This window comes from Prosopis cineraria, unplaced genomic scaffold (assembly GCF_029017545.1).
Source record: "Prosopis cineraria cultivar Desert tree isolate PC_DT_omini unplaced genomic scaffold, ASM2901754v1 PC1, whole genome shotgun sequence".
Taxonomy (NCBI): domain Eukaryota; kingdom Viridiplantae; phylum Streptophyta; class Magnoliopsida; order Fabales; family Fabaceae; genus Prosopis; species Prosopis cineraria.
In genome coordinates this window covers 10,613,434-10,685,522 of record NW_026555332.1, presented here as the reverse complement: position 1 = coordinate 10,685,522, position 72,089 = coordinate 10,613,434, and the positions used below count along the sequence as shown (strand labels likewise).

The 72,089-nt window shown below is 32.2% G+C and overlaps 3 protein-coding genes across 5 annotated transcripts; 2 read left to right on the top strand and 1 right to left on the bottom strand.

Moving 5' to 3' along the window:
* The first annotated feature begins 827 nt into the window (after positions 1-827).
* On the top strand, positions 828-7,503 carry LOC129315319 (somatic embryogenesis receptor kinase 1). Its single transcript, XM_054958941.1, is given in 12 exon segments — positions 828-1,393; positions 2,168-2,300; positions 2,435-2,506; positions 2,839-2,945; positions 2,948-2,981; positions 3,773-3,844; positions 3,937-4,008; positions 4,094-4,206; positions 4,446-4,577; positions 4,681-5,022; positions 5,818-6,212; positions 6,912-7,503. Coding segments are annotated over 12 exon segments (1,872 nt in total). The 5' UTR covers positions 828-1,308; the 3' UTR covers positions 7,227-7,503.
* A 19,104-nt stretch (positions 7,504-26,607) lies between these two features.
* Positions 26,608-31,297, bottom strand: LOC129290958 (uncharacterized). Of its 2 annotated transcripts, XM_054928023.1 has the most exons (7): positions 31,171-31,297; positions 30,878-30,954; positions 30,278-30,410; positions 30,003-30,106; positions 28,203-28,374; positions 27,950-28,090; positions 26,608-27,862 (listed from the first exon to the last, which is right to left on the bottom strand). In XM_054928023.1, the coding sequence occupies exons 2-7, from the start codon at positions 30,925-30,927 to the stop codon at positions 26,888-26,890; spliced, it is 1,575 nt and encodes a 524-aa protein (XP_054783998.1). In that variant the 5' UTR covers positions 30,928-30,954; positions 31,171-31,297; the 3' UTR covers positions 26,608-26,887. The 2 variants fall into 2 exon arrangements, with proteins under 2 accessions (XP_054783998.1, XP_054784006.1); XM_054928031.1 differs by lacking the exon at positions 31,171-31,297 and having other exon boundaries at positions 30,878-31,076.
* Positions 31,298-41,976: 10,679 nt separating this feature from the next.
* LOC129321280 (uncharacterized) lies at positions 41,977-48,600 on the top strand. 2 transcript variants are annotated; one of them, XM_054967001.1, is made up of 11 exons: positions 41,977-42,175; positions 44,605-44,798; positions 44,989-45,030; positions 45,387-45,506; positions 45,627-45,769; positions 45,859-46,006; positions 46,107-46,190; positions 46,629-46,744; positions 47,032-47,090; positions 47,499-47,589; positions 48,006-48,600. In XM_054967001.1, the coding sequence occupies exons 2-11, from the start codon at positions 44,648-44,650 to the stop codon at positions 48,228-48,230; spliced, it is 1,179 nt and encodes a 392-aa protein (XP_054822976.1). In that variant the 5' UTR covers positions 41,977-42,175; positions 44,605-44,647; the 3' UTR covers positions 48,231-48,600. The 2 variants fall into 2 exon arrangements, with proteins under 2 accessions (XP_054822976.1, XP_054822983.1); XM_054967008.1 differs by lacking the exon at positions 41,977-42,175 and adding an exon at positions 42,215-42,582.
* Positions 48,601-72,089: the final 23,489 nt, after the last annotated feature.

Sequence of the window (72,089 nt, the reverse complement as noted above, 5' to 3'; positions counted from 1 at the left end):
CAAGAAAGGAAATATGGTGAGATAGTGTGGGACAGTGGGACCACGACAATTCTAATCTCAGAACTTTATGCAATTACATTACATAGACCTATTTGTTTTGTTTCTTAATCAATATTCCTAATCTGTGACACCACATTTCCCTGTCCTCTAGAGTTTGATTTAGATAAAAAGAGAAAGTGAGAGAGAAACAAAATAGAACAAGTTGATCACTTTTAAGTTTTAAATTATAAATTTGGATTTTGTAAGAAAGTGTATTAAAAAAAAAAAACACTTGCATGACAGTACTAAATGGAGTAAAAATGGCGTTGATATGTGTTTATTTCCTCTGAGAAGGGAATTGCATATTTACAATATTATATCACAACAATTCACAAATTCAAAAGCTCCTATCTTTATATAGAGAGAAAAACATAACTATATTCTTTATAATTTTACTAGATTTTATTTTTAAATTTTTTAATATTTTTAATTTTATAGGGATTGAAATTATTAAATAAATTAAAAATAAAAATAATTAAAAAAAACATTATTTAATTTTTTTTAAAACTATAGATGTTCAAAATAATAAAAAAATTATAGAAATTAAAAATAAAACTTAATAAAACAATGAGAATCGGATCGTGGTTTTCCTGTGTATATTTAAACAAATTAGGCCCATCGGACGTGGCAGCCGAAAATGGGGATCTGGGGCCCACCGGACTCCCACGCTCGCTTTGACTCTAAACGGGGTTTTGCCCCCTGACCTGTGTGGGTCACGTCACTTTCCACGATATAGCGGGAGGGCGTTTTGACTGCGTTCGGGCAGCGGGCGGCACTGTTCGGGCAGCTTCCCTCTCTCTCCTCTAGTCACTCCTCTCTCGGTGCACGCCTCACTCAAAAACACACATAACAAATTAACAATCTTACACTGAATGACAGTTGCGAGAGATATGCTCGGCGGAGAGAGGAAGGTGGAAAAGGGGCAGCAGGGAATGTTATGAATTTATTCTGATTTTTAACTTTTTAGAGGATATTTTGGGTTCGGATTTGCTTGGTTGTTTAGTTGGTGTATTTGGATGAGATCGGCTTTTGAGAGTTCGGATTTGCTTGGTTGTTTAGTAGGTGTATCTGGATGAGATCGGCTTTTGAGTGCGATGCTTTTGGGGTGATCCTGGGCGGCAATGGTGGAGATTTCGGGGACTTCCATGTGAGATTTCGGGAGTTATGGTATTGAGTTGTTTGGTTTGTTGGAGTGTGGGGGAGAGTGGTTTTGTGATGGTGTATTGTGGGGTGAGATATCATTTGGATCTGCGATTTTTGGCTACTTAGATGGAGACAAAGGTCTGTAGTTCAGCTATTTTCTTGTTGGTCTTGATAGTTCATTCAGTGTGGCTGATTTCTGCTAACATGGAAGGTTTGTATGGATTTCTTTCAGCTGTAGAGCTCATTCATTCATTACCTGTTTTTCTTTTCTTTCAATAAAAAGTAATATCTTCGAACTTAATTTGAGATTTTGCTGGCTGCGCCGTTCATTGTATTGACTTGGGGTGATTGGGTTTCTTTTCGTTTCGAAAGGTTATATTATGTGCAGCTCAGGGGTGATCACATTTTTCGACCGCCTTAGTTCGTCTTAGTTGTTTCACTGTGACCTTTATATCTCCTTTCCTTTGGTTTGAGACAGAAGAAGAAAAAATGGTAGAAGTGATCCGGAGTATCGTCTGATGTTAGAATTCCTGGCAGATATTTCACCCGTCTCATGTAGCAAGTTTTTCATGTTGTATTATGGGATTCTCTTGGAGCACGTTTGAAGGGGATATCTTACTCCTGGATACCTTATCGGATGCTAATGTAAACCAGCAATCATGACACGTGGAATGAACAGTGTTAATCGTGGCATTGCGTCTATCAGACACTCCTGATTCAATTTCTATCTATCCAGCTATTGAATCCTTAATCTAAAGTTACTTGATGCAATCGATTGTTTTTAATTCTTCACACGTATATCTAGTATGTTACCTAAGATTAGATCTCTGTTTACTGATCCGTGTACTACAAGTACTGTGAAACTTGTTTTTGTGCTTGAAATGTATTGTTTAAATCAGTGTGGTGCAGTTTATTTCTGAGTTTGCAATGCCTAACCGGTGTAACTTATAGACGAAGCTGATTTTGTTATTGTATTTTGAAACAGGCGATGCTCTGCATAGCCTGAGGACAAATTTGCAGGATCCTAATAACGTTTTGTCAAGTTGGGATCCTACACTTGTCAATCCATGCACCTGGTTTCATGTAACTTGCAACAATGATAATAGTGTAATAAGAGTGTAAGCTTTCTGTGCTTGGTTCTATCACTTGTATGGTTATTCTGTATCTGAAGTCTGGTGCAAAGCATTATTGCTAAAGATGCCTCTTCTTAGATCCCTTATGTTTTCTCTTTTTTTGCCCCTCCCGTTGACAGTGATCTAGGAAATGCGGCTTTGTCTGGTCAACTTGTTCCACAGCTAGGCCTGCTCAAGAATTTACAGTATTTGTATGTTATGTCTGCCCTTGATCCCTTGATGTTTTCATCTTCTTTTCTTTTCTTATCTCTTGTTTAATGAATTTACAGGCTTGGTAGTGAAGTCATCCATGTTACATTGTTTCTTTTTGGGTGTTAAAAATTCTTCTTCCTTCCTTTTTTTCCTTCTAATTGTTTTCAACACTTGAATATCCTTCTATCATAGAACAATGTGAACATAAAAATTGTTGCGGTTATGGAACACAGAAAACCCCACTTTTAGATTGTTCTCATTTGAGTATCCATCTTAATAATGCGGTAACCTAATATTTCCTTAGTGTTTTAATTTATATTTTTCCTACCAGGGAACTTTACAGCAATAATATTACTGGCCCAATTCCAAGTGACCTGGGTAATCTTACTAACTTGGTGAGCTTGGATCTGTACTTGAACAGCTTCACTGGCCCTATCCCAGGTCATTGGGCAAGTTGTCGAAATTGCGTTTCCTGTAAGTATACTCATTATTGACATTTGTTTAAAACATATGCTGTCGTGGCCATTCAGAAGCAAGTATTTCTTGTGTCAAACTCAAATTTCATTTTGTTTGTACAAGGCACAGTTCTATTTTTGTTTATATTATTGGTTTGTGTGACAATCACATCATACAATCCATGTAGTTGACTCCACCTAATAAGACAAGGCTTCTTGTTGTATCAGTTTGTGTGAGAGGATAAATATGTAAGGTGGCATCTTGTTGATCGCAAGTTGTGTAATATTGAAGATGGGTTCCTTGACTGCAACTAGTTTAATAAAGGGAAGTCAATTGTGTAGACTATTAAATCCAACAGAACAATAGTCCTGCATTAAAGCTAATTATTTGCATTATGTTGAATTCTAGAGGAAACTGAAGTCTTTAAAATCAAATGTACTCTAGCATTTATACATGGAAGTTTGAACCAATCAGAAGAAGCACTATTTTTATATCCAACTGTCCTGAGAGAAATGCGGCTGTCAGTCAAAACAACAGTAGTTCTAAATGGCTATTGAGAATTTGAGACTTTGCATTAAGTTGTGCGCTCTTAGAAGATAAAGTATGACAGTTATTCGAATATATGCAGTTGTCTTGATGTCATCTCTTTACTCAAGGGTTTGCTATGCTAATATGGTATAAATTATAATTTCTCTGTTGAGCAAAAAGACTGTTTTGTTGCATTGGATTTCAATGTGTTTTTTTCCCCTTCTATTTTGTGTTAATATAGATCTTAATATTGTTTTCTTGATATATTTGTCCAAGGATAGCCGGCTTAACAATAACAGCCTGGCAGGTCCAATTCCCATGTCATTGACTAATATTTCGACGCTCCAAGTCCTGTGAGTGTCATTTTGCCTTAACATAAGCTGTTTTCCCTCAGTTTTGAGAAATGCTAATGTTTTTTTCTCACTTTATATATATAAATATGCAGAGATTTATCAAATAACCATCTCTCTGGCGTGGTTCCTGATAATGGCTCCTTCTCATTATTCACTCCAATCAGGTGCTCAATTGACCTTTGACCTCTAATTTAGTTTGCTCACTTTAATTTGTAAAATTTGCTTAATCAACTGCCTTTCTGATTGCAGTTTTGCTAACAATTTGGATTTATGCGGCCCAGTCACCGGGCATCCTTGTCCAGGATCTCCGCCATTTTCTCCTCCTCCCCCTTTTGTCCAACCACCCCCTATTTCTGCCCCAGGTAAATATCCTATTGTTGTTGATTCAAATTTTAGAGTTTAGATGATGATGTTATTTATACATTCTAACGTCTCATGTTTTGATTGCTTCTAGTTATGAAGAATTATATTTTTCCAGGATTTTTAGGATGAATTTCTTTCAATGCCTTAGTAGTGGAATTTTTATATATATGCATGTTGAGTGGACATTAATAGATGAAAGAAGCACTTATGTCCTGATTTCTGTTTATGGAAATTTCAGGAGATGGTGGTGCCACTGGGGCAATTGCTGGGGGAGTTGCTGCTGGTGCTGCCTTGTTATTTGCTGCACCTGCAATTGCGTTTGCATGGTGGCGACGAAGGAAACCACAAGAGTTTTTCTTTGATGTGCCTGGTAAGTAAAATTGGCTAAGATGGGTTTATCTTGTTAATTATACTTTTTGGTCAAAAGCAAATATTTATTGGATGATTTTGACTTTTTTGCATCCGTTTTGCAGCTGAAGAGGATCCTGAAGTCCATCTGGGACAGCTCAAGAGGTTTTCACTACGAGAACTGCAAGTTGCTACAGATAGTTTCAGCAATAAGAATATTCTTGGAAGGGGTGGGTTTGGTAAGGTATACAAGGGACGCTTGGCAGATGGTTCATTGGTTGCTGTGAAAAGACTGAAAGAGGAGCGCACACCTGGTGGGGAGCTTCAGTTTCAGACTGAAGTAGAAATGATCAGCATGGCTGTGCATCGAAATCTTCTCCGTTTACGTGGGTTCTGTATGACACCTACTGAGAGGCTACTTGTTTATCCCTTTATGGCAAATGGAAGCGTTGCATCTTGCTTGAGAGGTAAATCTTTTTCATGTTTTATCTCCTCAGTCTAGGTTAAGCCAATGGGCATGTAAGCTATAGAAGTATTTTTGACTTGCTGCCATGGAATGACTTTTCACTGGAGGTTTTAACAAAATTTGATCAAATGGTGTAGTTAATTATTCATTTGTCTTTTGTTTCTTCCGGATTGATCACTTTCCTATTGTTGGCCAATTCTCTCATCTTTCCATATGTACCTCTGCCTTCTGTTTCTGCACCCCTTATCTTTTTATTTATTGTGTTTAGATAATGTTAACTGTATATTTGAGGGATAGCCTTTTCTTATTCAACATTTAGTTCGTATTAAAGACTTTCAATTCCCAACAATATCTTGTCTTTTTTCTTTTTCTTTCTTTCTTTGTTTTTTGTTTTGTTTTGTTTTTTCTTGTAAAAGAAGATTCTCAAAATTCGGTAGATTATTGTGAAAACTTCCAGGCTTGAACACTCCTAATAGAAACCTTCAATTTTGCCATATTTACTAAGGAAATTCTGACTACCTTTGATTATTGTTACTTATTTCTTTTTCAACCAATTGTAACCTTTTAGCAAAGAAATCTCATGCTGACATTTTTGTGAAAGAAAGTTAAAATATGTGAAACAGATAATTTATACAAATTGTATTAGCTATAACTGCAGCTTAAACAGCATTTGTTAGAAAATTTAAAAGTAGTATGGACCTGTTATATCGTTCATTTATTTAAAAAAAAAAAAGTCTGATTTATATGGTTTGTATATCCAATATTGCCTTTTGACTTTTTATTTATATTATTTTAGAGCGTCCAGCAAATCAACAGCCTCTAGATTGGCCAACAAGGAAGCGAATTGCTTTGGGATCTGCCAGGGGTCTTTCATATTTGCATGATCATTGTGACCCAAAGATTATACATCGTGATGTTAAAGCTGCAAACATATTATTGGATGAAGAGTTTGAGGCTGTTGTTGGTGACTTTGGATTGGCAAAGCTAATGGATTACAAGGATACCCATGTCACAACTGCTGTACGCGGCACGATTGGGCACATAGCTCCTGAGTACCTGTCAACTGGGAAGTCTTCCGAGAAAACCGATGTTTTTGGGTATGGTATCATGCTTCTGGAGCTCATAACTGGACAAAGAGCTTTTGACCTTGCTCGGCTTGCAAATGATGATGATGTCATGTTACTTGATTGGGTATGTTCACTGTGAATTATCTCCTGTTTTAATTAAATATATTTTTCCCCTGCTGTAAATTTATGCACTGCTTGGCAGGTAGAGAAGTCTTTTCTAGAAAAGAAATGGGAAATGCACCCATCCCATTTTCTTTCGAGATACATTTTCATTTGCCTTTCTAGAAAACACTTTTCCGTGTACTAAACATGCACATAATTCTATAATTCGTTTATTCTGTTTTTGTACTTTCTATAATTTTGGCTTGGGCATGCTTTTAATGCTTATGAATGGTAAAAGGAACGAGCGAAATTTTTTTCCTTTATTATGATATTGATGTTTTCAACACTGTAATGTAATGTTTGGTAGATAGGAAAGTGTTTTCTAAAAAGGAAATGACAAATGTATCTATGTACATTTCTAGAAAATAGATACATTCTCCGTTTCTTTTCTGGAAAATACTTGTGTGTACCAAACATGCACTAAGTTTGTAACCCCTAGAATATTACATTAGATTTCATATATTGTTTTGGCCAATCAAATGGCATGTTGAGGATAGAGCATGTGTTTGTATGTTCATTCACCTCATAGTACACGTCATCAGCAGCTGTTACTGATAGAGTTTCTAGTTGGGAAGAAGGATACAATAAGAGTGATTTAGAAAATGGACATTTTCTCTCATGACACATCCAAACTGATGCTGCTGAACATGTATGTTCTCAGGTAAAAGGGCTTCTGAAAGAGAAGAAGCTAGAAATGCTGGTTGATCCTGATCTACAGAACAAGTACGTAGAAGCCGAGGTAGAACAGCTTATCCAGGTCGCGTTGCTTTGCACGCAAGGCTCCCCGATGGACAGGCCTAAGATGTCGGAAGTGGTGAGAATGCTCGAAGGCGATGGCTTGGCAGAGAGATGGGACGAGTGGCAAAAGGTTGAAGTTCTCCGGCAGGAAGTGGAGCTGGCACCTCATCCCAATTCTGATTGGATTGTTGACTCAACTGAGAATTTACATGCAGTTGAGTTATCAGGTCCAAGGTGACTCTGGCACAGTGAAAAGTAACAGAAGAAGAATTATAATGACTTTCTTTTTTAGCTATTAAGTTCTCTTTTATTATTATTTTTTTGTTCCTCCTCTTTGCTCTCTCTTGACATACCATAATCTGATTAAATCTTATCTCCTGTAAGTTAAATGCTTTCATATTCATTTACATTTGTTCATAGGGACTGCTTTGTCAAGTTGCTATTTGTATTATGTTGTGCAGTTTGACAAAGTGGTGTTTACTTGGTGAAACATTGGTAGCTTAATCTTTACACCATCTCTCTGACTTGTTCTTTTTGCAAATATATGTTATTTGGGTTTTACAAATAGTTCGAATCAATTTGTACAATTAGCTTTATTGTTGTCCAAATAAACATTTTTATCTGAAAAATGCTTTTTTAGATAGGAGATTGAGTTTTTTTTAAAAAAAATATTTTCGCCCACCTAAATTGAGTTTTATTAAACAGGAATTGTTGAAATCTATAAGATCTTATGTTTTGATGTATTAATTACATTATTCTAATTCTAATTATATTTATTAATTTGGGGGTAGTAATTAAGAAACATTATATAAATATATAATTTTTCGTTTAAAAATGTGAAGCATTTTTTTATGAATTAAATGTTAAAAAGTGATAGAAATTTTTAATATTTTGAGGTGTAATTATTATTTTTTTTAAAAATATCCTTATTAATAGTGATTATATTTATTATAAATTGTTTAATATGAATAAATATGAAAAGATAATGTTAGTTTAGAAATAGGTAACTATTTTATTGGGGTGAAATTTGATTAAAAATATTTTATATTTTTTTACAGTAGGAGTACAAGATAAAAGTTCAAACATTAAATTGGGATTATTTGCTGAAAAAACTTTGAATTTGCAACGCATTCAAAAAGGATAATTGTTTTTCTTAATTTAATAAAGCAATTATTTATTTTTTTATATTCAAGACAACTATTTAAAAGCAATTTTAAAAAGTTAATTATTTATTCATTTTAAAAAAAAATTTAATCTTTCTATTCTTAATTATAAGATTTTTGTTTTGGCTAATTGTTCCTATTTATAAAAAAAATTACAAATTTTGATGAGTAATTTTTTTTATGCACAAAGAAAGCTAGTAAAATAATTATTTTTTCCCCCAAATATGCACTTGATATATATGCATTATTAAACGATTTGCTCACGTTATAATTAGGGCTAACAAAATAGAGCATTAAACAAATGCCGAATTGAAAACATAAAAATGTTTTAAAATATAAGTTAGTTAAATTAATACGTTATACGTAAGAATTAAATAATTTAGTTCTATAAATTTTTTTTTTGGTAATGGAACATACTAACATATTAAGAATAATTTAGTTCTATAATTAAGAATACATGGAAACACAACATAATATATATTAATATATGTTATTATTATTTATTTTTCTAGAATATATACATTGAGATTTGAGGCTACTTTGCGACTTTTCATATAAGCCGACCTAGTAGCGGCGCCGCACTAACCGTTGCCGTGGCTATGTGGTATTTTTCAAGTTTCAACGTCATAGATGATATGATTTGATTTCAGAATCACTGTAATAATACTCACTTCTTCAAGTGATTAAATATTAAAAAATATAAAATATTTTTAATTTTTTAAAATATAATTATTATTTTTTTAAAAATATTTTTACTGATAATAACTTTATATTTATTATAAAATATTTAATAAAAATAAACATAAAAAAATAATATTAATTTAAAAAATAAATAATTTTATTAAAGATAAATTTTAATTAAATATGTCTTGTATTTTTTTATAAAAAAGAGTATAGTAATGCTATTAAATTATTATTATTGACTCGCCAGACAAAAAGAAACAACAAAATGAATGCAAATATTTTTTTAGCTAATAGAGACGCTCATAGAGCCTACATTATCATTAATGACCATTATCATTACTTAAGTATTGTGAGTTTTTTGGAAATGGAATGAGATGAAGTGTAATGAATATAAAATATTAAATTATTATTTGAATTTTATAAAATAAAAATGGAATAATTTGAAATGGTCTTTTAAGCCATTCTTGGCTTTTACAAATATATTTTTTTTAACCTTCAATTCAATTCAAGGAGTAAAATAACCAGATATAAATAATATTATTATAAAATTATTTTCATTATTCTCACCCCCCACTCTTTCACACCTTCATACCTTAAAACTAAAAATTATAATTATATTTAATTTAAATTTATTAATTTTATAATAATTTTTAAATAGTAATTAAACATTTTTCCTAGCAAATGTTTTCAAACAATGAAATATTTAATTCGGTTTCATTCTATTTCACTCCATCTCATTTTATTTTATGAACAATAGTTCATTTTTGTTTCATCACGTATATATGCTTTTTCATACGGATGGCTTTGTTAACTAGAAGCATATTGATAAAAATAAAATTTGAAAAGGAAAAAAATGAGTTTAAAGGCATAATTGAAAATATTTGGACTAATATATCCTTATAACTAATGTTTTCTCTTTTTCTTTAATTTAATAATATTATCCATTTATGAGGGATAGTTTGAAAGAAATGTAATTAATACTTTTTAAAATTTATAATTTTATTTATAACAAAAAACAGTTTTTCTTATATTTGAAATGAAACGGAGTGCTATTTTGCCATCTACCTCTTGTTCATCCATGGCGCTAACAATCCGAAATCAAGCATACAATAGATATGCTGGAAAAAAAAAATATTTTATTAGTGATAATATCTTTCTTCCTCTTTTATTAATAAAAAGTATTTTTAAAAGTTTATAAAAAATTAAAATTTTAAACTGTATTTAATGCACTTCATTGGAAAGTGCAATTTTATTGAAAAAAAATATTATAAATTGGGACCAAAGGAAGTATTTGGAAATGATGGAGCATGTAATTTGACAAGTTCATGATTAACCACTACAAATAAAATTTCTCATCCTTGACCGGGGTTTGTAAAGTTATTTCCAACAAAAATTTTCATTAATAAACTTATCACAAATATATTCAATTGGATTGTTATATTTAAATTTAATCAAAAATTTTCAGATTTTAAAATTTAACTAATCGCATTTTTTCATGCATTCCACGTAATGTTATAAATAAAATACACTAATTTTCGGAGCCACCTAGTGAGCTTCTTCACATGTTGTATAGGATACTGTTCTCATCCAATCCCTCGCTCTATTTCTCATTTGATAATAGCGGTTGGGCTTTTCTGCGTATTCTATAAAACCATACACTATTTTTTTAATATCAAATACTAAATTGTTTATAATTTAAAAATATGTTGATATTACAACCAATGGTGGATTTTACTAATGTTTTAAAAACTAAACTGGATAATAAATTAAAACATTAGGAGATCATGGATATCATGATTTAATCGATTAAACTGGTAGTTAAATCCATGATCTAATAATTAAATAAAAAAATATTTACATGCATACATACATAAAAATGAGTTAAAACAGTTTAACCGCTCCGGATCTTCGGTCTTTGATTTGGGTCTCCGCCCATGTTAAAGTAAGCCAACTAAAGTTAACTGTTAGAATAAGTTAAATAGTTGAACCAAATCATTTTTTTCTCCAGATGACGATTCGATCAATTTGTCATCTCAGTCAGTCCAGGTTTGAAAATAGTGAATTTTACAATATATGTTGATATTAATAATGTGTATTTTAGTGGTGAAAGAAAATGTATTTATTGGCGAAAAAATGTATGTTGAAGTCACATTTGAACGATGTGAGCTTTCCATGTGCGGAAATCTGGATTATGTAGGAGAAGTGATGCGAGGTTACTGATAGCGCCAGAAAAATAGGGAGCTTGGCCAATGCGGAAAACCCTATTTCCATTCCATGGGTCTGGATGCTAGGAGCCATACGGATCAAAAATAGATGAGAAATCATCTACGTTAAAAAATAGAGAAAATTTACTCAATGACTTTAAAAAATACAAATTTCATAAATTATGAAAGAAGTTTTTGAATATTTTAAAATATGGCCCATTCAAAAATAAATTAGATGTGTTTTTACTCCTTTGTCTTCAAATCTATTCGGTTATTTTTATTAAAATAGAATATAACTGATGTTATTTTTATTTGATTTTCTTTAATTTTATTTCTCCATCTAGATGGTTATTTTCACCATGTTCATCAGGGATCGCAGAACGTTTCTTATCGTACAGTGCTTGCCTTTCTCTGTTTATCTTCTCTGTTTTTCCCAGACATTGTCATTACATTGAACAGGAAATTGCATTATCGAGTAAAAATTGTCTTGTATTCATTTTTCTGGAGGTTGAAGAGAATCATCCATAAATGAATTTCTATCATCTTCATATATTTAGGTAATATATCTATTGAATCAATAAATCATCTATTCCTAATCTATTTTTTGTTATCATTGATCATGCAATTTGCTTGAATTTCGAACACAAAATATATTATTTTCTCACCGTTCATGATTTTTTATTTTATATTTTGAGTATTTGATTTTCTATGATTAGCTAAGGCATTTGTAATTTTTTTCGAACCTAGTTTGATCTGATTTGGGTGAAGGAGTATGGCGTTTTTGTGTTCGTAATTAACGTTAGTATTAATATACTATAGTATCTCATTGATAAGTAATATCAGTGATAACTTACCAACACTATGTCATCTTATAGATATGGAGATGCTTAATCTCATAATTTCTTATGATGGAAAATGGGATTTGAACAACCGTTATGTGGATGGTTCATACTTGGAGGTGCTTGTGGAAGATACAACTTCCTGATGTCATGGAAATGGTGTATAAGAAATTGCGGTTGAATGCAAGTCATGAGGTTAAATTGATGGTCTTTTTTGATATTGGAACTTCAACATATAGTATTTTAAATGTCAAGAATGACAATGATTTGATATGGTATTTTAATTCGTTAAGAAATTCTAATCTCTTTAACTTCCCATTGATTGTTTCTATTTCCAACGAACCTTTGTCCATTTAATAAGTGTTTGAACCTTGCCATGAAGGAGATAGTTCCTTCACTTCATATTCATCTACATTTACCAACAACGATAATTGTAGTGGACCCGATGAACTTTTGCAAATGGACGATACTAATGAGGGAGATGCATTCTTTAGCAAATTGGAAGTCCAAAAAGTTCTACAATTGTTAGCTATGAAGAGGAATTTTGAATACAAAACTCTGAAATCAAATGGTGAAAGGCTTGTTGTTACTTGTAGTGTTGATGGTTGTAAGTGGTATGTACGGGCCATAACAATTTCTTCTACTTAAGTTTGGGCCATTAGACATGTTATGCCCCAAAACAAAGGGTGACTGGCATAGTATGTGAATTATATCATGCATCTCTTAAACCCTGAATTAAGTGAAATTTCACTTTTCAAAAACATAATTAGATTTGTATTGAAATTATGATATCTTTAATAATGATTGTTTCAATAAAAGTTTTAATATTTTTATAAAAATTTTGGCAGAACCTCCTTTATAAATAAGATCTTCTAAAATCTCTATAATATAAATTATTATAGTATGTATTCAACAGATTGGAACTATGTTTCCCAAACACAAACAGTCAATATAATAGAACAAAAATCAGGATCCTAGCTATAATTAACATGGAGCACCTAAAGCATAATTTTTTAAAATAAAACATATAATTGAATATTTACATTAAAAAAGAAGGGATTTACAAAGATAAATGTTTATCCAGCATAGTTGTAAGCCCTTAAAGGTCGGTAAGAGGTCCAGTGTCAATTATTAAATTTGACACCAAAATAATTTTTAGTGAATAGCATCCCCAAAAAATAGAATTTAACAGAGTAAAATAATAAGCTTACTATTATATGAAATAATTGAAAGGACATTAATCCAAAATAATAACTCACAAGATCTAAAAATATCAATTATAATAATAAAACATGAATAAGTTAAAATTTCTTGAATCTAATATGCTCAAGGAGAATAATTTACTCATAATTGAGTAAAAGTAGCAACTTACTAAATGCAAATATTGAAAATTCAAATATACTAGCTGAAAACAATCAATATAATATAATCATGAATTTGAAGGTTAAGAAATTTTGTATAACTTCAAAGTACTAAACCACTGAATTGATAATAACAAGACAGTTCAACTCTTTATTCTTGTAAAGCAAATTAAATAAATAAATAAGAATATCCTTTATTAAATAAAACCAATAAAGTGTGTATTCACAAATCAATTAAAAGCTAATATCTTTAAGGACTTTTGCAGAATAAGTAACAAACGTGAACACACAGTTCACGAGGGTAAAATAACCAAACATGGCTTATGCCATGAAAATAAACATGGACACATAGTCCACGAAAGTAAAATAACCAAACGCCGTCAAAATCCCGAAACAAATGTGGACACACAGCCCACGAGGGTAAGGCTAACCAAACGCGGCTCGAAGCCACAAACAAACGTGAGTGCAAGGCTTGCGAATAACAAACGTGAGAATAGAGCTCACCAACATCAAGCTAGCTAGTCATTAACTAAGGTACACCAAGGGCTAACGGAACTGCCGTTAGCGACAGTGTTTTGCTTAAAGTCCTCAAAAATCACTTTTCAAACATGCGAGAATAATCATTTTTGAAATACAATTTGTGTTCTCAATATCAAACTTGCATGAATCATATCAAATCTTAAAGCTTGCCAGAATAATATTTTATAGCTAATGTACAAGATTGTTTTAGTTGAGTAACCAAAAATTTTTAGAGTAAAATAAACAAAGATGCCTCCATCAATCTTGAAAATATACTTTGTAAAGAAAATACATACATATACTATAATTTAATTAACTTTCACCATCATTCTAAAATTTTTAGAACCAAAATGATTTGATTAATAAAGTATATAATAATAATCATAGTTATTAAAGTGATTTATATGAAAATGTAATATTTTTTAAAAGCAGGCTACTTTTATTGAAAAAAATAATGGGATGCTATTCACTTACCTGCTAAATTCCAAAATCCAATAATTTTCTCCATTAATTTTTATCAAGGTGCTCCTCTTCCACACATCCTATAAGAATATGTATAAATGAACCTCAATTTACTTCATATAATTATATGAACTTTATTTCACTACCAACACAATCCCAACCAATTGGAAGTACTTGAAATTTCAAAAATCAAAATTCATATCTTAATGATTTTTCAAACATCATCACTTTCCCCAACCAGCTTCATATCACTCTAATCATAACTACTATTTAAATGAAATATGAATTTCTTATACCTTATGTGCAAAATTTTGAAAACACCCACGATTAAATTTATCATGCTTCTTTCATCCATTTCTCAAATATCTTAAATGTATTATCAAGATTAAATAATAAAACACCACTATAATTATAAATTTATAATTAAATTCTTTTACAATCTATAAGTTAATTCGTAGATCTATAATTTCTATGCTCGCATACTTCTCACAAAGACCAATTAAATTTCAAAAATACAAAATCAAGTCAACTCTCTTACTAAGCATTTTATCAAACACTATATGGGCATAAACTATCAAGCTAATATTTGCATTTTCCTCCTTAATTTCAGCATCCCTGAAATCTTACAATATCACTAATTCAATCATTTTCAATTACAAGTTCAGTTCCATGTTATCAGCTCCTTCCTTATGTAACCACAAATTTCCATTTAAAATCAAACTTCTTCTTCCTATACATCCATGTATTTTTTCAAATAGTAACAACAAGACATATGTTAAAAAAATTCTATAATTTCAACCATTAGAATACCCACACACAAAATTTGCAAATGAAAGGTACAAAACTTTAGGCATGAATCAACAACAATAAAGAAGAGTTAGAGAAGAAAGCTAATCGAAAATGAGGAAGAAGAATTCACGTACCAACACAGCATCCACAATGATGCACGAACAGAGGAGTTATAAGATTGAAATTTTTTTCCAACCATCCTCAACCTCTAGCAACAGCAACAGCAGAGTAAAAGCTTAGTATTTCACATTAAACATGATCTGGAGTAGGGGAGAACAGAGGGATCTTGGCAAATACATAACAGTGATGAACAAATTCCAGCACCTATGAATAGTAGACAGATGAAGCTGTGATAGTCACTCTTGCAGGCCCCAACAACGGCTAAAATGGAAGAGAAGATAGCTGAGGTATAGAAAAGGAAGAAGAAAAAAAACTCACGACTTAAGAAATCAATAGTGGACAGAGTTGTGGCGGATACTATGAACAGAGAGGAAGAAGCGAAGGTGTAGAGGAGGAATGATGGATTGATCATATCTGAGCTTTTCTCCCCCCCTCTCTCTCGCTTTCTGGAGAAATGAACGAAGAGGAGAAAGATTTTCTTTTTAATAATCAGATGAGGAGGAGGGCACGTAATTTTAGAAAGAAAGAAAAAAATGAAACTCTCGGTCTCAACTAGATTTGAACTTGGAACCCATTAGAAGAGTACTTACATGGCTACCACTAGATCAGCTTGTCATATTTGTTTAAAAATTAATATATCTACAATTAAAATGTCAACTTATTTTTTTTATAATTCTTGGGTTTTTACAAGACGGTATGTAAAGGACCATACTTGCGCTGTTGACATCGTGCGTAGTGACCATAGACAAGCAATAAGCCTTATCATTAGTGAATGTGTGAAGCAAAAAGTCATTAATGGAGAATGTAATGACCCAAAATCAATAATTAAGCACATGTGTAAGGAATTTAGAGTTGGTGTTAGTTATTACAAGTCATGGAGAGCAAAAGAACTTGTTCTGGAAGCAATTTAAGGTTGTCCGGAGGACTTGTATGCCCAATTACCTTCCTTGTGCTATGCTTTCAGTCACACAAATCCTAGTACGTATTTATCATTGATATACATTCATTTATTAATGATATATTCAGACATTAACTAAATTAGATATATTGTGTTATTTAGACAGTAATTATGTTTTGTATCCTACTTTGTTGTCTGATTATTAATAATATGACACAGGTACTATTACTGCTATTGAAGATGGTGGTAATGGTCATTTTAAGTATTTCTTTGTATCATTTGTTGCTTCTATTGAGGGATGAAGCCATTGTCAACCAATTATATCCATTGATGGAACTTTTTTAAGAAACAAATATGCGGGGACTCTTCTAATTGCATGTACTATGGATGGAAACAATTCAATCTTTCTATTAGCATTTGCAGTTGTTGACTCAAAGACTGATGCTTCTTGAGAATGGTTTTTGTATAAATTGAAGAGTGCATTATGTTATCGTCAAGACCTTGTCTTTATTTCAGACAGGAAAAGTAGTATCCTAAAGGCTGTGTCTAATGTATTTTCTGATGCTAACCATTGTATTTGTATACAACATTTGTTGGGTAATATAAGAACAAAGTTCAAATGCCCTTTAATTGCCGATATCTTCAATAATTGTGCTAAGGTATATAATTTTTTTGATTTTGAACACGAGAAGAAGTAATTAGATTTAGTGGCACCTGGCATTCGTGATTACCTTCTAGATGTGGGTTATGAAAAGTAGACATCATGAACGGCCCAAAATATTCCTATCATGTGTATGTGGGGCATTAGAGTATGAACACCTTGCACATTTCATTTCTTAATTAAACAACAATAAAAGAAAGGTAGGGGAGATAGGAGAAAAGCCAAATCCATGGCGAAAAAAGAGTCCTAAACTGTGCATATGTCACGCCATCCACTATTTTTAAAAATTTTGAAATATATATCCTTCATACTACAAGAATGATTATACAATCCAACTATGTAGATAAGAGATTTATGTCTCTCAACACATCTATTTATCCTTCCTGTGACCTCATATATCAGAATTATCCAAGAGAAGTAATACTCCTAATTTGTAAGTATATCTTGATCTGAATAATTTGTAAGAAATTTTGCTTTTTATGCAATATGTAATTTAAAACACCTAATATAGGAAACAAAAAAAAATCATCAATATAGAAGTGACCATAAAGGATTTATATTTTATCACCTCCAAAATAAAAGTCTGTTTCCTTTGATCATTTCATCTAGATATATATCAACGATAAACATAAGCATATTAGTGATTAAGAATGCAATTTATATTGATCATCTGCTTTTAAATCTATTAAAGAAAATAAAAGACTAAAATTAATTGAAATACAAAAGGCTAAAGGCGCATCAACTTCTTTAGTCCTTCATTTTTTTTTGGCATTTGATTGAGTTAGTAACTCATAACTAGGATCGTCATATTGATCATCCTCTTTTTGGTCCTTCTTTTGAGCTTTACCCTCATCTGTTGATCCATAATTTATGGTGAAAGGAGATTACAGTGCAACAGGTGTCTTTATTGACCTCTTAGGCCTTTCAACTTTCGTCCTATTGGCAATTTTCTTGATTCTTACCCTTTTTTATTGGTCTTTTAGAGGTTCAACTATTTGGTCATCCTAGAAAAATAAAGAACAAAGAGTCAATAGCAAATGTATGTTATAAAAGTATGTTGAAACTATTTGTAAGATATGTTGTTTATATTTAGCACCATGAATCATAACAATCAACATATGGCTAAGTATATCATTGATATAGAACATTATAGTACTGATATACATTATTCTGATATACTTATTCTATAAAAATCTTCAATGATATGGAACATATGTAACTTGTACCTACAATTTTTCCTCCATTTTCTCATTGGTATTTGTTAATTCATTGGGATGGCAACCTTCTTGTTCGTTAACCCTGTCAACATTTGAAGGCATCGTTGACACGGGTACCTGATCAAGTGAAATGCAATATGAAAATATTAAAACAAGTAACAGTTTAATATAGGTTAAATTATAACATCAAATTATAGGAAACAAAGTAAATCTTGTCTTACTTGGTTGTTTTCCTCTTTTTCACGAATATTATCCTCACTTATGATAACCTTAGGATTGATAGAGTGGAAGATATCAACACTATTAACATTCTTATCTTTGTCTCCACTTTTTTCTTGTTGTTTGACAAGCATGTCAAACATTTTTTTTCTATCACTGATTGCATCTCCATTTGACTTTTTACGATCTCAATTTGTCTTTCTTCAATCTGTAGTTGTCATTTCTCAATTATCTTAAGCTTTTCATATATTCTCTCACTTTCTGATTTAGGAAGTGAGCCTCGCATGCTTGTTTCTAGGTCATCATTGTCAGTATCTTCAATACTTAGGGGTGACACAATATTTCTTTCTATTGCAACTTGAGTCATGCTTTTCTCTCCTACAAAAATTTGCATATAATCCTATTCCCATTCTTGATTTGTAATGACCAGCTCTTGTATTTTCAATTGTAATATCCAAAATAAAATGATATATGATGATTTACAGCTGTCAATTAATGTCAAATGCAAGTAACAGCTAGCAATTTGCCAATATATATCATATCTATAAAAAACCATATATCACTGATAAACAAGTACATACCATTGATATATAATACCATGAGCTGCATTTTTCATTTTCTAGTGATGTATATCAATTGCACCCATCAACTAAGTAAACAATAAAACTAGATTTTTCATGTACTATAGTGAATTCATTTATAAGGTAAATATAAAATTATGAGAATACTTACATTCTTTCCATTGATCATGTTCTTTTTAAGTTGTGACCACTCATAATAATTATTCGTTATCCAATTTAATATCCTTGGGAGTGTATCTCCTACTTTTTCAGCATATTTATGTTTTTTCAATACCGATATCATTTCATACTCCAGGCAACAATGGCATATGGGTATCCTCCAATCCAGTAATTCACACCAAATTTATTAATTGCATCCTTGAATGATTCCACAGTCATATTGTAGCACATCCTTCCCCATGGATATTTTTCAAACAAGTTATCATCTTCAAGCAACTTGTAAAACTTGTGATCAATAGCATTATGATCTTGCTTTGACAAGAGCACATTCTCTAAACAATTAAGTTTTGCCAACTTGACAAAATCAGCATCATTGTTTAGGATGTTGCCTCTAAAGATAGAGAAGACATCCTTTCTTTTAGGCAACATGTTCTTAACTTGAAAGAAATTGTCTATGATGGCTGGGATTAGTTTTTCACTGAAGTCCATAGCAAGTAAAGGATTACAATTTAGTCCAATAATAGTTGTAAACTCCTTTAATCCAAAAGTTAGTTCTTTTCCTCCAATTAAGAAGTATAACTTGGCATCCCTTTCCCAGGGCATTGGCTTCGAACTAACCAATGCATTAACCATCCTAGAAAAGCATGCATTTTTATGTCTAGTAGGTATCCTAGACATCCTTCTTTGAATGTTTCAAGTTGCTCCTCGTTTAGCTTTTTCTTTATTATTTCAACAACTTCAATCTTGCTGCTATGCAATATTCTTTGGTAAGGATTCCAAAGCTCTCTATTGACTATATATTCTTTTGTGCTTCTTTGGTCTTGACTATTCTTCTCTATTGCCTCTTTGTTTTTCCTACGAACTACCTTTGAAGTTGTTGCCTCTGATTTTTCAGAAAAGTGTAAATATATTTAAGTACTATCATTGATGAAGCAAATATAAAAACAAAAAAATACATTTTACAATGGTTTAGGTCAATCCTCCTTTGTATAGTAAAGCCATATACAAGAAGACCCAGCCCACCCTATTCACCCGCTCTTAGATTTTCTAAAAGTATTATAGATAGTTTGAGGAAGACCAATGAGATTTTGAATCAAGAGGTCTCAAAATTGCATAAACAAGTAATTTCTTGATGTTATAACTCTAGCAACCATTCAGTTTATTCTGTAAGGGTCAAGAACATATGTCTGCCTTAGAAGTTTATCCGTGGATATTCCTTTACCTAAATACATATTCAAAGTTTAAGGCAAAAGAACGAGATACAAGATAAAGAGATACAAAAGCTTCAAAAAAATGTTGAGGAAGCCACATCATTGGCTGGGGAGAAATCTTCCAAGCATTAAGTTGCAAATGATTTTATTAAGTCCATAAAAGATCAAGTATCGTTATTCTATATTCCAAACCTGAAATTCACTATTTCATTGGCTTAATAAAAACTCATTGCTTCTTGGAAGACGAAAATAGAAATATGATGCATCTTGAAGAAATGAATGCAAAAATTTTTCTTGACTAATCAACGCACATGCTGATATGCAACCTTGCTGTGAAATATTACATGTACTAAGTCTTCATATGTGTAACAATTTGATATACAAGGTATTGTACATGTTTCAACTAAAAGCTTTGATACAAGGTAGGGTGTTTTCAGCTCTGAATAACAGACAAATCAAGAGGTCTAAGCATCTGATATACAGCCCTACATCAAGGATTCTGTAAAAATACCTGGTGAAGTAGGACGATTTTTCCTCTTTGGTGCCATTGACAGAATATCTGCAAAATCCTTGCTTGAACTCTGGCTTGAGTAACACAGTGTCACCAGACTTCCTCACCCTGAAGCTGTAGCAGCAGTTATGATTTTTGACACCAAATTTATAGCAGTAAGTCTGCCTCGCTTTACCTTGCCTCGTGTTTGTGTGTTTTTATAGATGAATGCAGAGCTTCAGTCTGCCTCACCTTGTATTTGTGTGGTGTCCTTGCTAAATCTCTGACTTCTTTTGTCCACCGATGGCAGCTATTTCGTTACCTGCTATCAATTTCTCCGCCCACAGTTCAAACACATAGTATCGCCTCCAAGTCTTCGTGTGGTGCAAGCGAAATGCCGTCTCCAAATCTCCAAGTTTTCGATTTGAGAAAGGCAATTAGGGTATTATAGTCTTTAAGGGTTATTTAGTCTTTTGGTTCTGAGGGAAATTAGCAAACGGTCATTCTCTTAATTTAGAAAATGGTAGGTTATTAGTTTATTTAGCTACATAATATTGGCTAAATATGCTAAAGCCCCTAAAAAATATTCCTTCCATTCAAAAATATAAAATATGTTTAATTGAATCTCACTTCTTAATAAAATAATTACCTACTTTCTAATTAACTCTATCTTTTCATATTTACCCCTATTAAACATCTTACAATAAATATAAAGTCATTATCAATAGGAGTACTTTTAAAAAAAAGAAAATGATTATACCTCAAAAGATTAAAAATGCCTTATATTTTTAAACGGAGGGAGTATAAGATATTTTTTTTGGGATAAGATGTTAAAAAAAACTTAAAGTCTTTCAAAAATACCTTTAATTAAAGAGTGTAATTAATAAGATTTTTCTATTTCTAACACTGTTAAATAAGGATTTGCATTATGTGCTCATCATATTGATGAGAACAGCATGCTGATCACCCAAATGGGTGATATTGATCTTTCATTTCATTTTAAATTGTTCTTTACCGTTGATTGTATATTATTTTTTAAATATTTAATATTATATGTGTGAAAATAAAAATTATAACAAATTAATATTAAATCTAAACTATCTAAAATATATTTAGATAATCAATTTATAAAAATTATATAAAATTTTAATATTAAATTGAATTGTCTAGAATATATCTATACTGTTAAAAATATATATGGATAATCAATTTACAAAAGCTATAAAAAATTATATTAAGTTAGATCATTCATATTAAATCTGTATTAATAAAATTGGTGATAAATATATTTATTAAAAATTTGATTGTTTTATACATTTTTATTTTAATAAATATAAAATAAAAATAAAAACTAAAATCTTGATCGCCCAAATACCAAAAGGGTGAAGGAAGTCCTTATTTAATATTAAATTATAAAATAATTTTTATTTTCACATGTATAATATTTAAAATATTTAAAAATTAATTTAAATTCAACAAGAATGATTGTTTTGATATGAAATGAAGGGTCAGGATCACCTATTTGTATGATGAGCACAGAATGATGATCTATTAAATAAGGGTAAAATATGGAAATAGTGAGTAATTTTAAAGACAATTAACTAACTTATTGGAGGTATAATTTAATTAAAAGTATTTTATAATATTAAATGAAGAGAGTAATTTTTTTTTATTACAAGGCCACGGCAAAGCCGTGCAGGAGACTATAATCTAATCATATCTAAAACCATGAGGTTAGTACAGTTAATTGGAGGAACATCAAAAATGGTAGCTTCGAAAGTGTCGTGTGTCGATCGGTGGGCCAAGAGATCCGTAGATCTATTGGCTTTTTTGTAGACATGGTCAAAGGTAACAACCCAGTCTCTCATAGTGAGTTCCTTGATCTTTCTAATAACGCCAGATAATAGGTGATTTCCAGAGCACGTGCTGTTAATGATTGATAGAGCTTCCATCGAGTTCGTGTGGACATTAACTTTGTTTAATTTCATATTCCAGCAGAGGTTGAGACCTGCAAGAATTCCCATAAGTTTAGCTGAAGTGCTTGGTTGATATCCAAGGAATTTGGAGAATCCTTTAATCCAATGTCCTTTGTCATCTTTGATGATGCCACCACAAGCTGTAACTCCATTGATGTTGACTGAGCCTTCAGTGTCGAGTCTAACCCAATCATGTTTCGGTGGGCTCCATTTGACTTCACTAGCAATATCATTCCTATTCAAGCAGAGGGTTTTGCACAGAAGCCTTAAGTCATTATTAATTTGTTGGGTGCTAGAGAAGGCAATGTCATTGTCTGCAGTATCATCTTCAAAGTATAACTTCTTGCATTTATTCTTCCAGATATTCCAGCAAGCTTGAGCAAAAAGTCTTTGCCATGGCGTTCTTCTTGTTTTTAAGCTACCTACTTCAACTTTTTATTCCAGACTATCCAATCCTGCACATTAAGTGAGAAGAATGTGTTAATTTTAGTATGCTTAACTAATTTTGTCTACACCTCTTTAGCTTCTTCACAGTCATGTAGAATATGAATAGAAGAGTCAGGAGAGTTACAACCAAAAGGACAGGTACGTTGCTGGCCAGTATTTCCAAGTGTATACACTAGGTTGAGTTGGAGATGATTTAAGGCAGCCTTCCAAAGAAAGAATCTTATTTTATCATATGTAGGCCATTTTCAAATCTTAGACCATAAGTTAGAGTGTTGCTGCTCCTTGTGTGACTCCATAGCTTTATAAGTAGATTTGATGGAGAAGTTGCCATCAGAGGAAGGCCTCCAAAAAAGGACATCTTCTTCATCATGTCGATTAGGAGGTTGCACAAGAGATATACTTTTGATCACATCAGAATGGAGATAGTGGCTCAATAGATCAAAATTCCATCCTCTTGTATTTTTGAAAAAATCAGAGACCTTAGGATGTAGAATAGGATCAGTATTAGGAAATGCATGCTTAACAAGAGGCTCAGGGAGAGGAGACCATTTGTCATACCAAAAGAATATTTGATTTCCTTTTCCAATTTTCCAACCTATATGGAGCATGAATTTATCCCAGACTTTGCAAATGCTACTCCATGTATAAGAACAGTTGTCCAGTCTGAAAACCATGGGAATTTTGGGTTTATCACATTTGTATTTATCACGCAAAATTCGAACCTAGAGACAATTAGGCTTATTGATTAAGCCCCAACAAAGCTTCATGATGAAAGCAATGTTTTGATTCTTCAGTTTTTTAAGGCCAAGTCATCCTTCTTTTTTATCCATAATAATTCTATCCCAAGATAAGAGGTGAGATTTTTTATTCCCATCAATCGAATCCCAAAGAAAGTTTCTGGAGATTTTTTCTAGTTCTGACAAAACATTATCTGATAAGAGCATAGTCTACATAATGTAACTAGGAAGAGCTGAAAGAACTAATTTGATAAGTACAGATTTCCCTGCCATGTTCAGATATCTACTCCTCCAATTTGCTAAGAGAGAGTTCGTCTTATCAAGAAGAGGGGCAAAAGTGACTTTAGACACCTTTGCATGAATAATAGGAATTCTAAGATATTTTTCAAGATTGCTAGAGAGAGGAATCCCTAGTTCACCACTAATTTGTGTGGCTTTGTTGATATTGACATTTTTTGAACAGAAGAGCTTTGATTTTTCTGAGTTTATGCTCTGTCCAGAGGTGCTGCAGAAATTGAAAAGGTATTGTTGGATGATAACAGCTTGAGTAAGAGAACATTCTATAAAAAGCAGAAGATTATCAGCAAAAAATAAATGAGAAATAGGGGGATCATTTGTAGTTAATCTAATAGGTCTCCATTCATTTTTTTTTCAATACTAATATTAATACAGTGGTTTAAACGTTCAATACAAAGGACAAATAGATAAGGAGAAATAGGGTCCCCCTGACGGATGCCACGAGTAGGTGTAAACTCTTTAGTAGGTTGTCCATTCCAAAGAATCTGCATGTGGGTTGTAGAGATGGTAGCTTGAATCAAATTTCTGAAGTATCTATTTATACCAATAGATTCGAGAGTATCATTGATGAATTTTCAAGACAATCTATCAAAGGCCTTTTCAAGATCAATCTTAAGTGCCATGAAACCCTTTTTACCCATTTTGTTTCCTATGGTATAGATGACTTCTTGAGCAATAATGATGTTGTCACTGCTTTGATGCCCTTGTATGAAACTGCATTGGTTATCACAAATAAGATGATTCATACAGGCACGTAGACGATTAGAGAGGATTTTAGTGATAATCTTATAGCTCACATTACAAAGAGAAATGGGACGAAAGTCTTTCATAGAGGTGGGATGGTCAATCTTAGGAATAAGAGCGAGGAAAGTGTCATTAACCATCCTAATGGAATCAGGATCCTTGAAGACCTTTTTGACAAGCTGAATAATACTATGCTTCAGATCTTCCCAGTAAGTATGGATGAATCTAGCATTAATACCATCAGGCTCTGGGGCTTTAAAAGGCCCAATCTCAAAGGTAGCATTCTTATTTCTTCATCCGTCACTTCTCTATGAAGAGCTTGAAGTTGAATGGAAGATAGGGCAGGAAAGCTTTTTAAAAAAAATCTTGGGTTTATCATCAATGTTATCTCTGTAGAGATTTTCAAAATAGGTGACTGCCATATTTTCCAGACCATTCTGATCCTAGATCCAAGTATCATCCTCAGCTTTAAGAGAAAGAATTTGATTCCTTTTTCTTCTAATAACAGATATAGCATGGAAGAATTTGGTGTTTTGATCTCCCCATTTTAGCCATTTACATCTAGATTTTTGAAACTAACTCATTTCTTCTTGCAAGAGGACCTGATTGTAATCTTCCCAAAGAGATTTTTCCAATTTCTTGAGAAAGTAACTGTCACTTTGGTTCCTACACCTATCAATTCCTTCCAGCCGACGTAAAATCCTTTTCTTTTTAATGGATATATTACCAATTTTATCCTTATTTCAAAGGGGAGCAGATGTGGTAAATTTTCAAACCCCTTTTATCCAATCATTAGTGCCCCAAGAATCTTTGACCAAAGGGTGAATAGAATCTTCAAGAGACCAAGCAACATGGCATCTAAAGGGAATATTCTGGCGCTCCTAATAGTCCTTCCTTGTAAGCTGGACTCTAATTGGGTGATGGTCAAAGCCATATTTGAGAAGATGATAGGAATCTGCCTGGTGAAAATTGAGTCTCCAATTTGTATTACAAAAAGCCCAATCCAATCGTTCTTTTATTTTTTTTTTTCCCAATTAAATCTATCTCCATGGAAATTTAATTTAAAAAAATTGAAAGAATTTATGCACTGCCTGAACTGCTTCATGGATTTCCAATGAAGAGAGTAATTTTAATTGAAGTCAAGAGATAAATAACTTTCTCTGCTAGCAACTGAGCCCTTTTTTTAAAAAAAAATAAATATAGCAGATAATACAACTTTTATTTTTGTCTCAATTTCACACCTTAATGTTTTGTAAACTAATTTAAATAGTCATTAATTTTATAAGAGAAATTAATATCATTAAATTATGCTGACATAGTTAACAAAATGATGATGTGGCAGTCATGTAGATAAATAATATGGGAAGTAAAAATGTTGACTTGGACAAGGAAAAAAATGCTACATATTCAAGAAAAAAAGCTACGTAGATTAAGTTAGGAATTATAAAAGACTAAAATCAATAACATTTCATCAATTATAATTAGAAGATTGGGTTTATGTATATTAATTAATTAATCCATATGTATATTCAACATTAACAACCTAATTTGCACGTTAGCTTTTTTGAAAGCTAATTTATCTTGCAAAACTTGGAAGAGTAACTTAATATCTAAAGCAAAGAATAATGCCTACAATAATAAAAACTAGGTTTCAGACCAAATTAATAACTCTCAAGGTAAAGGACTAAAAGTTGCTTTTATCCCTTTTACAACTCCAGTAATAAGGGTGAAATAGGAAACAAAATATATTTCCTTAGAAGATTAAGGATAAAACTGACCTTATTTAAAATGCTTCACTTGATTTAAAATGAGTGGCGCTTAGGATCAGGTGGAAAGAAGTGTAAAGAGAAACACAACGCAAGTGGAAAACCTTTATTCCCAACACAAGAATTTTTACATTATTGTCACTCAATCACCATCAACAAATTCAGCACCAACAGGATGGCTTCATAATAACAGAAATTCAAAATTTTCACTGAATGCAAAGGAAGCGATGGTATGCAGGATGAGGAAATATATTATAAACCCAGAAACTGCATGCACAACAAAAGCTAAACTACAATTCTACAACACTGTTGAAACTCATTCACAAGCAAGATCTCAAGACATATCAAGAAACTGTCACAGATCATGATGGGATCTGGTAGTATCTGATTGAGCATGAGATCCAGCATTTGAGTTTTGTGAGGAAAATAAGTTGGGGTACGAGAAATATGGGTCCTCATCCATTGAAGGTAATCTCTTAGGCCGGTGGCCAGATGTTTTGTCTTCTGGTACATATTCACTGGGCAGAGAAGAATCAAAATCTGGCTTTAGTGTGTCAAATGAAGTAAATGTCGATGAATCAGAGCCAGGGGTGGCAGTGTGAAGATAGTGGGGCTCATAATTACTTGCGCCATTATCGTTGTATACATCTGCAGCTATTTGCTCAGTAAAATTCCCAGTTTCTGTTGTTCCAGACTTGTTTATATCATTACCTGTATAAAATGGGTTCTCAGAACTACTGTCCGCACTACTTTTCTTGGTAAGCTCATTAATGCGAATTTGTGCAAGAGTAGCGGCTGAGCGAGCTGCAGCTGCAGCACGTTCAGCAGTTTCAGCAGCGGTGTGAGCAGCAACCAACACATCATTCAAGTCAACATCAGCCTCAGTTTTGGTCTTTGAAAGGGAGGGCGGTGAATCGCTATGCCTCGCAGAAAATGATCCAGACGATATTGGAGGGGAGATGAAAGGCACAAACTGTTTCTTTTCCATATTACCAGGTAAGTCATGGGGCTCACCTTTATCAGCCACTGATTTTTCTTCTACATGTTCTGACTTCATATCTGAAGAACCTCCATAACTGCTTGATGAGTGAAGCCCAGCTTCACGGGGTGGAATAGATGGAGAGGATGCAACCATTTCTGGAGCAGTGGCAACATTCACACTTGATCTCACCGATACTTTAGGAACTTCAGGAAATTCTAATGTGTCAGAACCAGAATCAGAATCAGGTTCTTCTCTGTTAAGTTGATCAGGAGCAGAATACAATGCTTCGTTGTGTTTTTCATCAGGAAGGGGCACTTTAGATCCACTAAAGAATTGTGCTGGGCCATTCTGAAAAAGCGAGCATGTGTAAAGATCATAACAGGATGAAAAGAAAAATAAACACATTCTTGTTAGTCATTAGTGCCTAATAGTTACCAGTAAGTCTTCATGTTTCTTTAAGAACTCAGCTTCTGAAGCAGTTGGATCCCAGTCTACGTCATGCTCAACAGCAATTTCTTTTAGAAGTGTCAGTTTCTTTTCTGGTGAAGGAGCACGAATTGACAGCAGCTCTATTAACTGCAATTGCAAATTGGACAAATAATGTCAAAAAAATAGCAAAAAAAAAAACCCTAAAAAAATATCATTTATCATTGCCAATGAGTCCATAGATGATGTAAAATCATAAAACCTGACGATTAACACCACAATCTGGCATGAGCTCAGTTGCTGCTGACACAAATTCCTTCCCATATTTGGCAGCAAATGACATTTGAACCTGTAACAACTCTGGCAGGTCGGCACATCTTGGCGCAGCAAAACATATACTAGATATTGCTTCCTTTAAATCTAGAGGACATTCTCTGAATAACGTTGAAGGTTAGGATATATACAATTAAAGAATATCAATGGGCTCTTCACAATATAAGTGCACAGATATTTTTAGCATTAGTATGACTCAGATTTTGTAAACTACTTCATTACTAAATTAGCCAACAAAAGAAGGGTTTAATTGCTAAAGCAAAAGAAGCTTTCTGCAAATGTTAGCCAATGATTTTATTAAATCATCACACTAGCACATGATTTAAGCCGTGACAGTTATAACAAGGAAAAGTACACAGATCTGAAAAAAATGATGACCAGAGCCCACAGGGATCTTGCCCCAACAAACCCTATTTATGTGTTAATGTGATCCCAAACATAAAATTGACCGAAGTCCAAAACTACTGCTCCCTCCATCCCAAAATGTAAGCCACCTTTACCTACTTTAAACAAAACAATAAGTTTGTTGAAGTTAGTTAGACATATCTTGAATTTTTTAAAAATTACCTAAACTTTCCAAAATTACTCTTATTAAATTGTAATCTCATATTAACGATATCTCTCTTAGAGGTAAATTTTAGGAAAAGAACATTTAATGTTCACTACATTCTTTTAGCATGTGACTTACATTTTGGGACAGAGGGAGTAGCACAAACTCTAAGGAAGCAAACTAAACCATTTCACTTAATATTACATTGCCAATATGAGGATGCAGGAGCCTAAGTACTTTTCACATGATGCAGTACCCTAGGAACAGATATCAAAATAGATTCCATTTTCAATTTGGTAGAATTAAATCAATATCGATATTATATTCAAATGCACAAACATTCTATCTCAAGTGATAGACATAACTCATATAACAACATTAAGCTCCCGTTCCATGAGCAACCTGCTTTAGGTAACATTAAGTATTATTCCAATAAAGATGTAGATAATATTCATTCAACATTAGTATCAACATGTTTCTTCATGTATTATATCCCTTTTGCTAGTTTACTTCCACATATTAGTTCTACAATTTGTTGAGACAAATGTAGGGTGAAGCTATCTGGTTGTTAAATATTGTAATCAAGTTGGGTGAAAGCAGCATAACTGATCATTAGAAAGAAGGGCAGAAAGGAGTGCAGGGACCAACTAAAGATCAATTTTTAACTCCATTAGTTCAACTTTTTATAAACCAAACCATGTCTTGAAAGTTCAATCATCAAGAACATATGGGTAAATATGCCAGTCAAATATTGAAATAAATTTAACATAGTTTTTGATCTGTCATGACTAGAATAAAATTATAAAAATGATACAATGATACTGGCAGAGAATTTAGCATGACTGGAAAAGGAAAATGTTGAAGTGCAAATATTCATTTTAAGCATTTTTAGCTTATGAAGCACTTCCTGGACCATAGTGGCCTTTTTAATGAGTCAATGTTTCAGTCTTGTTATAAAATAACTGAATTTGTCTCCAGTCAATCAGTTCTGCAAGTCATGGTAACACTGATTTGCTTATTTTAATGACAGATAAAAAATGCCTTTAGCTTCATTGGAAGCATGTCAAACACATTACTTGATTAAAATGTAAAATCTGACATGACTACATTGTCACACAAATAACAAATTGAAAGCAGAAGTTAAGCTAGTCAGTCAGATTTCACTTCTGCAATTCATACCTCTGAGATTCAATTATCGGAAGGCGGACAGCAATAAGCTCACAAAAAAGTTCAATGATCTCTTGAGCAGCCATCATATTTTCCTCTCGGATAATATGCTCAACCTGCAAAAGTTATCACATCATGAAAAGATCTACAAACCAGACTAGTAAAAGTAACAAAGAAAATAGTAAAATAGAAATAAGGAAGGGAAAAAATTTCGGCCCTAGCACGGGTTCAAAATTCTAAAACCACTGGAAAAACAGAGAGACCAGACAATTTTTCATGCAAGTTACCCTAATGCGAGCAGTAGCTTCTTGGCCAGTCTCAAGTAGTTTAGCAATGTCACGGCGCATCTGCTTTAACTGGATCTCTCTTCTGTTTCTTAGCAACTTTATGCGGGGAATTGTCAACTTCAGAAGGGTTTTGCTGAAAGTGCAAATTAGAAAAATGAAGTCCCTTACTAGGAAACTAAGAGAGAAAAATAAAATAACAGAGCTAATCCAGATAATCTAGCAAAAGACCAACAGTAAGGACTAACTAAAATTAAAAATAAATATCCTTCTCATCTATAAGCAATTGAACCAGGAAAAGGGGCCATCTGAAAGAAAGGATGCAGTGAAAATCTAGAGACCAACAGCGGCCGATTCATAAACAAAAACGGGACAATAGAATAAGTCAAGTTGAATTTACCTAACACAGCTCATTTTGGCTAACTAAAGGGAAGAAACCAATTCACCATTTGCTGCTTTTACCCAAGCCAAATTGCACAGAATAATTGAAGACTTTCTCATTAAAAAAAAAATAAAGAGAAAGAAATAGCACATAGCTAAATCAGCTAACACCAGGACAATCACATAAATGATCACTGAAAGATGTTGTCAATGAACTATTACCATTTGGAGCCTTTGAAGCCCTTGGTGAAGAAGGAATCGAGCATCGACATGGTGCTATTCTCGATCAGACTCAATCACTGAACAAAGTACAAACAAAAGAAAAACAGAAACTAAGATCGAAAACCACAGCGAGTGAGCAATATCGAAGACAGTTTACAAATTTGTAGTTCCGATTTTTTTTTTTTTTGGGGGGGGGGGGAATTGATCGAAGAAGGTGAAGGAAAATTGAGAAAGGCCTAAAGTAATTTCAAGCGAACGATGACTAAAAGAGAGAGAAGCGTTGTAACCAAAACCTTTGAATGTTCCTTAACTAGCAAGGATTCTGAAGGATCTGTGAAACCGAAGTTCATATCGTAGATTTCCTTTTTTACGTTTTTAATTTTCCTTTTTTATTAATTTAATTGATCTTCGCCCGCGTCGGTTCTGCGTGATGATAAGCGCGGAGATTATGGGGTGGAATGAGATTTTTTTTTTTTTTTTTTTACGGTCAAGAAATTTTATTGTCAAAAGCATCCACTTTCCTATAAAACAACTTAGTCAAAAATTAAAGGAAAGAATATCTCAAAAAAAAAAAAAGAGAGAGAGAGATTGTGTGCTCTCAGAACCTGTTATTCCTCTCACTTCGCTGGACAATTAAGGGATGACATTTTAAGTTCCAATGAAGTTATTTTATTTAGGTAAGGTGCTAACAAATTTTAAAATATAAAGTATGTTGTTTAGATTTTTAATTGCTATTTTTATATAATAAAATATGTTTAGATCAATAAAAAAGGGAGAAAGAGTTGTAAACTTGCGTGTTAAAATTACAAATTTTCTTTTAAATTTTAATCATTAAGATTTCCTTTCATATTAAAACTGATAAAACAAGCTGCAAATTTAATGAGTAAAATTATAAATTTAGGAAAAAAATTACAAATTCTTGAAAGTATTCAGATAATAACATATTTTACTTTTTAAATTTAATAATTAATATATGTATTTCATATTAAATTACAAAAATGAGTCACAAATTCAAATGGACAAAATCGTAAATTTAAGAGATAAAATTATAAAAAATAAAATCAAAATGCTACTTAAAGATCAATGAAATTTCTTTATATTCAAGAATTTATTGGGATTTCAGTTGAATAAAATGAATTCCTTAATTTGAGAATTATATTTAAAATTTGAACATTTATCTACAATTAAAATTTTTGAATTTACATTTATTTAAAATAATATTTGTAATTCATTTTTAAAAAAAAATTTAAAACTTAACTTTTATTAGTTTAAAATTTTAAAATTTACTTATAAGTTTATAAAAAACAACTTTAAATTAAATCTATAAAAGAAAAACTTAATTATGTAGTTTTATACTCCCTCCGTTTAAAAAATATAAGATATTTTTAACTGAATCTCACCCTCAATAAAGTAATTACTTACTTTCAAACTAACTCTATCTTTTTATATTTACCCCTATTAAATATCCTACAATAAATATAAAGTCATTATTAATAGGGACACTTTTAAAAAAAAGATAATGATTATACTTTGAACAACTAAAAATACCTTACATTTCAAATGAAATCAATCAAATTAGCTTTATATACTTATAATTTGTATTTTCTCTTAAATTAATGCATGTTAATTCTTTATATATTATCTATTCTTTTCTCTTAGTGGCTATATGTTTCCTCTCATATTGATTTCATTTGAAATACCTTTAGAATTATTCTATAATAATTTTTTATTATTAATATTATCATATCAAATTAGTTGTTTTAATCTGATTGAATAAAAATATATTAATTAAGTATATAAAATTAAGTAATCAAGCCTTGTCTTAAAAAATATGTTAAATTTAGTGGGTCCTCTCTTCAATTACTATTAAGTGAGAGTGGATGGATCTTGAATGAAGGAAAAATAGGGGATCAATAATGGTTTTAGCCAAAAGACCAAAAGGTTGTGGCAATGGTGAAGAAAGGGATGGGAAATGGGATAATATTTTGCCGATTATGGATGCTAAGGGAGGGCTCCCATAGAGAGTGGAGATAAGAAAGGAGAAAGTAAACATTATGGATGATGTGAATCTGCTACAGGAAGGTCCAACGATAATGTTTTTTGTGAAGCTTGGTGGTTGTCTTGCAACCACCCAAAGGCCATGAGGTCTTTGTCTTGTTAAGGCCAGGGATGGTGGGCTTTTGGTTGAGCTTTTCTTCTGTTGGTTGCTCCTTTTTGCTTTGTTTAGGATTTTATTGTTTATTTTATTTTTGTATTGTGCTCTTTATGTGTCTCTCTATCTTTATTTTTGCCTTTACTTGTGGATCATTTTGTCTATGGCTTGGACTTGCTTAACTCTACTATGATCATCTTTTTTTTTTGGAAGTTAGTTTTATCTTTCAAGTCTCACTTTCCCCTATTCTTAGGGGGATTGTTTGAGATGCACTTTGTTATACAGCATTAGCGTCAAAGAAGTTGGGCTCGATTGAGCATGTCCTCAAACAATCACCTTCTACTTTCCATCTCTTATGATCATATTAGACAAGAGCTTTGTCTACCCTTAGATCTGCAAGGTTTTGACTTTGGCTATTTGTTTGGTTTAGGTGCTATGTTACTTTGGGGTTCTTTGTTGATTTTGTCCTAGTTTGATTTTCTTTTCTTGGCTTTAGTGATTGTATTTTGTTTCTTTCTAATGAAATCATGCTTCAGGTAAATAAATAAATAAACAAGTCAAACACAGGTGTTTTATTGGCTAGAAAATTTAGTTGTTTTAATTATTTTTAGAGAATTACACACAAGTTTTAGATTATTAATTATTTTTAGGTCTTTGTTATATTCCTAATTCCTAATCTCAATTGTTAATCAACCTAATAATAATTAATTATCTTAATGAGATCTCAAACTATTTCTCTTGATTCTTTTTAGGGAAAATCACAACTAATGACCCTTAGAGAAACATATTCATAGTTGAAGACCAATGAATTCTGATTTAACACTGCAATCCCTAGGGTCTTAACTGTAATTAATTTTGATTGTGAAAATACATAATTGACCTTAGTGTTTGAGTTGACACCCACACCCATCTTTTTGAACCTTACCCCACTCTTCACTTCTTCAGTCCCTTACACCCAGTTCAATCACCACACCAGAGAATATCGAAGACCTCATTTTATTGTTGTCCTCATCTTTAATAATAATAGGCACTAGCGAAGCTCCATCAGTCACTATCAACAATCCAGGTTCCCTCTATTAATTCCATATCACCTTGCTATTATTGTCTTTTGTTTTCCTCTCTTTTCCTATTAAAATCTTATAATTATTTTCATTTACTGAATTTATTATCTTCAAAAGAAACTAATTTTTTTAAGGATCACAATGTTCCATATAAGGTCACCCGTACTTATCCACAATTAATACTACAAAATCAAGGTAATAATGGAAATAATCTAAATGAATTATCAAATTTGTACAATTTTTATAAATGGGATCCCAAATTTTTAAAACTTAAAATGATATAAATCATTTCATAAACTAAAATTAGAGCAAAACATGTATGTAGAAGCATGGACATCATACAAGATAAGATGAAATCAAACTAGGGTCAAAATAGCAAAAAATTAATTCTAGCACAATTACGTTGCAGCATAAAATTTTATGCTATAGCATAAACAGCAGAATCTGTGACAGCAACAAGTTGTCACGGAAAATTTTCTGGCCAAATTTTCGATGCTCACCAAATCTCCATCTGACGTCCGATTGAGGTGACCTAGGTGTCTATAGAAAGCTTTCTCCAAGCCTTAACTAATGACACTAGTTTCACATTCAAATCATTTCTCAATCAAAAGTTGGACACTAAAAGGCAAACTCATACTTTTATACTTTCAAAACATAACTAAGGTGTCTAAAACTCAATCCAAGTGCCAAAAGCCCACACCAACCCTTAGACCATACCCAATAGACTTAGGACAACCTATATAACATACCACAACAACCAGTTATCACATATTTTACAAATTCAACTCTCAACCTTTTGATTTAAGAAATAATAAGGGGAGGCATTTTGACTTCAAAGCTCAATATAATCCAATACAACCATCCACATAGTTAAATTTATATTTGCATTAGTATTTTAACCTTACTCTTATATCTCAACTAAAAAGATACCACATACACTAGGTCCAAAATACACCTTTCAGTACTCAATATTTAATAGTGCAAGTAATAACAAAATATAATCATCCTAGTTGACAATATCAATTAATTACACACATGCAACTAAAATTACAAGAGGCTTACAATAGGAAACTGAGTTTCCAAGCCTCTGGTGCTTTCCCTTTGTCCTTCTCAAAACTAGTGCCTGTAAAATGTTAAATAGAGGGGTGAGTACAACCACTCAATAACCAAGATCCACCTAATCTATACAGTTGCATATTAATTAAAAATAGATGCAATTAGTAATAAACACACACATAAAGCATGTGTGATAATGTATAGCCTCGGCCACAATAATAACAACCATGTGACTGAGCTTCAAACACATAATCACATTTATATCAATAATGCGCAACTTGGGGTCGCAATAATACCAACCATGCACCCCCAAACTGCACCAAACCACAATGCTAACAACTATGTGGTCGAGACTAAATACATGATCATATACCAACCTTATACCCTCCTAATTACCTCCAACATGAAATCGGTAGGTATTTGGTGGCTATATCCTTCACGAACTAACCCAGCTTTCCACTTGTAAGGAGCTATCAGGTCAGGATCAATTTACTCACTTGTGTAATTAAGTTTTCCCTAATACTAATAACCATGGGATGTCATACCCTTAATATAACCTCTTTGTGAATCGATGGAGACTACTTAGATTCGGGTCCCTCATAGAACAAGTGGAATAGCCTCAAATCAATCATGGGACAAGGGCCATTTCTCGATTTCAATGATTAGTGCCAAGGCAAGCTCCCGATTCTAATGGTCACTGTCAATACCACATGGATTTATGAATCTACTCATCTCTCTAGACGAACTCTCGCCAATGATCATTCTATGCACGTATGCCACATATTCATGCATCTCAATCACCAATCACATAACATGGATTCACATATCCATACTAACATTATCCACTCCAAATACCAAATACCATATAACAAATAGTATATACTCACATAATCTCAATCATTATCATTATTTATATGTAAGTGAACATAACACTTTAACAAGATCATCTTTTCAAATATGCCAATTTTGCATCAAGGGTTTAAAATAGCAAGCATGTTTCAAATCATTCATTTCAATAAGAATCTATTAATATTTAACTGCATAAACCAAGTTCCCTCGATTTATTTAAACCTTTGAGAGGTTAAAAGTTATCCCTCAATTACAACTTGCTTGTCGAGCTAAATTCATGCTTACTAGTACTTCATAAGGTTAGTCTACAATTACATTAACACCCATCACTAATAATTATTAAAATTACCACTTCCAACATCTAATTTCATACTTTAACAATTAAATTTCTCAACTACAAGATCAATCTCACATCTAATGAGTTCCTTAACTCCCATTAATTTCATTTAGCTCTCAACAACTTAAATAATCACTAGTATATAATTCAACAACCTAAAATCATCATCAATGTCACGCATTGCTATCTTCCAACTCTCAAATTTCAACATTTTAATAACTCAAAGCTCTCAACTATTGAGTTTACTAACCACATTAGGTTTATTATCTCTCATTAGCTCCAACTAACACTAACACAATCCTTAATCAATATTAATGGAAGTCATCTACTTTAAGCACCACCATTTATGGCACTTTATGATATAATTTCATCCGTAATTAAAAGCCCACTTTTATGGATGCATAAAGCCACTATATGTAGGCTTAAATAACTTAAACAACTCTCATTAGTTTCATTTAGACTAATGAATTTGGATTCATAGCCTTAGGTTCAAAAATCATCATTTCCTAACCTCAAATCTCACTTTCAAAACGTATAGAGAGAACAAGAAGAGATAAGGATAATATACCTAGGTAAAATCAAGTTTCAATTACCTCCAAAATGCCCAAAAGTTAATATCCTAGCAGAGGAACAACTTACTTCATCGCGCTCCCTCTGTTTCTGGCCTTTTCTCCCTATTTCTAACTCTTTTCACGTTTTTAAAAAAACTGATTTTGTAATTTATACTGTAGCATAAATTTTTATGCTACAACATAATGCACTGGGCCAAAATTTTGATTTCTTTTCTCTTCAATTTGAGCTCAGGTAAACCAATTCACTTCCGAACTTAATCTAAAAGCTAAAACCAATCCCAATAGCTATCTCTAACTATTTTCAAATCCATTTATATTTAAATTTAAAAATTTATCCTTCATTAACTTAATTAATCAAGGGAATAATTTTTTTTTAGATGTTACATTCCATCATTCTCTGCCTTTAAAATTCAAAAGGAAGGCATGTTCAAAAAGACTGTACTCAATCATGAAAATATTTAAGTTGTTGATGAATATTTCTCATTTATCGAACAAGGTTTTCTTAATTTTAGGCATGTCTTCTCCAGGAAGAAGCTTAATATGCTTTCTATATAGTTTGTGACTCTTTGATAGATTCTCGGCATAAGGCTACAAGCACCCATTATTTCTTAAAGGGGTGAAGGTTGCTAAGCAAGTTTTATTTGCTAAGTAGCAATACCCTACTATCAAACACCTATTATTGTTATAGATTGAAGATGAATGACTCCTTCTAAATTTCTTGATTTCCATTGAAAATGAAACTTGAAATTTTATTGTTGAAGATTGAAACTTTACTCTCTGTTTCTTCCCTCTTTATGTAAATTTATCATCAAATGAGAATTTGATATAATTAGTCTTTTTTCTTCATTGACGCTGCTATATGATTGATTTGAGATAGTTCATTTTGTTACTTGGTAGTAATTTAGTTTGGTTATTGGGAAGGAAAGTCTAACTATTGAATTATCTATTGTTAAAATAATAATGATATATTGTCGCTATTAGAATTGTAAGTATGAATTAGAAAATAGTGTAAAAATTAGTTAAAATCTAAAACTATTAAACTTTTTGTTGTTAGAATAATCATGATATATGATGGATATTAGAATTGTAATTGTAAATTCAAAATTAAGAGTAAAAATTATTTTAAATGGTTGTAGGTTGATATGACAGATGGCAAGTGATAGATAACAGATTTTTCCACATCAGTCTTCCTCCAATTGCCATTGACTAGCCAACCTTTAGGGAGGCCATGAAGTAGAAGGATAGAATCACAATTCCAAAAACTAAAAGGTTTATCATTGTTCTAGATATGGCAAGGCTTCTCAAACTCACAAGACTTGCAAGAATCCAAATTCAGGCTAAAAAAGTAGGGAAACATGCAATAATATGATGTAAATAGATGCAGAATTTGATGAGTACCTATTACTACAATGACAAGTATTGGTATGAAATTAGGTGAAATTAATATTGTCTATGTACTAGTTGCTACAATACAATGGCAATATTTGTTAATTCAGGAATAGTTTCTTGTTAAAATGGGAAAGGGAGTTGTTTTTTCCCGAAAGATAACTTGTTCTTCAAATTTCAACATTTGGTTCTATTAAGGAATTGATTGTTGTTAAAAGGGAATCATGACTTGTTATTTCCCAAATGGTGACTTGTTCACCAAACCAAGACAGTTATTACTCTCCTTTAAATGGTTAATCCTAAGTGGTGACTTGTTTACCAGACCAAGACCAAGACAGTTGTTACTCTCCTTTAAATGGTTAATCCCAAGTGGTGACTTGTTTACCAGACCAAGACCAAGACAGTTGTTACTCTCCTTTAAATGGTTAATCCCAAGTGGTGACTTGTTCACCAGACCAAGATAGTTGTTGCTCTCCTTCAAATGGTTAATATTCTAGACTTTTTAATTAAGAAGTTAATTGTTATTGAAAGGAATGATGTCTTGTTATTTCCTAAATAATGACGTATTCACTAGACTGAGACACTGTTTGCTCTCTATCAAATGGTCACTTATTTACTAGACAATGATAGTTGTTGCTCTCCTATGAACATTTTAATTTTTTACACTAGTTAATTAGGGAATTTATTCTTGTTAAAATCGAATGTGTCAAGTGTTTCTCAAATGGTCACTTGTTTATCAGACAATAACAGTTGTTGCTCCCCATAAATATTTTAATTTTGTGAACTAGTTAATTAGGAAATTTATTCTTTTTAACATCAAATGGAGTCTTGGTTTTTTTCACAAATAGTCACTTGTTTCACCATACCGAACACTTTTTGATGTCCATAATGTTCTACACTTGTTGATTAGAGAATTATTTGTTGTTAAAATGAAATGAAGTTTTGTTTTTCACGAATGATCATTTGTTCACTAGACAAAAACGGTTGTTCCTCTCCATGAACATTTTAATTTCTCGCACTTGTTAATTAGGGACTATATTCTTATCAAAATCAAATGGAGTCTTGGTTTTTTTCAAGTGGTTACTTGTTCGTCAGACAATGATAGTTGTTGCTCTCCATAAATATTTAATTTTTTGAATTAGTTAATTAGGGAATTTATTCTTGTTAACATCAAATGGAGTTTTGTTTTTTTTTTGCAAATGGTCACTTGTTCACCATACTGGAGTACTTGTTGATCTCCATAATTTTTTGCACTTGTTAATTAGGGTATTATTTGTTGTTAAAATAGAATGAAGTTTTATTTTTCATGAATAATCACTTGTTCACTAGACAAAAATAATTGTTGCTCTCCATAAACATTTTAATTTTTTGTACTTGTTAATTAAGGAATTTATTCTCATTAAATTTGAATGGAGTTTTGTTTTCCTCAAATGGTCATTCACCAAACAATGATAGTTGTTGCTCTTCATGAACATTTTAATTTTTTACACAAGCTAATTAGGTAATTTATTCTTGTTAAAATTGAATGAAGTCTTTTTTTTTTTTTTTTGCAAATGGTCACTTGTTTACTATACCAAAACACTTATTGATCTCCATAATTTTCTCAACTTGTTAATTAGGAATTATTTGTTGTTAAAATAGAATTGAGTTTTGTTTTTCGTGAATGATCACTTGTTCACCGGACAAAACTAGTTATTTTCACACTTGTTAACTAGGGACTTTATTCTTGTTGAAAATCAAATGGAATCTTGTTTTTTCTCAAATGGTCACCTGTTTACCAAACAATGATAATTGTTGAACATTTTAATTTTCTACACTAATTAATTAGGGAATTTATTCCTGATAAAATTGAATAGAGTTTTGTTTTTTCACAAATGGTCACTTGTTCACCAGATCAAGACATTTATTACTCTCCATGAATATTTTCATTTTCTGCACTTGTTAATTATAAAATTTAATCTTGTTAAAATCAAATGGAGGCTATGTCCCTGTCAATTGCTTATTACCAAAATCTAGAACTCTCAAAATACATAATCTTGTATTATATTATTTTTTAAAAGAGTCCAAATAAATAGAATAAGAAGTTCAAGCACAAGGGTTGATGTGAACTTAACCAAAAAAAAAATGAAAAAAGCAATCTATTGTTTAACGCAACACTTGCAGTAGGGATTTTTTTCCATAGTTAATCAAAGATCAATGTTGAAGATTAATGGTGAAGAGATTATGTAACACATCTTTTTTTATTATAATTTGTGACATCGAGACAAGAAAACATCTCAACAATGACATTGAAAAGAAAAACGCAGAGCTAAAAGCTATACAAACTACTTGGATTCGCCTGGAACATATGAATGAAATATAGAAGATGGGACCAAGAAAAAGGGAGAACAGAAGAAAAGCAAAGCATATAGAGAGGGCCAATATTTTTTTTTAAATTTTAAACATCAAGGGCAAATATATATTTTCACCATATAATTAATTTCACTCAAGACCCTAAAGGCTATGGTGTCAAATTAGAATTCATTAATCCTCAGTTGTAATAGCTTATTTGGTACCATGGAATTAGAGTGAGAAAATTGGAAGTGGAATCAATAATTTTGTGTTTTTGTTACAATAGAAGCCGATTCTTTAGAGAACCCACTTCCATAAAAAATGATGGAAGTATGTTCCTTGCTTCAACCCATGGAAGTGGGTTCCATGTCTCTATTGGACCCCTTTGGCCTTACCTTATCGTTCTCCTCTGTCTCCCATGATATCTGCTGACTGCTTATTGCACCCCACCAACCCCCACTTGCAATGACATTCCTCCATTAGTGACGGCGACGACAACTCTACTAGCTGCGGTGATGATTCACCACCAGCAGCGTTAATAGACCACAACGATTCTTATCTCTTTGAATGGTTCCTACTTGCGATGGTTAGCAACTCACCACTAGCAACATTAAGGACCACAATGATTCTCGTCTCTTCCAACAATTCCCTACTAGCAACATTGAGCGACCACCAATAATGATTTTTCCCTAGCAATAATAGTGACATACCCCTCTATCTTTACTGTCGTCCTTACTGTTGTTGCTTATCTCTCTCTCTCATCATCACTATCATCTCCTCCAATCCTTTGCTTCATTCATTTTTCTTTTTTGAGCTTTTGTTTGTCAATTTTGTTTTGTCTCATATTCGATTTTGGTGGTTAGGAAAATGTTGAAATTGATTTATGACTTTGCTTTGTACTCTTGATTTCTGCATCTATTGCTTTATTCATTTAAATATGATATGCTTGATTTTTGGACAATTCTTAATGATGGTAGGGATGGTGGGACAATAATTTAGAGATCTAATAGAGTGGAGGAAAGTTTTGAAATTTGGTGAGTCAATTTATTTTTTTTTATGTTTTATAGGTATTTTAGTCTTTTCATAATATAAATATAATATTAAATAAAATTTTATTTCAATTTTATTGAGATATCAAATATATTTTTAAATTTTATTTTTTATTTTTATTTTTATAAAAAAAAAAAACTTCTTCATATCAAATGAGGCATAAATGTATTGCTTCAGGTTCCTTGATTTTGATTTTTCGTGCTTTTCAGAACTTCGACCCAGATATTTTTCCATTTATTTTATTTTTATAAAATTTTTGGGCCAACTCCTAAGATTCGATGATTTATAAGCCATAACTCACCCCTTTGTAATGACGCCGTGGAGACAGAAGCGCCCAGATAGTTGTCCGTTTCCACCGCTGCCGCCGTCGCCACTGCGATCACCTCCAAAGAGCTAGTCACCGCCGCCGCCGCCGCCGCCTTATTCCGATGCTGGTCTGTACGCCCGTCACCTTTCGATTCCTTTGCCGTGGTTAGCCGCAGAAGAGAGAACAGGCACAAAGTGGTGAGCTTATTTTGTTCTTATCTCATATCTTTGTGTACTCTCTTTTCCTCCATTAGCGTGCTGAACTGTTATAGCTTCATCTGCCCCATTGCCGTGGCTTGAGCTTACTGATTGAATCGGTGGTAGCATTTTCCTCTCCTATAAGTTTTGTATATCTTCGCTGCTTTTGGAATGAGAAAACGATGCAAAATTCTATGAAATTCACGCATAAGGGTGCAAGAGAGTTTCTTTATGGAGTTTTTGAAGTTGTCATCTATCGTTAGTCTTCAGTTGTGAGAGATTTTCCTCATGACCTCAGCCTTCACACTTCATTCATCTCGCTGGTCTCCCTCACTTCGTTCATCAACAGTGTTTCTCCCTCTCGGTGCCGTCTCTTTACTCATTATCCGTCTCACTCATCTCAGCAGGTAGGTCACATGACTCTATTTTTACTGTTTCTATCGTTCATCCTCTGCTGGTTCTTGCTCTGGCTCGTTCTCAGTCGCTCAGTCGCTCATCTCAAATCCTGGAAGTGATTAGTTATAGAGTTTGATTTGTATTAGAACTAATTTTATTGTGATATTTATGGATCTTATATATCGACGGGTATTGTTGGATTTTTCGTTGTTGTGGTATTTCTCGTTGTTTGTTTCCCTTGAGCAAAGGGCACAGAGGTTATTTTTACTTAATATTCAAATTTTAGATATAGAATTGATGATCATGATTCTTCGGTCGTATGCCCAATGATGAACGCCTATTTCACGATGGTACTTTCAACAATCTATGAAACTACTCCATTTCTTCTGCCTCTCTTCCCAATGCCATTGCTTGGTGGTGGTGGTGGTGGTGGTGGTGGTGGTGGTGTTGTTGTTGTTGTTATACTAGTAGTGTTGAGATGGTGGAGGTTGTGCCTTGTGCGCTGCCTATGTCAAGACTTGATGGGCTCCTAGAGTTGTTGAAGTGCCCATGCTCATACCCGAGGGCACAGCTAACATTATTTTTGTTTAATTTTGTCAGAATATTGTAGAGACATGTTTATGTGCTGCACGCTTTTATTTTGCCCATGCCAATCGTTGCCTATGATTTTGAACATTTAAGCGATCAACTTAACCAGGGTACTCGTTTTGGACTTTGCTGTCCCTTTCCCTCGTTTGTTGTGTTTTAAAATTATTTTCATTCCCAGTATTTAACTTGACATATTTGTGGGAAATCTTTTTTCATATTGTGATTATTTTTTTTTTCCGGTGGATTAATTATAGTTCTAATGGGTTTTCTCTGTATTATGGGGAAAAAAAAAAAAAAAACTATTTGTTGTGCTTATGAGAGATGCGATCTGTTTCTTATGCTGCTAAGAATTAAGTAGAGTTGCAAAATTTTAAGTGCAGTTATGTTCCTCTTCTTTGTTAAGAGGGATAGAGGAAGGCCTAAGAGAACAATACTCTTGAAAGTTGTTGAACGCAATCTCTTAATTAATAGTATTTTTAAAAGTTTGGTAAATGATAGAGTATAATGACGTCTTGCAATCCATGTAGCCAACCCCACATAGTGGAATAAAGGCTTGTTGTTGTGTGTTCCTCTTCCCATTTCAAAACTTCAAAATAATCTCTATGTTTATGGATTCCTTTTTTGTTTTGTGTTGAAAGGAGATACAACATAAAAAATTGTATAGGAGCAAAGCCTAACCATACTAACTCCTAATATAACACTGTAAATAGAGAATATCATCAGAAGTTTCCTCATATTAAGAGTAACGCAAACAAGATTATATGGCTGATGAGGGTGACTCAGTAGATAAGCTCCATGTGGATTGGTGGTAAGAACAAATTGGATTTGTAAGCTCGGTTGATGCACTATCCTATCTTGTGAAACAGTGAATTGTCATACCCTCCTTATCTCCGCTGAGACTGCTGTGGATTTTCCTATTTTAATATCGAACCTTGGCCTCCATTCTAGAATTTCAGCTGCATGAAAATCCAAACTCGGCTCCAGGATAATACATTTAAGCTTTCTATTCTTCCACATCATTTGTAGACTTTATCAATGATATTAATACTAATATTAGTATAAAGTACAGTTACACCGTGCCATTGAGTTTTTCAGTGATCATGTGAAGGGTATCATCATTGTTTGTTTTTCAAAATGTAGCATATGTTTATGGTTAACTTTTCTTTTCTTTTCATTTTTCTGTAAATGTTTCTGTAGCATATTTAGTTTTTCTATTTTTTGTAATCATCCATGTGTAATGCAATTGCTTAACTTTATCCTAATTCTCACCATTATGTCATACGGTTGGATGGTTTTGGCACTGTTTTCACACTTCACAATCCATTACATTGAATGAGTAATCCCCTGAAGATGGGGAAGTAATGGAAAAGTGTTGGCAGAGAATGGGAAAAGTAATTGGATGCCAAATCTATTTCAATAATTGCCTCTTTCATATTTGTTATCAGATTCCAAGAGTGTTTTAATTACATCTTGAATTGAGACAAAAAGATGAATGCCCCATCAAGTCCATCTCTTCATGATGATGAAGACAATAATGAAGAAGTTTTTCTGGATGAGTCTGACATCATCCAGGAAGTTGCCTTGGACAATGAAGATCTTCCTGATGCAGATGAGGAAGAATCTGACATGGAGCAAGTTGGTAGGACTGCTGCGAATCAATTTGGATAGCTATACCATCTTTTATACTTCTTGGTGTTCTATATTTTTTCTCCGTGAAAATTGTTAGCTGTTATTTTGAGACTTGTACTACTATTAAAGCTAGAATCAAGATGTTTTACTTTTTTACTGATTAAATGTTTTTGTTAATCATTTTTATTCAATGATTTCAGAGGAGCCTGATGATTCTGTGCACATCTTCACTGGTCATTCTGGTGAGATTACTATCCTTTAATGTGTGTTTTACCTTAAACATTGTCCTTACCGAACTTTTGATTATATTAACTAAAAATTCAGTATTTCAAATAATTTTAGTTCTATATAACATTCTAGGGAGCACAAACCATCAACTTTTTAGGCAGGTCTTTCTTAACATGAAATTATTAGGTTTTTGCTTCAAAATATTTCTGTTGTGTGTAAGTTCATTGCTGCTGAAGATTTTATTCATTGGCTGATAATGTTATTTACCTAAATTTTTTTGAGATCATGTGTCATATGTTTGAACGAGATTTTGTTGCATCAACATGATTTTTACATTTCATGTTTCCTTGGATTTTTCCCCCTTAAATAGGAGAATTATACGCAGTTGCCTGTAGCCCAACAGATGAAACACTGGTTGCAACTGGGGGAGGTGATGACAAAGGGTTTCTTTGGAGGATTGGCCAAGGAGACTGGGCTTCTGAACTTCAAGGTTTTTGACATAAAATTCACTGATGGGTGTATAGTGACCCAGGAGAGAGTTATAATGAATGAAATTTTCATATCACATGACAACTGTCATATTTTGCTGACTTTTTGTTGTATCATATAGGTCATGGAGATTCAGTAAGCAGTTTAGCTTTTAGCAGTGATGGGCAGTTGCTTGCATCAGGAAGCTTGGATGGAGTTGTTCAAGTCTGGGATGTACTTGGAAATCACAGAGGTTCTCTGGAAGGTCCTGGAGGGGGAATTGAGGTTAGAATGTCATTTTTGTTTTTGGGTTGCGCTGCTCTCCTTGACTCCTTCTAGTAATAATTGAATTGGTTAAATGTGTGACCTTTCAGTGGCTTAGGTGGCATCCAAGAGGACACCTACTATTAGCTGGTTCTGAGGATTCCACCGTTTGGATGTGGAATGCTGATAGAGGTGCCTTTCTTGGTACATTTGCTGGCCATGGTGGTAGTGTAACCTGTGGTGATTTCACTCCTGATGGTAGTAACTTCTCTTCATCTTGATGCACATTTTCCCCCTTTGCAGTTGTTATTGTTCACATTGATTTTCCGATCTGCTTATGTTTTATTTGGTGCTGAAGGGAAAATAATATGCACTGGTTCTGATGATGCTACTATGAGAATATGGAACCCCAAAAGCGGAGAAAACCTTCATGTTGTGCGGGGTATGTAAAAATCACTTTTGATGCATCGTTCTTGTTTGTCGGTTGTAAGGTCCGGCACTTATTACATCCAAGTATGAAATTAAGCAAAGAAAAAGGTCAAAGCCTGCATTAACCTCCCACTACGATGACCAGAAAAATTGTGATTTACTTTTCTCAATATCATTTGTCTCTCATACTGGGATATCCATCATGCGCGCGCGCGCGCGCACACATATTTTTAAAGTTAGTTTGTGTTTGGAGCTTCAATGAAAATCATACATAGGAGCCTGTGATTTCTATTTGTCAATTAACAATCTAGTGTTGAAATTCTAAATAAATATCTCTTGCTTTCATCATAGGATTTTTAAATGATTGGCTGTAGGTTTCATTTTCTCTCTTTTTACTATGCATTTTTAGGTCATCTTAGAAGTTTTTGACATATTTAACTTTCCCTTCTAGGTCATCCATATCATACTGACGGGCTGACATGCATGTCGATAAGTTCAAGTTCAACTCTTGCACTTACTGGTTCTAGGGATGGATCTGTCCACGTTGTGAATATTTCTACAGGGAGAGTATGTCCTACAATTGCTTCCTCCATGATTGATAAAAGCCTCTTGGTTCTGCATTAAATAAAATATTTCAAAACTTTCAGCTCATACTGTGATATGATTGCTTCCTCCTACTCATTGTAATTATAATTTATAAAAAAATTCCAGTTTAGTCAATTTTTTTAACCTGCTAAGATTCTCTTTTACTGTGCTGATTGTTCCTTTTGTCTATAAGCTTCATTTCTTACTTAGGACTTTCGGACATTATTGTCAGTTAGGTTTCTAAAGAACATTTCCATTGTGGTTGACAGGTTGTTAATTCACTGGTTTCTCATTCTGATTCCATCGAATGTGTTGGGTTTGCACAGAGGTATGCATTAAGATTGACAGGCATATCTCTTGACTGTGTCATTGTGCACATGTGCTGCCTAGTTCATATAAGTTTGACAATCTTATTGTCTAAGTTGTTAGAATAGTGTTTTCTGAGGACCATGCGCTGACCAGATTGACTGTGATATTAGGAAGAGTGTTTTTATTGAAGAAACCCAGTCTTTTTACTGTCATTAAGAACTTAACTTTTTAGGGGATGTACCTCTTGGGCATTTTACAAGTCCCTGATTAGCTAGGGTTAAGCAATTTTAATCAATTTATTCACAAAGATCTATTACTTGTTCCTCTTTCGTACATCTCCTTCCCTCCTCTTCTGCATTTCTTTGTTTATTGGCCTACAACAAGGGCATTAATATTACTTTCGTTTCTTTCGAACTGTACACGATAGTGACTCTTGGGTGGCAGCTGGAAGCATGGATAATAAACTTGTGATATGGGATATAGAGCATTCATTAACCCGAAGCACTTGTGATCATGAGGTATTTTGAATTTTGTTTTGCACAAAATTTTTCATTCTTGTGTACTTCCTCCAATCCTATTTATAAAGCAAGGAGAAAATAATTGTTTTAGTCCTATTTATAAGTCACATTAATTTTTCATTACAAGCTTCTTTTTTAACCTTTCATTAAATGTTAGTGAGAAAAAGTATGTTGTTAAAGCATATTTAATAAAAACAGAGTTGAAAACTTAATAAATTTTTAGACAGAATTAATGAGTTTTAAGCTTTTCCTCAGTATCGGTGAATATGTTGGAAGTCACTTATAAACAAGACTAAAGGAGTATTTTAACAAGTTACAAGCTAATTTTCCCATGGCTCGCCAATTATGTACTTAGGTTTGGGGTTGTAAATCATCATTGCTAGTCTGAATAAAGATGGTTTTTGGCATTTGAACAGGAGGGAGTGACATGTTTGTCATGGCTTGGTGCTTTCTATGTGGTAACTGGTTGTGTGGATGGAATTGTGAGAGTGTGGGATAGCCGATCTGGTGAATGTGTGAGAACATTCAGGGGGCACGCTGATGCCATTCAATCTCTTTCTCTATCTGCTACTAAAGATTGCGTTGTTTCTGTCTCAATTGATGGTACTGCTCGTGTTTTTGAAGTTTCAGGGCTTCTATAGAGCAGTCTCATGTATAATTTATGGGTCTGCAGGTTTCAAATCTTATTAAATGATCGGGATTTTAAATCTGATCCCACATAATGGGATAAGGTTTTTTTTGTTGTTGAAGTTTCAAATATTTAAAAAGTAACTGGGTGTGGGTCTTATGCGTTGCATTTTTTATAAATTAAACGAGTTGTTCAATTTTTTGCATATGATTGATGTAGCTTGCTATGGAGAATTACTTTAAAGTCTCCCACAACACATTTAAATGGCACAAGATCAATTGACAAGATATCAATGGACCTTGTGGTATTTAAGTATGTTGGGGGGGGGGTTTGCGTGTATTTCTCTGTAAATTTTATAATTATATTGATAATTTTGTATTTTACATTAGTATTTCAATTGAGCTTGGGATCCATCTAGGCAGGCAATTTTTCCACGTGGCGTTAGTTAAAAGAATTAAAAAACCATTGGCATGTTCTGTATGAGTGGTTCTTTGCATTTGGTTTTTCTTGAAATTGATTCAATTTTATAATTAGTGATCCTAGTAATAAATTGATAGAGATGGAATTTTTCATGAATCTTGGATGTTTGATTTGGTCATTGACTCATTGGTACCCAACATTTCATGCATTTTATATTTGACGGTTTCTTTTTCTTTTTCTTTTTCTTTTTCTTGTTTTTGGTTTTGGTTTATTCCATAATTGCTTTCATGACTTGTGCCAAACTATTATAAGCCAAGACGCAACTTATCATTGTGGGGAGTGTGTCAACTACAAAAAAATTGATGGCCAGTGATGCGTTTATATTCTGGAGGTCTGAAGCTTCGAAGGTTTTATCCGACATTTTACAACTGGCACTGTATAACTCAACTATCGTTGTGATGCTCGGTCAAAGTTATCAATATTTTGGTTAAATATATATATATATATATATTAATATACTATATAAAATTAATGTCATAACACATTTATAACATGATGCAACTATACAAGGTCGGTATTTAGGTTGTTAGAATGAAAGAAAATAGAATGAATTTAAAAAACGAAAAATAAAAAGATTAATATGTAATTTTAATCTTGAACTATAAATTGAGCAATGATTTAGATCATATATTCATAATTAATACATTTTAAATTTTAAATAATTAAAATTTGTGCGTCCTTGCCCTTACAATTAGTTTGAAATTAACTGTTGTTATTTTGTAAACACAGTGGAGCTCATATTTTCTATTTTTGGTATGTTTAAAAAGTAATGACCATTAGTTTCAAATTAAGAGTGAGGATGTACTGATTTTAATTGTTTAGGATTTAAAATGTATTAATTATGAGTATAGGGTTTAAATCACTCTTAGACTTATAATTTAGGAATTTCATATTAAAATAAAAATAAGATGATTAAAATTTGGAATGAAATATGTGAACTATATTCATAAGAAGAAATGGTAATTTAGTTCATAGGATTAAAAGCTATAATTCACGATATTTTTAGAAGGTGTAATGAATTTTATATTTGTAATATATAATAATGAATTTTATTATATTTATCATGAAGAGAAGGTTGATAATTAATAAAGTTTATTTTATTTTGATTGTTTCAATTCATTCTATTCTCATCCTTTCTAATAACTTGACCCTTGTTTTTGCAGCTAAATACGTCATATGAGGTTGAAATTAATATATACACAATACAAATTTTTATTAATCTTAAGGGTTGAAAGAATATAATATTTATATAATACTATGAAAATTTAATAACTTCTTGCTAGTCCCCCTCCATCCATGTCTAATATAAAAAATAAATTCTGAAAAAATTAGCCAAAAAAACCAGGTCCAATAATGGGACAAATTTAAAAAATGTTTAGAAGATTCTATTTGGATTAAAATATAATTTTGAGTCAGGTTCACTTCAAGTATATGGAAGGAAGAATTTAAATGGGAATAATTGTCAATCAACACACCACTTGAAAAATGAGAAGAAAATGGAAGAAGTTTAAGAAAAACCACAGGAAATGGTCTTAAAAATTGGAACATGGAACCATACAAAAACTTTTTTTTGCCTATAAAATGGTAGCAAGACAGACCTCTTTCAACACATCAACCAAGACAAAAGAAAAACACGCTTCCCGATGCAAAAATTTATGTTGTTCCTGCATATCAACTTGCATCCATAAGAGAGTAACGCGTCCCTTCTACATAGTAGAGTGTGCAGTAGCACCGAATGGAATAACAATGATGCCGCTTTGGAATTTATATTTTATTTTGGGAGCATCTCACTTGGGACCCTCAAAGCACAAAAAATTACACTATAGGCCCAACAGAATCTGAAAACACATTGCAAGCTTGATGACCATTGTAAATTTTGTTATCAATGAAAAGACACATTTCTTCTTGTCTAAATAGAATGTTCATGTATTAATAATATGACATTAATAAATTCTCAACACAATATTTATGAATACACAAATATATCTGGTGGATATTAACTTGAAGTATGTTGTTTCAATAAAAATATGTTATTCATTATGTATTTTATGTTGTACAAATGTCGCAAATCTACATATGTTCACTATGTTGAGAATTGATAGATATTATATTATGTATTTATGGACATTATATTGTTCATCATTTGCTTGTTTGTACATTTCACTTTAAGTTAAACTATGTCAATCAGATATATTGTGTATTCATGAATATTGTTTGAGAATTTGTGCACATCGTATTATGCATACATGGACAGGCCCTTTCAATTGCATCTCTTCATCCACAATAAAATTTGTAAAAAAGGCTTTCAAGCCTGCAATGCAAATTTGTGTTTTAGAGGCTTTAAGTGAGATTCTCCTTTTTATTTTTCTATATTAGAATTTCAATAATTCATTTCAGAATAGTAATAGTATCATGTATGCTTCCATTATGCAATTCTTGCATTTGGCTCTATCTTATTTCTTTTTATTTGTAAGCACTTGCATTTGGAAGAATTGAGGCAAAGAATCTTAGGACTCATTGCTTGATTTAACAGTCAAGTGTATTATATCAGTTGAGAACATGCTTCTCTAGCATGTCGATGCACCAAAACATAATGCAAACAAGTTCTAAACATAAATCTTATTACACAATATTTAGAGTATTAAACTTTAATTTATTTTAAAAAATTTCCTTGCACTGAAATTTGTTCCGCTATATATATATATATATCTAAAAGATTATGTTAGAATTTAATATATTTTATCAAGGACAATAGAAAATAGTGTTACATTTAATATCTTAATTCATACAAGTTAAATAAGATTGAGTAAAGTGATGTGTGTACTTGAAAAATTCATGACTGATTGTGATACCTCAATTACCTTGAATATAAGAAAACACACAATCTACTAGATCGCTGCAATTTTATAGAGAGTTCAGAGATAATAAAGAGAGTGAAAAGTATTGTATTTTGGTTATTAACTAATCAATTTATATAAACCAGATCAGTAACCGCTTTAATAAATTTAATTAATTAATTATCTAACATTATCCTTGACTCATTTGATTAAAAGATAGAAAATAATTGACAGTTATGATTGTAGGTTAGGCATTTGCCTATTGGTCTCTATGTAATCAATACTTTTTTTCTGGTTATACCTTTTAGTTACAAGTTTGGCTTTGTACTTATCAATTTCACCTATAGCTTCTCATTTTGTTTTAAAGACCCACTTACAATCTACTGGTTTAAAACCTTGTGGTAGCTCTACAAGCTCCCATACATGATTGCGGTCCATAGAGACAATTTCTTCCCTTATAGCCTCCAACCATTTAGAATAATGCATGCTAGAAATAGCCTTTTGGTAAGATATTAGGTCTAAACTATTAATAGCATTTGAATCAAATTCCTAATACACCATGTAATCATTGAAAATAATAGACCTGTGAACCTTTTGGGATTTTCTTGGTTTAACAACTAGATCCTCATCATCCTTTAAAGGTGGTTCATTTTAACCTTCATCTTGATCCATGGTATTGTTCCTTTCAACAAGAGATGTTGTCATAACAGGCATAGGTAAAACATTGCTTTCATCATATAAAGTGATATGCTTAGGCACAGAGCTTTCACTGTCCAAGGCATCTTCAAAGAAATAAGCTTGGTTTAATTCAATGACCCTGGTAGTGAGATTTGGACAATAGAATTTGTACCCATGAGATCTGATACAATATCTAATAAAGAAACTATTAACAATTTTAGCATCAAGTTTCATCTGTTGTGAATTGTAGGGTTTTATTTTTGCTTTACAACCCTAAACTTGCATATGTTTCGGTGCGGGTGCTCTTCCAAAATACAATTTATATGGAGTTTTTAGAATTGACTTGCTAAGAACTTGATTCAAAATATAAAAAGTAGTTTTAAGTGCATCACACCATAAGAACTTCGACAATGAGGAGTTATTGATCATGCTTTTAACCATATCTATGAGAGTCAAATTTTGCTTTTTTGTAACCCCATTTTGTTACAAGGTGTTAGGCATATTATAGTGAGCTTCAATATTATTGTCTTGAAGGTACAAAGAAAATGGCCCAAGGTTCTTTCCGGTCTTAATATATCTCCCATAAAATTCTCCTCCTCTGTCAGATCTCAAACATTTGATTAACTTTCCAGATTTCAATTTAACTGCTACCTTAAAGTTCTTAAATGCATTAAGAGACTCACCCTTTTCATGCAAGAGTTCAATCCATCCATAATGATAATAATCATATGTGAGGGTAATGAAATATCTGAAACCACCCAGAGTCACGATTGTAATAGGTCTATAGATGTTAGTATGGATTAGGTCTAAAATATTTTCAGACCTCTTTGCCTTTTTGATTCTATTGGACATGATGGCTTGTGACATTATGTTTAGCTTAAGTTTTGATGATGACAAATATAGATGAATTAACTATACTTATACCCAACCATTTTCATATATATATATATATATATAGTTAACTATGACTATGGAACAAGTTCTTTAAATTATTTTTACTTATATTATTCTATATTACATGAGATTTGAAAAAATAATTTGTATGCATCAAAGTTTTTTTCATACTATTATATATTTTTTATTTTAAATTGATTCTATATCCAAGAGTAATTTAAAGTATCATCTTTCATAATTTGAATATAGACATATTGATACTTGGACTAACCATATTGTTCATAATATATCATTTAAAGTTATCTAAAGTGAAGATGAAAGTGAGCATGAAGAGGAAGAAATCTAAGTCATCATTAATATACATGCCATACTCAAGATGGGAGAACATAAAGAAGGATAATCTGAGAAGAGCTTAAAAAGATTGATGACAGTCACACAGGCTTAGATGCATAGTAGAAGCCTTAGGCTTTATAGGTAAAATATCATTAGGCTAGAAGTCTTTATGTTAAACTCATTGATTTAGATATGCAATATTGGCTTAAAATATTTTAAATTAAAATATGCATTTTAGCTATTAATAGAAAGAGTGAGATATATTTTTCTATAATCATATTCTTCATCTTCGATGATATATATCTCATGAGCTTTGAAATGTTTTAATTATTAACTCTATAAAGTTTTCAAAGTTATTCTATTGGCTTAAAATGGAGTTAAATTGAAAAAGTTATTAACACTTGAAATCTAAGCTTTGAAAAAGCAATTGTGTAGAAAATTAGTTTTGACTTTTGATCATGTTTCTTATCATATCTCTCACTATATAGATCATTTTAATATGAAAATATTTCATTTAAAAATAAACTTTAACAGCTTTCCAATGATAGTTTATTTATTCAAAATGGAGTTCTATTGAGAAAGATATGAAGTTTAGAAATTGAGTGTTGAATTATTGATTCTGCATAACATTTAGTCTTGACCTTTTCACTCTTTTCATCATATCTCAAAAGTTACACTGAATTTGAGTGTGAAACTTATTTCATTGAAAACTAGACTTCAAGATATTTCCAACGATATATAATTCGTCAAATTTAAAGTTCTATTAAATAAGTTAGAGCCCTATGAAATCATATGCAGCGGTATCCTCCAAGACATATGTGGTCCATATTAGGTCGCACGTGTGAAATGTCTGTAAATAGCCTCAGTGTCCAAATCATGCATGAAACCTCTCTGTACACATGCGTGAATCAATCTAGAAGCTTTATTTTCACTAAATAGCTTCTGTAGTCTAAATCACGTGTGAAGCACCTTGTACACACATATGTTATGTCACCCCAAAGCCTTGTTTCTCATTTAATGGCCTCTATTATCCAAAACATGCGTGAAACATCCTCCATAGCCTTGTTTTTCATTCAATAGCTTTTATGGTCCAAAACACACGTAAAACACTTTGCATGCACGCGTGATTTTTCATCTGGGTAATATCAGATGATGTTCCTTGCATGATTTTTCAGGTTCCTAAGTGAGATATGTAACCTATACATGTAAAATTGCCAAAACACGCATGAATGACACACAAGATTTGTCACCAACGATCATAATCACTGTGCAATGACTATAAACGGTCATATAGTGTCTCTAACACTTATTTCACTTCATTAGCTATAAATTTATCACTCCAAACTCATCTTAACAAGGGATTAACCTTAGAAAGTATCAAGATATGAAATTCATAATCATATTACTCTTATTATACAAAAATTATTGTTCTTGAGCTAATATCATATATATTTTCATTGTTTGAGTATTAGAGATTCATTGTACTCATCATTGTTCTTAGAAAGAGTTTTAATTGAGTGATTTACATATTTTAAACCATTGTAAAGGTGAAGGAGATATTTCCCTTATAATCAAGAGAGGTTGTTATCTTGAAAAAAGAAGCTCACTTGTAAAGTGAGTTGTTATAAAGGCTTACAAGTGACAAAACTAAACTTATGGTTGTATTATGGTGGCAAGCACCCACTTAAGCTTGTGCTATAGTAAAGAAATCTCAAGTAGTTGTTTGGAAACTGGATGTAGGTTCAAATGGTGGAGCTGAACCAAGATAAATCATTGTTTGCAATCTCTCTTCCCTTATCTCTTTATATTTTTAACAACCTTAGTTTATGCTATATTTTAGTATAAAAAATTGAATTTAATTTATCCACATTCTCTTACTTGAACTTCCACTTAGAAATTTATTTTACACATATTGAGCTTGTGAAGATTACTTTAGCATTCTTACAATAAGAGTTTGGTACTTGAATTTTTTTACACTTTCCCTTTCACATAGTTTTGTTGAAAAGGTTTTGAAAGAATTGAAAATTCCTTAATCACCCAATTCACTCCGCCTCTTGAATGTGTTGCAATATCTAATAGATTCTTGCTCCAGTAGGGAATTTTCCCTTTATTTAATCAACACAAGTCTTAATCATTCAATTGATGTAAACCATATATCAAGGAAGCATAACCAATGTTAATGGAATCAACACGAATATCAATTTTTTTATTTTCTTGAAAGAATGAATAATCATAAATATCCAATGCAGAAGTTAAAATTAAATTCCTCTTTATAGAAGGAACATAAACAACATTATTTAAATTTAAAATATGTCCATAATTTAAACATAAAAAATAGTTCCAATGTATTTGAATGATGCTTTACTCCCTGCGATGTCAAATACCAACCTCTGTGCCTCACTTGGAACCTTTTGGCTTTTTAGCTCTTGTAGAGAATTCACAACATGCAAATTAGTGCCAGAATCCAGCTACCATGAGTCAAATAAAATTTCAATGGTATTAGATTCAAAACAAGCTAAAGCTATAGGGAAAATTTGAAGAATTCTACCTTCACTTTCTTGTTTGTTCTTCAATTGGAAGCAATTAGTTTTACTGTGGCTAAGTTTCTTACAATAATTGCATAACCCCTTAAAGGATTTTTTTTTGACTTTCTATTCTTCTTAAAATTTGGATTATTAGATTTTGGGGCCTCAGGCTTCTTCCCTTTTCTTTTATATGACCTTCCAGATTTGTTGTTAAAGTCATAAGAAACATAATTTATTGAGTGAGAGAAATTTTTCTTTATAGCTTCCTCTTCTTGAGTGACTATTGAAATTATTTGGTCAATAGACCATTCAACTTCTTCTGAATTGTATGAAGTCCTCAAGAATGTGTACTCTAGTGGCAATGATTGAAGGGCACGGTAAATAATCTTATATGATTTAAGCTTGTTGTAGTAATGTACAGGCTTCCTCTGCTTGTCAAACTTCTTGTATTTGTTACTAACAACTTTCAAGTATTCCACTGTAATATTCTTTTTAGGAATACTGTCTCTAATTTTCTTTTCAATTGTGTACTTGATGATCAGTAGGCAGATCCGGTTGGATTTACTCCATTGTTTATGGAAGGCCTTTTTAAAAGCACTGAACTCGAAAGAGAGATTTGCAAACTTGGGTTCTCTCAAAGCCAAATTTTTCTCAGAAATGGTAACATAGATATTTAGGGACTCTTTTCAGTCATCATAATTAGTTTCATTGAGAGCCTTTACAAATGATAGTTGCGCAAAAGTATAAATTGAAATCGCAAAATAGAAAATGAGAAATATTAATTATGCTTGCATAACATAATTATAATATAAAATTTTCTAATAAGCGATTATCAATTATGCAACTATAATCATGCACTAAGAAGGTTCAAATACTATAAAGATTTAGTTTATACAAAAATCCATATAAAATACTGCATTAAATATTTTCATACTTCTAGGGTATAACAAATATCTAAAACATTAAAAAGAGTGCTATTTGTCTATCCTCAAATCCAACCAACAAAATCACATTAATAATGTCACACGTATGGGGTATATCCATTACCAATACTACATGAACTTAAGTGTCACCAATAATTCACAAAATTACAAATTTTATGACCTTGAAACAAAACAAAATAATTTTAAAAGTCCTTAAGCTATTTTAGGAATTAGAGAACAAATTTGAAACTTAAGTGGAATTTTGAAAAGTATCCAAGGGTTAAAAAGAAATTCTGGAAGAGACTTGGGGTCAAAACGCAATTCCAAAAGTTAAGGGACCAACATATAATTTCCAAAAGTTTCTTGGGGTTACAACATAAATTATAGAAATTAGGGCCCAAGAAGGTAAATTTTACCTTGGAGCCAAAACAGAATTTACAAAAATATTTTGTTTTTAATAATAATTCTATTGGGCTGAGATTAAGGCCCAATATTGTTTAAGTGAAATGTTTCACAAGTTGCCGCTTTCTTACCCTTTTTTAATTAACAGGCCCAAACGTAATTGGGCTTGGCACCCATGAAACTGAATCCTTAAGACCTATTTTTTGACTCGGTTCCTTCTTCTCCTCTAGTCACCACGAGCCAAGACTTGGAGGACATTGACGGTGACTAGGCGAGTAGTGCACGACCTGGAGGACAGCGCACAACCTGGAGGATAGTTCTTCACCTGGCAGCTGTGGCGACGTCGTGAACCTGTAAGAGGAAAGACTTCACCGGTGAACAGAAAGCAACAACCTCCTGTCTGATGATGTGTTCGCGGCGCCATCTTTGGTGTATCTGGAGATCTTTTCGGCAACGGGAAGACACAGCAGAACTAATGGACGACCTTAATGTGACTTTGTGAACTAAGTGTGATACCCATGATATTGGTACCCGATGAAGACATGACAACCCAACGACGCACAACAGCTCATCTCTGGCAATGGTGAAGGCAAGAATAAAAGGGAAGAAAAGGGAGAGACTCGCCGCAAAATCCGAACAAGCAATACAATAATAATTAAACCAAATTGCATGTTGGATTATAACAAGCATGGAAAGAAACAACACGTTGAATGATCATATTAAATTAAAAATGAATTTCTACTAATTCATCATGATACTTATAAGAAGAACTGATATATACAAATTAATATTTGTGACTAGGCTTTGATGCTACATGTTACATTTAATGTCTCAATTCATACAAGTCAAATAAGATTGAGTAAAGTGATGTGCATATTTGAAGAATCCATGTTTGATTGTGATATTTCGATTTCATCAAGTATAGGCAAAAATACAATCCATTGGACCTTCAAAGTTTTACAGAAAGTTCACAGATAATGGAGAGAGTGAAAAGTATTGTATTTTGGTTATCGACTGATGACTTATATGGATCATATCATTAATTGCTTTAATAAATTTAGTTAATTAATTATCTCACATTATTTTTGACCCAATCAGTTAAGAGATAGGGAATAACTGATGGCTATAGAGTTGTAAGTTGGGTCTCTGCCTATTAGGCTCATTTGTAGAATCCGTCTATCATAGTCCATATAAGATCATAAAGACTAATCTTGTCACACCCCTAAAAATTTAATGTGATCGGCACGGGATATGGGCACAAAACTCATATCCTTTAAGCCATGGTCGAAGAAATTCTGAAATTAATATGTTAAATACACTAATAGAGTAATTAGAGATTATTACAATATTAAATCAGATATTTAATTTTAAAAGAAATGTGAGGATCCTACTTGTAGTCTACGTGGAGCACCTAAGGTTAGACGCCAACGTAGGTATAAAGTTCAAATTTTTCATCAAATTAGGAGTTAACTAAAATAATTCTTCTGCTTTAATTCAGCAATAAAACTTTTTAGTTGATATCTCAAGTCACGAGTTCAACTATACCATTTGAGACCAAAATATCTTTTTCAGTGAATAACGCCCCAACAATAAATAATTGAACATGAATAAAAAGAAAGTTTGAAACAATTATGCAATTCAAAGAGGCAATGATTTTCATAAAAAATTTAATAAATTTTGAAAATAAAATTTTTTATAAAGTTTAAATAAAATCTTGAATCATTAAAATATCATACCAAATATTATTATCACTTGATTGCAAGAAAGTAAATAAATAAAATAAATAATTATAAATAATTTACTAATTAAAAATCAATGAAATGTAAAATTATCAAATAATCAAATTCATATTACAGGGACTTATTAGAACAATTAACAAACATGAACACAAAGTTCACGAGGGTAAGTGTAGCCGAAGCCACGAAACAAGCGTGAGTACGATGATCACGAATAACCATCCCTCCGTTCCACGTGCGTTGGCCATCGCATGGGGCTAGCACCTCTCACAAACATCCTGTTAGCTAAGTGTACCATGGCATGCCAAGGGCTAACGGAACTGCCGTTAGCAACCAATATTCTATATAAAGTTCCTTTTTTTCAAATCATTTTTAAACATGCGAGAAAATCATCACTTTCAAGATACAGTTCTGATTCTTAAAATCAAACTCACATGAATAGTTTTAAGCATTACAACTTGTCAGAATCAAATTTCATATCCAATGCTCATACTTGCATTTATTGAATAAAAAAAAATTTTAACATTGAACTCGCATAAATCATTCTTTGTATCTATTCAATATTTGATAAAATAAAAATCTCATAATCAAAGTTTAAACTTGATTAATTGATCAAATAACATTTCAAATTTGGTAAAGCTAATTTCTCAAAATAAAGTAATGTTAATCAACAAATATTCAATAATCGCATTAATGCTATAAATAATTTTCAAAAAAACATAATATTTTAGTAAATGAGATTTTTGATTGAAAAAAAATCAGTTAGGACGTTATTTACTTACCTGAAAATTCTTCAAGGATTCTAAAGCTTGATTCACTTCAACTTCTCACTTAATTCCAAGGGTACATTAATTTTCCTAATAAGTCAATCAAAATCCTAAATCACTTGTTTTATTCTTCTCTTAATATAAATAAATAAGTACTTAATATGCTAACCATCATTAATTAACAAGATTCTTTTAATTCAAATAAGTTTTCTTCCTCCTTTAATTTCACTTATCAATTAATTCCTGAAGCAATTAGGGGCATTTAAATTAATTCCAACTAACATCACAACTATACGTATAGAGCCAACTATTTTCTTATCAAATTATTAACTTAACAATAATCCAATAAGAGCAAAAGCAAACCTTCCCATCTCATTTATGCCTTCCTTAATGCTTAACACAACATTACAAACTGTCAATCCTTTTTTGCATAAATTCCCTTTCCAAAAGTTCTCTTTTAACAGTAATTGTTTAATTACCAATATGTTCACCACACATATCTTGCCATAATATGTCAAAACTCACATTTAGACATTTTATTAAATACCTCACAAGCATTAATTCTCAAACTAATATCAAGCTTTTCCCTATTTAATTCCATTCCTTCAACCGAAATCAATAATAAACTTAAAGAAAATCAAATTAGTTATGCTCCTTATGTTCCACCCCCTACTAAGAATTAATTAGTTAAGCTTGATCAAGATTTAAACCCACTTCCATCCTTCCCTAGTTTGAATTGAACAACTATGATGAATAACATTAGAAATCATGCTCTTAAAACTTGATCTTCAACTTGTTTATATCCTATTACCTCTCCTATTCATGCACAAAACTAGTAGAGAGAAAGAGATTCAGATATCCTTACCTCAATCCATGATGACAGAAGCAAAATGAACAGAAAGTTGCAATCACACGAGTATGAAGGAGAAAGAAGAAGGTCTGGTACACTCCATGCCATAGCAAGGACATAGAAGGAAGATGGATTTTAGCACTTGAAACAGGGGAAGATGATGAAGGAGAGGCTTCAATGACAGCACCCCACAGCGCACATGAACAGAGGAGAAAGAGAAGCACAGTGATCGTGACTCCGACCTCATCAGTGGTGAATCCACGGCAAACTTGGATACTGGCGACGGACAAAACAACAGGGAAGGAGAACAAAAAAGATGGAGAACAACAGGGGTCTTGAGTTTGAAGCTTCTCTCAATCACCAAATTCAACCGAATAGAAAAGAAGAGGGAAGAGAAAGATGATGATCGAAGGCACAGAAGCAAAAGATAGCCAGAAAACATGAAGAGAAATGAAGGGAGACAGCAATGAAAATAGAGACTGAGTTGAAGGTTCTAGATTTTTTTTCCTTATTTGTGTGACTGACCGACAGAGAAGAATAAGAAGTCTGAACATAAGGAAAATGTGAAAATTACAAGAGAGGACACAATATTTTCCTTTAATAACATAATAGACATGGGCACTTTTGGAATTTTTTTATAATTTTAAACTAAATGAAATTAGCCTATTGCTCAAAAGAATTTAATCTCTAGACTTTTAGGTGAACTATTACTTTAAATTTACTGAATCACCACTCTCGATTTTTCATAAAACTAATTTATATAAAAAATTATTATTTTTTATTATTTTTTTAAATTTAAATTTAAAATATAGGATCATTACAAATCTGTTTGGGTTTATTATTAGTTAATACAAATTCATAAATGTTTATAAATATTTCAACAAATACTAATATTTTTTTTAAAAAAAACTATCAACACGTTGCATGTAACATCCTAATTTTTATATAATAAAGAAATTGTTGAATTTAAGTTTTGAGGAAAAAATGATAATAATAGGAATTTATATTATTTGAGGTTATTTAGAAATAATATTATGGTTAGGTATTTAATTATGAATTAAAAATTTAAATTTAAAATCACATAAGCAATATTTAGTTAAGATATAATATATAAATAATTTTTTTATGTGTGTGTTAAAAAAAAGAAGAGAAGGTAGAAGGAATAAAAAAAAAGGGGGGTGGAAGGTTGTTGTTTCTAAGTCTCACATTGGTTAGATGTGGGAAGAGAAGAGGTGCCTTCATGTATAAAAAGGAGGAGGTATGTGTATTAGGAAGCATGAAGGGTTAAGATGCAATTTGGAGGAAATTGTAACTTTTGGCCTAAGAGTTTGAATAATTAAATTCAAACCTATAGTTTTTTTTAATATAATTGTGGGACCCACAATCCCATTTTTATATTATTTTTCTCTCTTCCTCTCACGTTGCTCAGCGTATTCTCACAAGGGAGGATTATTTTCTTTTTCTTCAGGTATGCTCCAACTTTTCTGTTTAGATTAGCATTTAAAAAAATTATTTAATTACAAAATTAATTTTATAGTTATTTTCTAAATAGTATTAGCTTTCTAGTGATATGATTATTTTGTAGAATAGAGCAAATATTTTGATTAGAATTTTTTATAGGATAGTTAATCTGATGATATGATGGATTAAAAATATAGGTTGAAGTTCTTAGGGATATAATAAATATTATAGAATATTTTTTTGAGGTTGAAACTCATGTTTAAGAATTTTTAAGTTAAATTCTAGATCTATATGATTGAATTTATGTTGAATCTGAGATGTAGGGATAAACCTCTGATTATTAAATATTTATTTATTTATTTTGAGGTTATAGAAAGGTGATTTGAGGCTTCAAGATAATTTTGAAATTTTTAATTTATTTTTGGACGAATTTTTAGAATATAGAAGGATGAAATTGTGATACTAGAAGTGATTTGAGACTTAAAAATAGTTTATTAGGGTATGAGAATTTTAGAAAAGAATTTGGAAAGTTAAATGAGGCATAAATCTTAAATTAGTGTTAATATGCATTATAGATCTAAGACTTTCTAACTCTTTAAATTAGAGTTATTTATTTTAATGTAAAATTAATATATAGTATTATGAAATAACTATGTAGATTGTGTTGACAAAGATAGTGATGAAAGAGGAGTTGTGAAGGGAAACTTGTTATTCAAGACACAAGGTAACCATTATTAATGTGTTGTGATGAGTGTGTTTGTGAATGGTTATGTGTTGTTTTGTTGTTTGGAAAAATCATGAATTATTAAAAATAAATACTGTTATATACTTGTTTGAAATTATTGCCAAGTGGGTCAAAAATTTATTTTTGTTTATCATGATGAGATATTATTATTCGGATATATTCCTATTTGGATATTTGAATGATGCATGACCTGTCAGGGTATTTTAATATATGGTGTTAATGGAAATTTTTGTTCGGTTAATTATTACCACGTGGTAAGCCCTCATTGGACCCAATGAGTGGCGTGTTGCTTGGTCCAACTCACCTTTGGCCTAGTGATTTGGCGTCTGAGCATGGCGAAAAGAGGATATAAGGTACAGTCATGCAATTAAATACTTGTTCAGTTTGTTTAAAAATATTGTTCGGTTAAATGTTTTGTGCACCCACTTAGCAATCGCATGATTAGTTACATCCGCATGCATCATTACATATTAATTTTTGGTTACTGGACTTTTAAGTCTCATTTCCCGTGGTTAACATTTTTACAGGAGCGAGTCCGGCCAAGAAAGCACCAAAGGCGTAACTTTGGTGTATGAGACACCATCTTTTACGTTGCCCCTCATTTTGTATTATGCAATGTATCTTGTACCAACGTAGAACATATCTTATTTTGACAACATGTAAACTATAATCTTTTTTATTAAATGCATTTGTATGACCAAGAGGATTATGTTTGTCCCTCTTGATTCATGACCTGATTTAAATATCATGCCATGAGGATCCTGTCTGTTCCTCATGGTTTTAATTGCTTTTTGAGATATTTTAAAACCTGTGGTATATTGTCTTGGATGTATTTTTCTACCATGATAAGGGCAATAAGGGTTCAATGAAAAAAAATGATTTGTTAAATTAATAATTTACGAAAAATCGGTTTGTAAATTTGAGGGTGTTACATTGCAAGCCATGAGGGAACAAAAATGGAGAGCACAAATCATGGAGGAGTGTTAGGCTTGGTTTGGATGGAATGAAAAATGAGAAGAAAATAGAGAAGAGACAAAGTAGAGCTTGCATGTATAAATTACAATTAAAATTTTTCTTAAATAGTTGATTAGCAATGAATAGATTTCTTACAATTAAATTGCTACATGCATATACAAAGGTTAGAATTTGAATTTTCAACCACTTATTTAAGTGATGAGAACTTTTACCACCCATGACAACTTTTAGTTGGTTGAATGTTGAATGAAATAAAAGAAAATTAAATTAAATTTGTTTCTGATCTTGTCCATATGTAATTTGATAATGAAAGGGGATGTAAATATTATAATCCTACTATGAAAGTTAAATATATTTCTTTTGTGAAAAAAGTCTTTTTAATTATGTCATTCCATATCTTGATATCTACTCAAAATTCCTTGGCATCCATATTAAAACTCAATATGAGGAAAGGAAAAAAATAATTAGATACGAAAGTCTATAATTAGATATGCTTACACGCACACACATGTATATATTGGAGCAATCCTACTGGATTAAGTTATATGTGACTCCTCAAAAGGCACACATGTTAGTGTGGGTGATAATGGAGCAATCTTATCGTCATAATGGTGGAACTACATGTCATTTGAGATAAAAAAAAAATAATGGTTGAATTAAATTGTACCCTTTCATGCATGTATTGCTTCACTGGAAAGATAGAAAGAATTTCAAAAAGTTGTGACCTCCTCATCCTTTTTCTCTCTTTCTTTTTTCCCCCCTTCAAAGATTGTAATAACCTTCTAAAAAAAAAAATATTTGGTATAAAATTGTGTATTTATAACTTTTTGCTTGTTATGGTCTTTTTTTCTTTCAAATTTGGGTGAACATCAACAACAAATCGCTAAGACAAAACATACTTGATATATTTTTTACCGCATTTTGTTAAAAAACTATGATAATATTAGACTTAAAAGCAAATATGTAAATAAGATAAATAATATAGTATTTATGGCAACAATCCTAATAAAAAACTGTTGCCATAAACGCCAGTTAAAAAAAATTAACAAATAAATAAAATTGATTAATTAAAATAAATTATTAATTACATGTGATTTTATACAAAATAAATTAAATTGAAATCAGACACATTTATGGTGACAGGCTTGTGGAGTACCTGTCACCATAAATGTATCTATTTAAATCCACATTAATGTAATTTAAACAATTAATTAAAATAATATATTAAAAATAATTGTTAATTATTATTTTTTAATTGTATTTCATTTCAGACATATTAATTGTGCATAGACACATTAACTGAAATTTAATTAAGAAATTAAATTAATTGATAAATTTAAATGTGTAATTAATTTTTTTTATTTTAATACAATTAATGTAATAATTATTAAATATTAATTAATTGATTAATAATTAATTATAAGTTGAGGGGAAAAATTTTCTCAATGGGCTATTTATGGTGATAGGTCCGAGAAAGACATGTCACCATAAGTGATTATAAGCTGGTTATATATGAGAATAGGTTTTCCATGGACAAACCTGTCATCATAAATGATTATTATAAGTTGTTTGAACAAATAAAATAAAATTTATTTTGTGTGAGTAAGGACACAAATTTATGGCGACAGGTACTGGGGATATCTGTCACTGTAAATTTGTTTGTTTAACTTAAGATTAATATAATTTAAAAATTAATTAAGTTAATTTATTAAAATGAATTGTTAATAATTTTTTTAATTGCCTCATTTCAGAAATATTAATTGCATAAGGACACATTAAATGAAATTTAATTATGAAGTTAAATTAAATGAGTAATTAATTTGTTTTATTTCAATATAATAGTTAATAATTAATTATAAGTCGAGGTGAAAATTCCCCTGGGTTATTTATGGCGACAGATCTTCCTTGGACCCGTCGCCATATCCGTCAATTTTTAATCCGCCTTTTCTTCCTCGTCGACCCACACAGCTCCATTTGCCCACAGCTCCTCCGTGGGCTGCTTCCACAGTTCTGTGAGCTATTTTCCTCAAGCTCGGCCCTCAACTCTCATCATCGTCGCCCACAACTCCATAGCTCGTCGACGCCCATAGCCCCCAGCTCGTTGACTCATTCCCTCGTTACTCTCCTCACTCTTTCTCTTCCCCGATCTGCCTCTAGCTTCCAACAGGACCTCTCTCTGCTCTTCCCCAGCTTTCCAATGCCTCTCTGATTTTTTTCAGGGTGATTTTTCTGTCTTATCTCTAGCGCCCTTGTTTGTTTCCCGAGAAAAAAAGAAGATTGGACTATATTAGGGGAATCGAGGTTAACTTCTTTATTTTCTGGCATATATGGATTGATTAGCTTAAGCAATACCCGCTCTACACCTTTCTCCTTTAATTTTCGGGTGTAGATTAGACGTTAGAGTGAAAGAGAATGGCTTTCGTAAACCCTTTTTTTTTTTTTTTCCCTGTTTTCTTTCCACAAGTGCAATGCAGTGATTCCTCATGAAAGCTTAATAACTTCATGTAAGCTCAGTCAGGTCTGTTTGTTAATGGTATTTAAATGTTACTAGAATGATAAAAATGAGCATTTGATGCTGAATCAAAATCTATCAAAATTCTTCCCCCTCATTGTTGTGTTAAAGGCTTGACTGGAAATGGCAATGGCGTCAAAACAAGGTGCAAAATCAAAAAAAATTAGGATTGAACAATTCAAAAGCTGCTAATTCTCCATTATCTTCCACTACATCATCGTCAAAACAATTTCTGGAAGCTTCCATTGATGGCCACAGCTCACCAGCATCTTCATCATCTCGAAGTAAGCCACAGTATTTTTACTCAGAAAGCGTGCCTTTAGATGCAGAGAGAGCAAAAGAAAATGTCACAGTGGCAGTCCGATCTCGCCCCCTGAAGTGAGTACTGCTTTTCTAAACTTTGCTATCCTAAGATTTCAGTCTACAGACAGCTGTTAAGTTGACCAGGTCTTCGTCTAGGATAGTCCAAGAGAAATACGTCAAGGAGAGGAGATTTCATGGTATGCATGTGGAGAAACTATTGTGCGAAATAAGTATAATCCATCCATATATAGCATATGCATATGGTAAAGTTGACATTTAAGAATGGATTTTTATTGTCTATATTTACTTTCATCATCAATTCATTCTCATGAAACATTCTCTTTCCAATTTAGTCACGTATATATAAACCTCAGTTCATTAATTTTCTGTTTCCTATTTCCAAACCGCGTCTTTTGTCCTACAATCACAACACGTCATGTCTACGATGTTGCTGCTCAGCGTATTGTTAACGGTGCAATGGAGGGCATCAATGGTATGTGACACATCAACTTACTACTTGCTAGCTATTCATATGTTGAAGTGTAAAATGTATACTTGCTGTCAGAAGTCGGTCTTCCTTTATCCTTCTTATAGTAGTTGGGTTATGAATGTATGTTTTGAAATAACACAGCTTAAAAGTCTCATATGAACTAATTAGGTTAGAAATTATCATGTCATTTAGTGTTAGTTGGATGCTAGTACTCCTTGAAAATTACAGTATATAGTATATACATAAAAATTTGTTACCATTCACAGTCAAAGACATGCAAGATTTGCTCACCAAATATTTCTCAGTAAATTTTGACATGATATGTGTCTATAGTAAAACCTACCTTCTTGTTTCTTTCGTTCTTTCTTTAAAAGACAGTGATTCCTGAAAATTTTTCATCTACTTTTGTAGAAGCCAAATGCTTAGCTTCATTGGTTACTGCTAATTCCTTTCACATTTGTTAATAAAATGAGTCTGCAAACTATCCATGTGTTTGCTTCGGTTGGTAGCCTGATCATAGTGTATTCCCAATGGTTTGAAACTCAGCATCTCAGCAATCGGTTGGCATAATGTTTTTCCTTTTTGTATAAAGTAACTAGTAGGTTTGGAAATTCATGTATTTAATATGAGAAAAACTTGGACAGGTTGATAACAATGTGATGGCAATTTGTCACACCCCAAAAACTGGGAGTGACCGGCACAGGATGTGGACCATATCACACATCCCTTAAGCCCTAAATTGAGAAATCTTCTTCTTCTTTTTCTTTTAAACATAGTTGAATCTGTACTGAAATTTCAATAGAATCTTCCTAGTAATTAGGATCTTCCAAATTTTTTTTGTCAATATTTTACACAAAATATAATATTAATCAGGAACTCAACTCCTTCCAACCAACAAACGACATATACCACAATAGAAATTTAGCTATAGGCTATATGGAGCTAACTAACCTTACTTTCAAAATAAAATACATCAGTTCAAATGTTTATGTCAAAAGGAGATAATGCTAAGTGAAATGCCACCACCTAGATCAATTTTTCGCCCTTTTAAATGTCAACAGTAGGATCAGCGCCAGTTAACAAATCTGAGACCAAATAAGTTTCCAGTGAATAGCATCCCAACAATAAATAACTAAATATGTATAAAAAAGAAGTTTAATATAATTATGTGTGTTAGAAATAAAAATTTTGCGCAAACAAATATATAATAAACTTCGTCAAAAAGGACTTTATGTAACTTTAAATAAATTGCTGATTCATTAAAATATCATATTAAACGTCATTATCATGTACTTTCAATAAAGCAAATAATTGCATAAAATAATTATAAACTCATAATTATAGGGACTTATCAGAACAAATAACAAACGTGGACACACAGTCCACGAGGGTAAATAACCAAACGCGGCTTATGCCACGAAGACAAACGTGGACACACCAGTCCACGAGGGTAAGTAACCAAATGCAGCCGAAGCCACGAAACAAACGTGGACACATAGTCCACGAGGGTAATGCTAATCAAACGCGGCTTGAAGCCACGAAACAAACGTGAGTACGATGCTCACGAATAATCATCCCTCCGTTCCACGTGCGTTGGCCATCGCACGGGGCTAGCACCTCCTATAAACACCCTGCTAGCTGGGTATACCATGGCGCGCCAAGGGCTAACGGAACTGCCGTTAGCAACCAGTGTTTATATAAAGTCCCTTTTTAAAACCATTTTCAAACATGCGAGAAAATCATCACTTCCAAGATACAGTTCTCATTCTCAAAATCAAACTCGCATGAATACTCTTAAGCATTAAAACTTGCCATAATAACATTTCACATCAAATGCTTATGCTTGCATTTATCAAATAATCAAAATTTTTTGAAGTTGAACTCGCAAGAATCATTCTCTGTATCAATTCAATAAATTCCAGAATGAAAATTCCATAATTAAAATCCAAACTTGTATTTAGTGATAAAATAAAATTATCAAATCTGGTAAGGATAACTTCACAAAAATAAAATACTTTAATCAACAAAATATCCAATAATCACATTGTTGCTGTAAAAAGGATTTGTATAAAAATGTAGTATTTCAGTAAAATTTTATTGGAATATCAGTTGGGACGCTATCCACTTACCTGAAAAGCTCGCAGGATGAAAATTCATTCCTTTTAAACATCTCTCAGTTGCCTTTTGGCTACTCTAATTACCTAAATAAGAAGAATGAATAACTTTACTTAATGACAACTCCACTTCATATACTACCAATAAAAGTCATCAACCTATTATCTAGTCTAGAAATTATCAATTTCTTCTAAATCAGTATTTGTCCCTAACCCAGCAACCATATTTGAAATATTTTATTTCTTTCTCCCGCTTTGGTATTTTAAAATTTTCAATCAATAACTTGATCCAAAATTATAGAGACTTCTCCGAGCTATAATATGAAAGCTTTAATAATCTATAATTTACCAAATTTTTCTTTCACACATTTTTACAAATACCTTGAGAGCATGCATTTATTGTTGGAAAATTTATGAGATAAGCACCCATACAATTCAACAGCTTTCAAATTGTTAATTCCATCCTAAAATTCGATTTTAGCCTCACTGCATGATAATATTCAGCACTAACCAACACATACACCTCAACTCTTACTAGAAGTGCATGATAGTGGCAACATGGAATAGGAACATCACCCATCAGCAAAGGAGAGAAAAGAAAAATACCGTGCTGTTATAGGAACCGAAAAGGAAGAAGAAAAACAGCAACTTTCATCAACGAAATACAGTGACAGCAACTTAAATCAAACGTGCTTAACACTGAAGAAGGAACAAAGAAGAGCTTCAAGTTTCCACACGCACGAGAAGGAAGAAGACCAAAACTCAGCCAGCAAACAAAATAGCCGAGCTACCGCGCGCGCGCACACACATACAGAACTTTTAGCAATTGAGGAGGAAGAAAAAAGAAGGACCGAACATGCGTGCATACACCACCTTTGTAAGCCACGAAACAGAGCAGAACCGAGGAAGGAAGCAGACAGAAAATTTCAGCCAGCAAACACACGAATCAGATTACTACACACACACAGACTTCCAACTGTTGGGGAGAAAGAAAAGAAAGTCTAAACATACACGCATGAGCGCAGCTTTTTCCACCACAGAACAACAAAGAAAAGAGCAGATATTCAACTCAGCATAGGACAGAAAACAGACGAACAGCAGATATAAACCAGTAAAACAAGAGGCATACCGACAGTGAGGAGAAGAACAAGCCGGAGGTGAGGAGGGAGAGCTCAGCAAAGGAAGTCTAAGGTCGGTGAAGAGAAGAGTCGAGAATGCTCTGTTTTTCCATGACGAAAGATATAAAAATCTGATCAAAGAAGTACTTGGGAAAATTACCAGAAAAAGCACGGAAAAACCACAAAGAAAGGCACAATAAAATTACGAGAAAGGACACTACATTTTCTTAAAATTTTTAAAACTAAACTTTTGCTCAGAAAATTTTGGACCCTGGAGTCTTGAGAAAATTTCTAGAATAAATTCTTATAAACTATCACTTTCTACTTGCCATAAACTTATTTAAATAAAATATCTATTGGGAGAGAATTTTGTTCAATTTAAAATTTAGAGTCATTACACAATTTGTGGCAGACTTAATGTCTCCCTGGCCACATAATTGCCTTGATGTGGGAACATATTTATTGCACCTTCTTGATGATGACTGATGGAGACGAGGAGTATGTGATACTTTATGTTGTACTTAAGTGCGTTAGTTTCCATTTCACTTGAGTGTTCATCAATTGGTATTAGTTAATGGATCAAAAAGGGCTATTTGCTCTATATTTTTTTAAGTATTGTCCTAATGAAGTTAGGTTGTACACTTTCCATCTTCTATATTTTTTATCCTTGATAACGGTAATCTCAACAATGCAGTTTGATGTTCTTAGATAGAAAATATTTCACACCTTCCCTTGTTAAACATCCACAGCAGCACTTGTTTAAAGTAGCTAGTGTTGTTTGAACTAATTAGAGCACTTGATATAGTCATTAAAAATCTGTACTGCTTGCATAAGCTTATTTTGCTTCTATTGAAATATCTGATGGTGGTGATTCTCTAAAGATGGCCTTATATTAGTTTGTGTAATATCATTCCATGAAATTTTAAGGCTGCATTGCCATACTCTTATCTCACATTAAGCATAGTAAAAAAGCATAGCAAAACTTTACATTTTTTTTTTTGCATGCTAACAAATACTGTCTGGCATGTGCTAGTGGCTAATAGTAACGAGCCTTGAACTAGGAGAGTTCTTCTAAGATATTTTTCTTTCTTGCTTTTCTATTTTTCCCCTTGTATGTTTGTTCTTGGAGGAATTCATATCCTTTTGGTGTACTTCATTTTCTTTCATTTGAAAAGAAAAAAAGCCACACACTGGATTAGCGAATTTTTTGATTACATGCTCATGGAGTCTCCTAGAATTATACCTCTTGCTGTGAAGGATGCATTTAGCATTATCCACGAGGTAAATTAAATATTAGCTATCCTTTGTTTCAGTTTGTTGTATTAATTATGCCTCTTGCTGTGAAGGATGCATTGAGCATTATCCAAGACGTAAATTAAATGTTAGCTATCCTTTGTTTCGGTTTGTTGTATTTCTAATGTTAGAAATTACTGTGTCTACTGTTTTGGCATTCCCGACTCCAAACCGAGAGTTTTCCTTCGAGTTTCAAATGAGGTGTGCTTCTTTTTGCTCAGATTATGTAAATATTGTTGTTCACAAACCTAACTCCTCAGCATGAATTGATATCTAATTGGTGCTTTACTTTTCAGTAGCTTTACCGTCCTTTAACTTCTTCCCCCTTCCAGGCGGTTGATGACTTGCTGAATCCAGCTGGACAGAACTTAAGAATCAGAGAGGATGCTCAGGTGCTAATTTGAGTTTTCGTACCCTTTTTCTAATATACTTTATC

What these genes read in the sequence shown, in the direction of transcription:
- LOC129290958 (XM_054928023.1), bottom strand. Translation starts at nt 30,927, where the DNA reads ATGTCGATGCTCGATTCCTTCTTCACCAAGGGCTTCAAAGGCTCCAAA. An exon ending in AAGCTACTGCTCGCATTAGG is followed by an intron (nt 30,107 to 30,277) that starts GTAACTTGCATG and finishes TAACTTTTGCAG; the next exon opens with GTTGAGCATATTATCCGAGA. An exon ending in ATTGTGGTGTTAATCGTCAG is followed by an intron (nt 28,091 to 28,202) that starts GTTTTATGATTT and finishes TTGCAATTGCAG; the next exon opens with TTAATAGAGCTGCTGTCAAT.
- LOC129321280 (XM_054967001.1), top strand. Translation starts at nt 44,648, where the DNA reads ATGAATGCCCCATCAAGTCCATCTCTTCATGATGATGAAGACAATAAT. An exon ending in AAACCTTCATGTTGTGCGGG is followed by an intron (nt 46,191 to 46,628) that starts GTATGTAAAAAT and finishes TTTCCCTTCTAG; the next exon opens with GTCATCCATATCATACTGAC. An exon ending in TGTGTTGGGTTTGCACAGAG is followed by an intron (nt 47,091 to 47,498) that starts GTATGCATTAAG and finishes TGTACACGATAG; the next exon opens with TGACTCTTGGGTGGCAGCTG.